The sequence below is a fragment of the Ranitomeya variabilis genome, chromosome 5, assembly GCF_051348905.1.
Source record: "Ranitomeya variabilis isolate aRanVar5 chromosome 5, aRanVar5.hap1, whole genome shotgun sequence".
Lineage (NCBI taxonomy): Eukaryota > Metazoa > Chordata > Amphibia > Anura > Dendrobatidae > Ranitomeya > Ranitomeya variabilis.
Window position 1 is genome coordinate 360,773,493 of NC_135236.1, and position 72,089 is coordinate 360,845,581.

The window sequence follows — 72,089 nt, forward strand, 5'->3', positions numbered from 1 at the left end:
TTACCCCTTGTCTCCACCCATACATTTGATTATATGGTGTTAGATGTTAATTTAACTTGCATATTCAGAAGAAAGCCACACATATGCACATCTGATGGACACTTACCAGTGTTTTCTACTTAATCAGTGGAACTTGACACTGGTGAGTCATTGTTATCTCCGGCATTAACGCCAATAAGGCTGTATGCCTCATATTAGTGGTCTTGTTGAGAAATGTTATATTCTGTCTTTATGCTAATGATTTCTTCCAGGCTCTGGGGCATGTGGTGCCTGGAAGAAATCCCTGCCTCCTGTTTTGATTATAATACTTCCCCTTCCATTGACGTGAGTTATGGCCCCAGAATCCTGCACCTGTGCCCTGATCCATAGCTCTTCTTCCCTTCTATGGGCACTGCATTCTGGGATCTTTTGTGCAGGCTCCTGCAACCTCTGTTCCAGTGACCTCTGGCATAGGTGCTTATAAGGTGCTCTTGCCACTTCCTCCCTGCATAGTCATCGCCATGTACACAAGGTTCCTAGCATGGACTATGCAGGGAGGAAGTGGGGAGTGCATTTTAGGCTGGTTTCAGACTTGTTCAATATTCTTTGTAACCAGAAAATCTACTGCCAAGCATTGGTTGGCAAATTATACTCTCTCAGTAGAGAAAATGGTTCAGTGATTGGACAATGCCATTTTAATGGAAAAAAAAGTCTTGAGCAAGAGGGGAGCAATTGCCAAGTTTGGAAAGCAATGGGGTGACTGGATTAGGAGCCAAGTTGAAGTTTTGGAGACACTGGCAAGTGATGTTGTCTTCAATCTGTTAGTAGTATGAGATGCTTCCAATTTATGTCATAGCTAGAAATATGTACAATAAATGAAGAGGTGTCCACATTCACCCATGCATTCAGATATTAGCCTTAGAGAGGTGTTCACACTGGTCAGGGACCCATCAGACTCTTGAGGCCACATTGACGTTGGTTGATGGGCAGACATTATTTGGCCAAATTTTGTGCAAAGCATCTTATGTTTTTTTCATGTATTTTTCCTAATATTCTAAAGCCATTTTTGCTATTCACATTACATATACTGTATTTCACATTGACATGCTTTAACACGATTGAGTGCAACCATCTTCGTATATTGCACATGCAAGTAGCTGTTTTTTGGTATGCACCTATTCAGTTTAGTTTTTGATGTGCTGGTCAGTTTTCTGTTATTTATAGCTAGAAATATGCAATACCTGCTATCTTATCCTTAGGTTTTAGCCTTTCTTAGTTTTGTTTGGTCAATTCTCACTGCACAGTGACATGACAAAGGGGAATTGGTAGAGGAGGAAAGGTTAAAGGGAGGGGGGAAAAGATTGGTCTGAAACATGTATGAATATTGGAACGTGCTCAGATAAGGTGTTATCGGACAATGCTGATGTGCTAACCAATTGTCTTCGGCGTGCTCGAAAAATATGTTCAAGTCTGTGGCTGTATGTATTGCAGCTGTTCGACAGCAGCAACACAGGCAGGTATTGCCTGTTTGTCAAGCAATGTCATAATGGCAGTGACAGATGTAGTTACCATGCTGCAGAATATTTAGTATTATTTTTCAGATTTAATTTCATAGTTTTTAAATTTGCTATCATTAAAAATATTTTAAGCCAGCCGTATACATATACATGAGAAACAAACTTTGAAACTACCTCATGAATATGGCCAATGGCTTTTATCTAATTGTTGACATCAGTGCATTTTTAGACTAGAATATAGGAAAAAATACAGCTCACTATCTCCTTGTATCTTGACCTCCTGTTTGCATACCGGCACCTTGTACGGACCAGGGCAATGCAACCACAACAAAGTCCAATATAAAACAGGTGTGTCCAGCGAATGATGAGGGTAAAAATTACTTTTAATAGGCACATATAAAAAATAATTCATAAATATGGTGTCCAGCACTATGTAGAGTTGTGGCCAAAAGTATTAATGAAGATAATAATACCAAAGAATTTGTGATTGCAATCATTTTCAGGAAGAAACTGAATATTATCTGACAGAATTGCAGGGGTGTCAATACTTTTGGCTACAACTGTACACACTGGCTCAGAGCCTAGAAACGATCAACGCTTTTCAACCTTAAGTCTTAGGCTGGCTTCACACTTCCATAGGGCAGAGCTGTGGAGGGTTTTGTGGTTCCTCCATGAAGCCCCGCCCATTGCAGCACCTCTTCCATTTAGCTCCACCTATGTCGGCATGCGTCATGCATACCTATCTTTAACATTGGGTAGGCAGGCCATGCGAATATATGCTGCTTCCTCCGCATGCGTCGTTTTTACTCTGGTCCAAACTGCACAGAAGGCAACATGTTGCATTTTGTTGAGGTCGGCGCAGCGCCAAAACGACGCATGCAGAGGCAAGCGCATACATTCGCATGGCCTGCGTACCCAATGTTAAGATAGGCACGCAGGACGCATGCCGACATAGGCGGAGCTAAATGGAAGAGGTGCGGTAGTGGGTGGGGCTTCATGAAGGAACTGCACAGCATTCCGCAGCTCTGCCCTACGCAAGTGTGAAACCAGCCTTTGTCATGATCATGACTACAAGAATGCTGCAGACTATCAGAAGCCACTGATGGACTGCAGTGTTCATACTTTCCAAAGACTAATCAGTTTCAGATGAGGGAAGTGTGACAGTTACGGTCCATTAGTAGTCGCTCACTGGCTGTAGTGCTTAGATGATATAATGTCAATCGAGCACTCACAGACACAGCTGACATCACTGGAGCAGCGCCAGTCTAGAAGGTGACTATATACTTTCGTTTTAATTCATAGAGGGATCTGTTAAATTTAAGAAGAGGCTTGTTAAGTTGCATACAGCCCCTTTAAAGAGAATCTGTAACCAGGTTTACTTTGCCCCAACTGAGAGCAGTAGAAAATAGTCAAATAAATCCTTTTTCTAATGCTAGGTCATTTAGTGGCTGCAGTTTTGGTAAAATGTTTTGCCTTCTAAAGCTTTGCTAGTCTCAATGATAATATCCTATTTTGAAGTCCTCAATATTCATGAATTCCAGCTATCTCTGCCTACCATCATTGATTGGCAACTTTCAGTCTATGCACAGTATAGGCAGAATGTTGTCAATCAGCAGAGCACTTCATTGGGAAGATTAGCTGAGCTGCAGCAGATAAAAGAAATGATTTTATCAAACCTACAATAAGAATACCATTAGGTGTCACACCAATAGTATCAGGTGGTCTTTGTTGCTAATTTATATTGCCCACAGATTAAATAGCAATTCCTTTTCACATCTTTCTCACTTCTGACTAGGTAACAATATTACCATGTGTGAAGACACCGGGTCAGTGGGTGCTTTTGTCGCTGGCCCTGCTTTTTTAGAAACACCACATAGTCCATGGCTCATACCACTGAATGCCCGCTCTCTATTCCCATAGGCAGAACACTACTCAGACCACACAGGATGAGGGTAATACAGTGTGGCAATAATTTATTGAACCACCAGCAAACAGCATATAGAACTGTCCCAGCAAATACTCAAGATGGTGCAAATTACAGTGTTTCAACCTTCTGCTGACTCACTGGGATTAGAGCTGCTTCCAAATTCGAATACCCCCACCAGTGGCATCCCGCTTTTGGAGGGTCCCCACAGAGAAAAGGTAACAACAAGCTTAGGAAGCTAACTGAGAGCAGTGAGGTACATGGCCAGATGACCTGATTGTCCCAACCTGGATTTTACAAGATGTCTCTGAGTGTTCAGTGATGGTCAGTGAAGCAGATCTGTGTTCTTTCAGCTGGGGCCGTGGCTCCCTAAGCTGAAATCCTGTAGACTCTCTTGGAACAGAGACAAATTCTCCTTATATAGTTCAGAACTTTCCTTCAAGCCAGCATCCAGAGATCAAGAGAAAGATGTGATGAGATTAACTCATATTGTTTGATTATGTATAGTTTATCCTTCAATGTTTGCAAGTCAACAAAGTGGCCCAGTACAATGTCTAATTAACGTACCAGCAATGATGATTGATGATGTAAGGCCATGTGCACACGTTCAGTATTTTTCGCATTTTTTTCGCGTTTTTTCGCTATAAAAATGTGATAAAACGTGAAAAAACGATAACATATGCCTCCTATTATTTACAGTGTATTCCGCATTTTTTGTGCAAATGTTGCATTTTTTTCGGCGAAAAAATCGCCTTGCGGAAAAAAAAGCAACATGTTCATTAAAAATGCGGAATTGCGGGGATTCCGCACACCTAGGAGTGCATTGATCTGCTTACTTCCCGCACGGGGCTGTGCACACCATGCGGGAAGTAAGCAGATTATATGCGGTTGGTACCCAGGGTGGACGAGAGGAGACTCTCCTCCACGGACTGGGCACCATATAATTGGTCAAAAAAAAAGAATTAAAATAAAAAATAGTAATATACTCACCTTTGATGGCCCCCGGAGTGTTCCCGCCTCTCACCGCTGCATGCTGCCGCTTCGGTTCCTATAGATGGTGTGGTTCAGGACCTGCGATGACGTCGCTGTCTTGTGATTGGTCGCGAGACCGGTCATGTGACCGCTCACGTGACCGCGAAGTCATCGAAGGTCCTGAACCACACCATCTAGGAACGGACGCCGCTGAGGATATCGGCTGTCTGCAGAGGGTGAGTATAACCATTTTTTTATTTTTTTTATTATTTTTAAACATTCTATATTTTACTATAGATGCTGCATAAGCAGCATCTATAGTAAAAAGTTGGTCACACTTGTCAAACACTATGTTTGACAAGTGTGAACAACCTGTCAGTCAGTTTTCCAAGCGATGCTACAGATCGCTTGGAAAACTTTAGCATTCTGCAAGCTAATTACGCTTGCAAAATGCTAAAAAAGACGCGAAAAAAATGGGAAAAAAACGCAAAAAAAAAAATATGCGGATTTCTTGCAGAAAATTTCCGGTTTTCTTCAGGAAATTTCTGCAAGAAATCCTGATGTGTGCACATACCCTAAGAGGTAAATAGCAACCATTCATCTATTTACAAATGTCAATTCGACCTACAAGAAAAGTCAATGCTTTAGACAACAGTTTCATTCGGAGCCTACTGAATTTACATTTGGCATAACTAAGAAGAAATGCTGTGTTGTCACACCATTCAAATCGTAGAATTTTAAAGTAAAGTTTTTCCATGTATAACATACAATTTTACCTATGGGTCAACAAATTAGTCAAGTAGAGAATGAGGAAAATCAGTATAGAAATCAATAAATGTAAATCCAAGAAAAGATGAAGTAAAAGTCAGGCATAAACTAGGAAAAAAATAAGAAACCAGGGTATTTAACAATATTTTGATGTGAAATAAGGTCAGTGACAGTTTAATAAAGGCTTTCAGTCTCATAATGCATGTTAATGTGAATTAGTTAAATAAACTTTGATCTAACAGAATATGAAGCATTTCTCTGTTAGCATTAAATTCCTTTGCATCTATTAATAACGAGGACAAATTGAAGTGCCTGCGAGTGTATTTTTACAGTTTCTCCTCCATGCTATGTTTAATTGTTATCAGAACACCGAGTCCTTAATAATCACATCTTCAGTACATTCTGTTACAGTGCAATTACACAGAACCAGTGTGAATAGCTTTGAATTCTTTATGAAGGTCATTTGAAGGACCCTATTTTATGGAGAAATACCTTTCATTGCTATTATACACCTACAGAGTTTGTAAGTAGCTACATGTATTGTACTTTAATTCTTATTATGTAAATAGCAGTTCTTCTAAAATACAATATTTCAGCTCTAGCACTAGAGACTTTATACACATAAATTCCTGCTGTAACTAAATTTAGCTTCTATTTATTTTTTAGTAACGAGAATAATGTATCTATCTTGTAAGGAATCCAGAGGAAATCCTCAGTGACGTTCTCCATCTGTGTGGGAAGCACCTGCTTACGTAAGTCAGTGCATACACCTACACATCAGGGCTTCCAGGGAAACCTGTTATCACAATCTAATCAGGCAGATAAACATACTCCTTAGCTATCAGGTTGTTGTAACATATTTGCTTTTGCATTTTTTACTGTTAGATTGTTAATAAATGTACAAAGGTGTGCAGTGATGACTCACACATGGATAGATAATTTTGTAGGTATGTTTCATAATATGCTAGAATATGATTATTATTATCATAGTGCCATTTATTCCATGGTGCTTTATATGTGAAAAGGGATATACATAAAAGAAACAAGTACAATAATCTTGAACAAAACGAGTCACCGACTGGTACAGAAGGAGAGAGGACCCTGCCCGTGAGGGCTCACAATCTACAACGGATGGGTGAGGATACAGTAGGTGAGGGTGGAGCTGGTCGTGCAGCGGTATGGTGGATAGGGGTTATGGTAGGTTGTATGCTTGTGATAAGAGGTTCCTTTACATGATAACATGATAATTAAAGAAGATGTATCACCTCCTATAAAACTTAGTCAAGTGAAAGAAGACTAAAACGTAAAACTTTTCTCAAATATTTTAAAGTAAAATATTTCCTCTCAACTTTGTTCATTAACCCCTTAAGCCCAGAGGGTGGTTTGCACGTTAATGACCGGACCAATTTTTACAATTCTGACCACTGTCCCTTTATGAAATTATAACTCTGGAACGCTTCAACGGATCTTGGCGATTCTGACATTGTTTTCTCGTGAGATATTGTACTTCATGTTAGTGGTAAAATTTATTCGATATACTGTAACTTGTGTTTATTTGTGAAAAAAATGGAAATTTGGCAAAAATTTTGAAAATTTCACAATTTTCCAACTTTGAATTTTTATGCCCTTAAATCACAGAGATACGTGATGCAAAATACTTAATAAGTAACATTTCCCACATGTCTACTTTACATCAGCACAATTTTGGAACCAATTTTTTTTTTTTGTTAGGGAGTTATAAGGGTTAAAACTTGACCAGCAATTTCTCATTTTTATAACACCATTTTTTTTTTAGGGACCACATCTCATTTGAAGTCATTTTGAGGGGTCTATATGATGGAAAATACCCAAGTGTGACACCATTCTAAAAACTGCACCCCTCAAGGTGCTCAAAACCACACTCAAGAAGTTTATTAACCCTTCAGGTGTTTCACAGGAATTTTTGGAATGTTTAAATAAAAATGAACATTTAACATTTTTCACACAAAATTTACTTCAGCTCCAATTTGTTTTATTTTACCAAGGGTAACAGGAGAAAATGGACCACAAAAGATGTTGTGCAATTTGTCCTGAGTACACCGATACCCCATATGTGGGAGTAAACCACTTTTTGGGCACATGACAGAGCTCGGAAGGGAAGGAGTGCCATTTGACTTTTCAATGCAAAATTGACTGGAATTGAGATGGGACGCCATGTTGCATTTTTGGAGAGCCCCTGATGTGCCTAAACATTGAAACCTCCCCACAAGTGACACCATTTTGGAAAGTAGACCCCTTAAGGAACTTATCTAGATGTGTGGTGAGCACTTTGACCCACCAAGTGCTTCACAGAAGTTTATAATGCAGAGCCGTAAAAATAAAAAATCATATTTTTTCATAAAAATGATCTTTTTGCCCCCAATTTTTTATTTTCCAAGGGTAAGAGAAGAAATTGGACCCCAAATGTTGTTGTGCAATTTGTCTTGAGTATGCTAATACCCCATATGTGGGTGTAAACCATTGTTTGGGTGCATGGCAGAGCTCTGAAGGGAAGGAGCGCCATTTGACTTTTCAATGCAAAATTTACTGGAATTGAGATGGGACGCCATGTTGCGTTTGGAGAGCCCCTGATGTGCCTAAAAATTGAAACCCCCCACAAGTGACACCATTTTGGAAAGTAGACCCCTAAGGAACTTATCTAGATGTGTGGTGAGCACTTTGACCCAACAAGTGCTTCACAGAAGTTTATAATGCAGAGCCGTAAAAATACAAAATCATATTTTTTCACAAAAATGAACTTTTCGCCCCCAATTTTTTATTTTCCTAAGGGTAAGAGAAGAAATTAGACCACAAAAGTGGTTGTTGTGCAATTTGTCCTGAGTACAACGGTACCCCATATGTGGGGGTAAACCACTGTTTGGGCTCATAGCAGAGCTCGGAAGGGAAGGAGCGCCATTTGACTTTTCAATGCAAATTGACTGGAATTGAGATGGGACGCCATGTTGCGTTTGGAGATCCCCTATTGTGCCTAAACATTGAAACCCCCCACAAGTGACACCATTTTGGAAATAGACCCCTTAAGGAACTTATCTAGATGTGTGGTGAGCACTTTTACCCAACAAGTGCTTCACAGAAGTTTATAATGCAGAGCCGTAAAAATACAAAATCATATTTTTTCACAAAAATGAACTTTTCGCCCCCAATTTTTATTTTCCCAAGGGTAAGAGAAGAAATTAGACCACAAAAATTGTTGTGCAATTTGTCCTGAGTACAACGATACCCCATATGTGGGGGTAAACCACTGTTTGGGCGCATAGCAGAGTTCGGAAGGGAAGGAGCGCCATTTGACTTTTCAATGCAAAATTGACTGGAATTGAGATGGGACACCATGTCGCGTTTGGAGAGCCCCTGATGTGCCTAAACATTAAAATCCCCCACAAGTGACACAATTTTGGAAAGTAGACCCCCTAAGGAACTTATCTTGATGTGTTTTGAGAGCTTTGAACCCCCAAGTGTTTCACTACAATTTATAACGCAGAGCTGTGAAAATAAAAATTCTTTTTTTTTTCAGAAAAATGATTTTTTAGCCCCCAGTTTTGTATTTTCACAAGGGTAACAGGATAAATTGGACTCCAAAAGTTGTTGTCCAATTTGTCCTGAGTATGCTGATACCCCATATGTTGGGGGGAACCACTGTTTGGGTGCATGGCAGAGCTCGGAAGGGAAGGAGCGCCATTTGGAATGCAGACTTAGATGGATTGGTCTGCAGGCATCACGTTGCATTTGCAGAGCCCCTGATGTACCCAAACAGTACAACCCCCCACTAGTGACCCCATATTGGAAACTAGACCTCCCAATGAACTTATCTAGATGTGTTGTGAGAACTTTGAACCCCCAAGTGTTTCACTACAGTTTACAACGCAGTGCCGTGAAAATAAAAAATCCTTTTTTTCCCACAAAAATGATTTTTAGCCCCCCAAATTTTTATTTTCCCAGAGAAGAGAACTTGGACCCCGAAAGTTGTTGTCCAATTTGTCCCGAGTATGCTGATGCCCCATATGTTGGGGTAAACCCCTGTTTGGGCGCACGGGAGAGCTCGGAAGGGAAGGAGCACTATTTTACTTTTTCAATGCAGAATTGTCTGGAATTGAGATCGGACGCCATGTCGCGTTTGGAGAGCCCCTGATGTGCCTAAACTGTGGAAACTCCCCAATTCTACCTGAAACTAATCCAAACACACCCCTAACCCTAATCCCAACTGTAACCCTAACCACACCCCTAACCCTGACACACCCCTAATTCTAATCCCAACCCTAATCCCAACCGTAAATGTAATCCAAACCCTAACCCTTAATTTAGCCCCAACCCTAACCCTAACTTTATCCCCAACCCTAACTTTAGCCCCAACCCTATCCCTAACTTTAGCCCCAACCCTAACTTTAGCTCCAACCCTAGCCCCAACCCTAACCCTAACCCTAGACCTAACCCTAGTCCTAACCCTAGCCCTAGCCCTAACCCTAGCCCTAACCCTAGCCCTAACCCTAACCCTAGCCCTAACCCTAGCCCTAACCCTAGTCCTAGCCCTAACCCTAGCCCTAACCCTAGCCCTAACCCTAACCCTAACCCTAGCCCTAACCCTAACCCTAACCCTAGCCCTAACCCTAGCCCTAATGGGAAAATGGAAATAAATACATTTTTTTAATTATTTTTCCTAACTAAGGGGGTGATGAAGGGGGGTTTGATTTACTTTTATAGCGTTTTTTATATCGGATTTTTATGATTGGCAGCTGTCACATACTAAAAGACGCTTTTTATAGCAAAAAAGTTTTTGCGTCTCCACATTTTGAGACCTATAATTTTTCCGTATTTTGGTCCACAGAGTCATGTGAGGTCTTGTTTTTTGCGGGACGAGTTGACGTTTTTATTGGTAACATTTTCGGACATGTGACAATTTTTGATCACTTTTTATTCCAATTTTTGTGAGGCAGAATGACCAAAAACCAGCTATTCATGAATTTCTTTTGGGGGAGGCGTTTATACCGTTCCACGTTTGGTCAAATTGATAAAGCAGTTTTATTCGTCGGGTCAGTACGATTACAGCGATTTCTCATTTATATCACTTTTTTATGTTTTGGCGCTTTTATACGATAAAAGCTATTTTATAGAAAAAATAATTATTTTGGCATCGCTTTATTCTGAGGACTATAACTTTTTTATTTTTTTGGTTATGATGCTATATCACAGCTCTTTTTTTGCGGGACAAGATGACGTTTTCAGTGGTACCATGGTTATTTATATCCGTCTTTTTGATCGCGTGTTATTTCACTTTTAGTTCGTCGGTATGATAATAAAGCGTTGTTTTTTGGCTCGTTTTTTTTTTTTCTTACGGTGTTCACTGAAGGGGTTAACTAGTGGGACAGTTTGATAGGCTGGGTTATTACGGACGCGGCAATACTAAATATGTGTACTTTTATTGTTGGTTTTTTTTTTTTTTAGATAAAGAAATGTATTTATGGGAATAATATTTTTTTTTTCTTTATTATTTAGGAATTTTTTTTTTTTTTTTTTTTTACCCACGTGGAAATTTTTTTTTAAACTTTTTTACTTTGTCCCAGGGGGGGACATCACAGATCGCCGATCTGATAATTTGCATAGCGCTCTATCAGATCAGCGATCTCACTCACATCGCTGCAGTCTTACCAGCGCCTGCACGGCACCTGGAAGTACTCCCTGCAGGACCCGGATGCAGCCCCGCGGCCATTTTGGATCCGGGGCCTGCAGGAAGGAGATGCTCGGTACAAGGTGAGTACATTCCCTTGTACCGATCGTCTCAGGGAAGCACACAGGGAGCCCCCTCCCTGCGCAATGCTTCCCTGTACCGCCGGTACACCGCGATCATGTTTGATCGTGGTGTGCCGGGGGTTAATGTGCCGGGGGCGGTCCGTGACTGCTCCTGGCACATAGTGCCGGATGTCAGCTGTGATAGGCAGCTGACACCTGGCCGCGCTCCCTCCGTGAGCGCGGCCGATCGCTATGACGTACTATCCCGTCACTGGGAATTAAGTCCCAGGTCACCTTGACGGGATAGTACGTCATATGGGATTAAGGGGTTAAAACTCTGACCTTTATGAGAATGATAGTGGAGTCAGCTGAAGTGGGCTCTCTACAGTCTCACTATAATTACATTTTTGTGAGACTTCCTGCATCTAAGATGGGAGATACCATGATGGGGTGCTAGGAGTGCTGCACAGGGGGAATCTCAATCCGTGTCTGCTGCGGTCTCCCATTCTCCATCGGCCGCAGTGGAGCCTGTTCAGCGGAGACGTCGGTCCCAGCATCTCACTGAGTCTGATTCAGTGCAAAGGGTTATTGCTGCCTCTCCAGGCTCTGCTATTGTACTCTGCACTGATCTATGGCGAACAGGCTTTTCTGGGACTAAGTCCTGCTTTGCACACACTGAGCATGCCCAGGGTAAGATCTCTCACTGGAGATCAAGGGTCACATGTTCAGGTACTTCAGCCAAGTCTATTGGTCTTTCTCGGAAGTTCCTGTAGGTACGCAGACTCAGTAGCAGTCTCTCATTGGTCCTCTTCTTTAAGGTCCTGTACGTGCTGCAGCTATTTAAGGCTCGCATGGCCGCACGGCCATGCGCTAGTATCTTCTAAAGTTACATGCTTTGCGCCACTGTGGTCATATGCGTGAATGTGTTCAGGGACCCGGCTGAAATAAGCTCCTAGAATGCTGGCACCTCCGGCGAGGAGATTGTGTATGAGAGTATTCAGGGACCCGGCTGAAATAAGCCCCTAGAATGCTGGCACCTCCGGCGAGGAGTGTTGTGTGCATGCATGACCACTGACTGCTCTCTTCTGGGTAGTTAGCCTGTGTCTCTGTGAGAGTTAACAGGGCTCAGAGCTTTGCTTTCTCGGCCGCTCTTTGAAGCTAACAGAGCTGGTTAATACCGCCATATAGTGCCGCCATTTACTTAGCGGCAGGATATTTCCTGCACGGTGGATCCCGGGTTGCGAACGCACCAATCACATCAATAAATATATTTGGTGCGTTCCGCAAACCCTAACAGTATACTAGCGCCAGGATCTGGCTAAGTAATGGCGGACAAACAGCGATTGCAGGGGTACATCCAGCTGCTGGAGGGCCGGTTGGCATCTCTCGAGCGTGCAACCTCGGCGGTGGATGTTACCACAATTGCTGTTCAGGCTGCTAGCGTGGCTGCAGCAGCTTTACCCACTGCCACCTCTGTTCCGACCTTATCCCACCTTCCATTGCCTGAAAAAGTCTCTGGGAACAGTAAGTCCTGTAGGGGATTCGTGAGCCAGTGCGGTATACATCTCGAGCTCCTGGCTGCACGTTTTCCCACAGAGCAGGCAAAGGTGGGATTTGTAATTTCTCTCCTGTCGGACAGAGCTTTGAAGTGGGCTACGCCGCTGTGGGAGCACAACGATCATGTGGTGCAGAGTGTTCCTCGGTTTCTGGGCACTCTGAAGCAGGTCTTCGTAGGACCTCAAGTCACCCATGATACGGCGCTCCAACTGCTGGCATTGACTCAGGGTTCGACCAAGGTCAGCCAATTTGCCATTCTCTTCCGGACTTTAGCGTCTGAGTTGGAGTGGTCAGATAAAACCCTCATCCCAGTATTTTGGAGGGGGCTGGCTGACCATGTGAAGGACGCTTTGGCCACTAGGGAGATTCCCGCTACACTGGAGGAGCTCATATCTATATCAACTCGCATAGACCTTCGTTTTCACGAGCGAGGGTTTGAGCGAGCCCAGTGTAAGCAGAGGTTTCAGCTGGCTCCCACCTTCGCCAGACCTTTGGAATCTCCGGTCCAGGCGCCCGAGTCACATGAGGCCATAGAGGGGTCGCGAGCGGGGTCTAAGTCCCAGGCCGCTCGTGCCCTTAAGGTCTGTCATGTTTGCCGGCAGTCCGGACATCTTGTCTCCAAATGTCCGCAGCAGTCGAGGAAACATCAGCGTCTAGTGGCAGTTGGAGGAGGTACATTAGACACGGCGACGTTTACCTCAAAATTGTCCTTCAAGGGGACAATTACCATAGGCCCATCCACTCTTATGGTAGAGCTTTGCGTGGACTCTGGGGCGGAGGGTAATTTTATGCCATCCGCTTTCGCTCAGCGACACGCAATACCCCTGGTGATGCTCGCCAAGCCAATAACCATTCGAGTGGTAAATGGGTCGACACTACCTTCACAGATTACACACCAAACCATCCCTTTCACTCTTTCTGTATCTCCATCACATCAGGAGATTATTTCTCTTTTGGTCCTTCCTGAGGGAGTTGATGAAGTCCTGTTGGGGATACCCTGGCTTTGTTTTCATTCTCCTCATATAGAGTGGTCCTCAGGGAAAATTTTGGGATGGAGTAAATCCCGTGAGGGTAGATGTCAGAGGGAGTGCGTTCAGGTTGCTATAACTGAGGTACCCACAGATCTTTCCTCTCTCCCCAAGCGCTATTGGCCTTATGCGGACATGTTCTCCAAAAGGGCTGCGGAGACCCTTCCGCCTCACCACCCCTATGACTGTCCTATCGATCTCTTGCCTGGTGCTGAGCCTCCCCGTGGTCGAGTCTATACATTATCTTCCCCGGAGACAGAGGCAATGTCTCAGTATATCCAAGAAAATCTGGCAAGGGGTTTTATTAGGAAGTCAGTGTCACCTGCAGGGGCTGGGTTCTTCTTCGTGCAGAAGAAGAGTGGAGAATTACGTCCATGCATTGACTACAGGGGTCTTAACGCTATCACCATTAAAAACAAGTACCCATTACCCCTGATATCTGAGCTCTTTGATAGGCTACGGGGAGCAAGGGTATTTACTAAATTAGATCTGCGGGGTGCTTATAACCTGATTCGCATCCGTGAGGGGGACGAGTGGAAGACGGCTTTTAACACCAGGGATGGGCACTATGAATATCTGATGATGCCCTTCGGGCTCTGTAATGCCCCAGCCATTTTCCAAGACTTTGTGAACGACATCTTCCGGGAGATGCTCACCACCTCGGTCGTAGTCTATCTGGATGATATTCTCATCTGACTCCCACCGGAGAGATGTTCGCAAAGTCTTTGACCTCTTATGGGCAAACTCCCTCTACGCCAAGTTGGAAAAGTGTGTGTTTGAGCAGGAGTCCTTGCCATTCCTTGGTTATATCATCTCTGCCAAGGGTTTGGCTATGGATCCTGCCAAACTACAGGCTGTGATGGACTGGCAGGAACCCCATTCTCTTAAAGCGGTGCAGCGCTTTATGGGGTTCATCAATTACTATCGCCAGTTCATTCCACACTTTTCAACTTTGGTAGCTCCCTTGGTTGCCCTCACCAAGAAGGGAGCAAATCCCAAGTTGTGGTCAGAGGATGTCTCCAAGGCATTCCTTTTGATTAAGTCACACTTCGCTAGCGCTCCTATTCTACATCGCCCCGATGTAGATAAGCCATTTATTATGGAGGTGGATGCCTCATCCATTGGTGCTGGAGCAGTCCTTTTCCAAAAGGATGCTTAAGGTTGGAAGCATCCTTGCTTCTTCTTCTCCAAGACCTTCACACCAGCGGAGAGGAATTATTCCATCGGGGACAGGGAGTTGCTAGCAATGAAGTTGGCTTTTTCTGAGTGGAGACACCTCTTGGAGGGAGCTCGCTTTCCCTTCCAAGTATTCACCGACCACAAAAACTTGGTGTACATACAGATGGCCCAGCGGCTGAATTCTCGCCAGGCCAGATGGTCCCTGTTCTTCTCCCGGTTCCATTTTACTCTCCATTTTCTCTCTGGGGAGAAGAACATTCGTGCCGACGCTCTCTCCCGCTCCGTAGTGTCATCTGAGGAGGAGGATGAGGAGCCTCGGCTTATTGTCCCCTCTGAGAGCCTGAGAACTGTGGCCCTGGTTTCGCTAGAGTCTGTGCCCCCGGGCAAGACTTTTGTACCAGCGAATTTGCGACCGGAGGTTCTCTCTTGGGCTCACTCGTCCAGAGTGGGTGGACATTTTGGAACCAAGAGGACATCTGAGCTTTTGGCGAGGACGTACTGGTGGCCGCATATGGCCCGTGACGTCGGGGACTATATTCGGGCGTGTGTCTCCTGCGCCCAGAATTGGTCTTCATGACAACAGCCTGCTGGGTTACTTTACCCCATGCCGGTGGCAGACAGGCCCTGGGAGATGGTCGGGATGGACTTTGTGGTGGGTTTGCCCAAGTCTCGCGGTTGTACCATCATTTGGGTCATCACCGATCATTTCTCGAAAATGGTACATTTGGTGCCGCTACCACGGTTACCTTCTGCACGGGCCTTGGCGGCGTTGTTCATTAAACATATCTTCCGCTTACATGGAATGCCTGATAAAGTTGTCAGCGACCGGGGTCCCCAGTTTGCGTCTCGGTTTTAGAGAGCTCTGCCGTTTACTCAGCATAGAGCTGAATCTCTCCTCTGCATATCATCCCAAGACGAATGGATTGGTAGAGAGAACCAATCAGACTCTGGTGACATACTTACATCATTTTGTCTCTGCTAGGCAGGATGACTGGGCATCTTTGCTACCGTGGGCGGAATTTGCCTTGAACAACGCCGTAGCCAATTCCACTGGTCAGACTCCTTTTCTCCTTAATTACGGCCAGCATCCACGTGTCCCTGTGCCCATGCCCGTGTCATCCACTGATTCTAGGGTGGCAGACTGGGCGGTGGAGGCACGTGACATCTGGGACCGCACACAGGATGCCATCCGGGCCTCCAAGGAGAGAATGAGGGTCTCGGCTGATACACACCGGCGCCCCGCTCTGACCTTTGCTCCTGGCGACTTAGTGTGGCTCTCCGCCCATAACATCAGGCTGCGAGTTGAGTCCAGTAAGTTTGCGCCTCGCTACATTGGCCCGTTCAAGGTTCTGGAACAGGTGAACCCTGTGGTCTACCGTTTGGCTATTCCTCCACGCCTTGGTATCACCAATACCTTTCACGTTTCCCTCTTAAAGCCCGTTCATTTGTCCCAGTTTTCTGAGTCATCTGCCGGGACATCGGGTTCATCCATGGATGAGTTTGAGGTGAATGCTATTGTGGGGTGCAAGGTGGTATGTGGCAAGAAATTTTATCTGGTGGATTGGAAGGGTCACGGTCCAGAGGATAGAACCTGGGAGCCTGTGGAGCACATTCGGGCTCCGCTGCTCATTGCAGCTTTTGAGCATAGCGAGGCTCAAGGAGGGGGGCCCTAGGAGGGGGGGTAATGTTAGGAGTCGAGTTTCCTCTGCTGCACAGGGGGAATCTTGATCCGTGTCTGCTGCGGTCTCCCATTCTCCATCGGCCGCAGTGGAGCCTGCTCAGCGGAGACGTCGGTCCCAGCGTCTCACTGAGTCTGATTCAGTGTAAAGGGTTATTGCTGCCTCTCCAGGCTCTGCTATTGTACCCTGCACTGATCTAGGGCGAACAGGCTTTCCTGGGACTAAGTCCTGCTTTGCACACACTGAGCATGCCCAGGGTAAGATCTCTCACTGGAGATCAAGGGTCACATGTTCAGGTACTGCAGCCAAGTATATTGGTCTTTCTAGGAAGGTCCTGTAGGTACGCAGACTCAGTAGCAGTCTCTCATTGGTCCTCTTCTTTAAGGTCCTGTATGTGCTGCAGCTATTTAAGGCTCACATGGCCGTACGGCCATGGACTAGTATCTTCTAAAGTTACATGCTTTGCGCCACTGTGGTCATATGCGTGAATGTGTTCAGGGACCCGGCTGAAATAAGCCCCTAGAATGCTGGCACCTCCGGCGAGGAGATTGGGTATGAGAGTATTCAGGGACCCGGCTGAAATAAGCCCCTAGAATGCTGGCACCTCCGGCGAGGAGTGTTGTGTGCATGCATGACCACTGACTGCTCTCTTCTGGGTAGTTAGCCTGTGTCTCTGTGAGAGTTAACAGGGCACAGAGCTTTGCTTTCTCGGCCGCTCTGTGAAGCTAACAGAGCTGGTTAATACCACCATATAGTGCCGCCATTTACTTAGCGGCAGGATATTTCCTGCACGGTGGATCCCGGGTTGCGAACACACCAATCACATCAATAAATATATTCGGTGCGGTCCTCAAACCCTAACATGGGGTGAGCCATGCAGCAGCATGTTAACACATGGAAGAGATCACTGCTGCTACACTATAATGGCCAGATGCTGTCACTGAATAAACAAGACCAGGATATTACCACTATACAATGACCTTATAGCATTAAGGCTGAGTCAAACATAACGATATCATTAACAGTATCGTTGCAACGTCACGCTTTTGGTGATGTAGCAACGATCCCGCTAACGATCTCGTTATGTGTGACAGCGACCAACGATCAGGCCCCTGCTGGGAGATCATTGGTCGATGGGAATGATCAGGACCTTTTTTTGGTCGCTGATCACCCGCTGTCATCGCTGGTTCGGCGTGTGTGACGCCAATCCAGTGATGTGTTCACTTGTAACCAGGGTAAATATCGGGTTACTAAGTGCAGGGCCGCGCTTAGTAACCCGATATTTACCCTGGTTACCATTGTAAAAGTAAAAAAAAAAAAACACTACATACTCACATTCTGATGTCTGTCACAGGGTTGACTGTCAGCGCCAGCCGTAAAGCAGAGCACAGCGGTGACGTCACCGCTGTGCTCTGCTTTACGGCTGGCGCTGACACATTCAGTGCAGGGAAGCTCTCGGCAGCAGCGCGTGCATTACCAGCGCTCCTGCCGAAAGCAGGTTTAACCCTGTGGACGCCGGGGGACGTGACAGACATCAGAATGTGAGTATGTACTGTTTTTTTTTTTACTTTTACAATGGTAACCAGGGTAAATATTGGGTTACTAAGCACGGCCCTGCACTTAGTAACCCGATGTTTACCCTGGTTACCCGGGTGCTGCAGGGGGACTTCGGCATCGTTGAAGACAGTTTCAACGATACCGAAGTCGTTCCCCTGATCGTTGGTCGCTGGAGAGAGCTGTCTGTGTGACAGCTCCCCAGCGACCACACAACGACTTGCCAACGATCACGGCCAGGTCGTATCGCTGGTCGTGATCGTTGGTAAGTCGTTTAGTGTAACGGTACCTTAAGATTTCAGTTCTGCTTATTGATATAACACCATGATGCCACAATTGTTCCTCTAATTAATAGTGCCCAAATGTTCCTCAAACGTAATAAAAGTTAAAGTGCCCTGAGTGCTCCTAAAAATTTATAGTTCCCCCAGTGGCTACTTAAAAGGATTAAATCCCATAGAAAAAAAACTTCTTACCTAACTCCACATCAGGAGATGTCACACAGTGTCCAAGGCACAGTGATATTGTGTGTGATGTATCACCTGGACGCTGATGTCCTGTGCATGCCCCATTATTCTGTAGGCTGCAGGTCTAAAACAACTTACAGTCTACCTTACAGAGAGTGATAGGGACAGGAGCCATTAGCATCTTGCTCCAATATAAGTATTAACAGTATTGATATTTTAATACATGGCTGATAAATAACACCATTCTGTATGTAAATATACAGTAAAGTGTAGGATCCTAGTGAAAGGTGAACACAGTTTTTGTCTGATTTGTGTTTCATTGATTCACTGTCCATTGGGATAAATTGATGAATTCACCATGATTTTTCTTCAGCTTTTGCACCTTTTGGGGAAAGATTGGCAAATTAATTCTTATATTATAATCTATGCACTAGTAATTCTACAGAATACTGAGGCAGGCAGATTGATAGGTCCACCATAAATCCTGCCCAACCTGGGTGGTCTTCGGTTGAAGTGTGGCGCACTCCCCGACATGTATTTCAGAGCTGGTCCTTCGTCAACACATACTGTGCACTATATGTCCTTTTGAGAGCCTCTATGTGGGAGAAACAGGACAGAAACTGAGAGCAAGGATGAGGTCCCATCGCCACACAATTACAGATAAAAAAAATATTTACCAATGGCCAAACAGTTCTGTGGTCCAGGACACAACATAAACAATATAAAAGGTTTCATATTAAAAGGCAATTTTAAATCACAAAAACATTGCAGGGTTTGGGAATACAAACTTACTAGAGTTTTGATTCCATCCACACAGGACTAATTCTGTCACGAGGATTTATGAATTACTACAGAATCTGAGGAATCTGCTGCAAAGAAGTTGAGGGCACCAGGCCTCTGATCTTACTTGGATATTGTGACCATAAAACGTTCACATCACTAATCCGTTCACATCACTAATATCATCCAATTAAGAATTCATTCTCTGAGCTCAGTTTGTATGTCCATTTATTATACTATGCCTTTTTTTTTTGGTTATTTATTTGTTTGTGCATATGTAAGCATGTTGGGGGATGCAGTGAGGGACAGGAGGCAAAGCAAGAGTTAACAAGTTTATTAACAGGGGAATACTCCACGCAGAGAGGTAAAGGGTTATATGGGGATAAAACAGTTCAATGGCAAAGGATATGGTGAGGTGAAGAAAAACAGTAATAGTAATGGCAGTTTTGATGAGAGTCAATGATTCCTAGGTCCATGAAATGGTTAGCACCAACAACATCTGGCACGGTATGTTCTCCCTGAAGGTCCTGTGGGCATCAATACCCCATTTTCTGGCAGCAGCAGTCCATCTCCTTACCTACCGTCCATATACTGATGTGGCAGGAAGAGCGTGTACTGTCTGAGCCCAACGTGGCCCCTGCATGACTCTCCCCAGTCTCTGTCAGTGGTGGCAGTGCTTGGGTGTGGGCCTACGCTGTACGGATGCTCTGGGACCAAAGCACTCACTGGTTCCTGCTGTAGATTCTGACAAGGGTACAGGCCACAGTCTTGTATGAGCCCAATGTGGCTTGGCGAATCCATAATGAGACCGTCAGGGTGCAAGGGTCTGTCCTGTCCCAGGTCACTCTTATAAGGCACGTGTGTTGCACTCATGGACATGATGCATTTGGTGCCATGCTTTCTGGTAGTCACCGGTACACTGCACCCCTCGGTGTAGTCGCCAGGCACAGACTGCACCTCACTCTCCCTCTCTAATCCCCGCTGCAGGCAGTGGGGGATGGAGGACGCTGGCTTGCATGATGCTGGTGCTCCCCGGATGGAGGACTCCTCTCTCTGGCTGCTGCTGCTAGACACACAGCTTCCCTCAGTGCAACAGTCCCTATCCTTCAGGTCTGCTCGGTGTGCACGGCTCTGCTCTATACTGCAGCAGTCCCTCTGTAGGTGATGGGGGCTCTATGTTACCTGTTGCAGCGCCGGTACTCTGTAGTGAGGGCAGGGGAGGCAGAGTGCGCTGCTCACTGTTCTGTGCGCTGCTCTGCATTCGCACCAAACTGACCTCCTGTGCGTGCTTTTCTCTTTCATCTCCCGCTGCTGAGCGCACTTTCTCCTCTTCTTTCTCCGCCCACCTGGAACAGCAGGAAGGTCCTCCCAGTAGCGCTTCCCCCAGGCAATAAGGGAAGGTCCGGCTCACTCAGGCTTCCCCTCAGGAACAGGGGACGCAACCTCTCTAGTTCCGGACCCGGTAACCGCAGTGCTGTCGACCCCCATACACATATATTTCTTCAGAAACCTTGTGAAACAGTGCCTGAGGAAGTCCCAAAACTTGCTTTGTAACATCATTTGTTTTATTTTCCTTAGCCATTAAAAGGTATCATAACACAACTACAAGTTTATCTTATTTTTGACACTGAGAGCATTATTTTTTCAACTGGCTAACCTGGTGCCAAACCTACTGTATTTTTTCCTTAAAATCTGATATGTGACCTTTTCATACATTATTATTTCAAACTGGTGAAACTTATATCATGGCAATAATATGAATGCAAAATCCAATGAATATTTTAAGATCACCCTGTATTACCCTCTTTCAGCACTTAGTTATAGAAAAAATAGTGCATGTGCACAAACTAGATACTGTATGTCACACAGGCGTTCCTCCTGTACAGTTTGTGAAAATATTTCAATATATAAAATATATGAAGTGCTATGTGATATCTGAAATAAATATTCCCAGATAATGCACCTACATGCACGTCCATGAATGTATGGTACAAATAAACATATTAATACAGTACAGTTAAGTTGTAAATTGCTGATGGTTTCTGATATCTCAGCCAGCAGGGTCTAATTCAACTTACACCTAGTAGGCACTGAGCCTAAGTGCCAAACGTCAGCTGAAGGCTATATTCCTTATCCTTATTTAATCTTGTACTTATTTGTGTGCTGGAATACAACATTCAATCACAATACCATACCCATTACAGCGGATCTTACAGACTGTTAATTGTGAATCACTATATGCATTTGGGTTGTTTCCATTAAAGGGTTATCTCATAAATTAGAAACGTGAATTTCTGAAGTTATGCCTACCATAATAGCCATGTCAAGGAAAAAAGACATCCTGCTTCAATATGATTTTCACACTTTTAGATTCTTAACTCGCGCCTCTGTAACTATGGTCTCTTCATTTTGTCTTGGAGAGTTCTGATCATCCCATGTGACCAGAAAGCAGGATATATTCTCCAAGGAATGCATTGCAATCAGGCTCTGCTAATTGATTATCTCCTTTCTCATCCTCTTGACCTGCATAGGAAATAGTTCCTCACACACAGCACAAGGGGTCCCAATAGTTAGTAACTTATATCTTGTCTATCTATCTAGCTATCTAGGATTGAGAAAGGTCTACACCTAGGACCGAAACTTCGCCACATGGGCCAATAGAGAGCACCTTACAACTACAATATGGAGTTCTGCTTCAACTTTTTTTGACTCTATCTATCTATCTATCTATCTATCTATCTATCTATCTATCTTCTATCTAACATTCACATTCCTACTTGTTATATCGGCTACTTTGTTATATTTTTATCCCAAGTTAAGTCAGTTAATGGTTATAGTGTGAATGTGCACCTACACTTGCACTTATACCAACAGGTTTGCTGGCCCATTTCATCCGTTCTGCGTCAGCTCCTTATACTTTGTACATACAAGAGCTCACCCATTTTTGGCCTGTGTGTCTTGTCCATATAGCTTTCCATGGACAGGTGTGAATCAGTTAGGTCTCGGTCCTGCTATGCACTCATCTATTTTGAGGCCTATTGGCACACAGCGAAGTGAAATACTAGAGTGAAGGACCATCTTGATTGGGTACACCTTGTCATCATAGGATGGTTTTTACACTTCTTTAATCAAAACAGTGTCAACCAAGTGACCTAATGTTAATTACATGTAGTAATATTACAGTATTTATTTATTTATTTACTTACTGCAGAGTATTTTCTAATTTTTTTTTTTATCCTAGGTTTAGTTTATTTATTGCCACAGCATGAATATGCACCTAGACATTGCACTTATAAAAACAGATGTGCAGGCCCATTTCTTCGGTTTTGTTATATCTGCTACCTATGCTGTATTTCCTCTCTCCATACCACAAATTATCTGTCGTGGGTTTACCACAACAGAGAGGAGCCAGAAGACCACAGCGTCTGATTCTCCTACTCCTGCACTGATTAGAAGCACTTCGCCTACTTATTAAATGGTGTAAATTTCTTTTAGCAGTGAAGCAGTTAATTGGTTCAGTTGAGAGATCTTGGAGTATTAAGGCCCTTAGCTGTGCACTGTTAGCCATTCCCATCTCCTATATAATCTGGGTCCTAGCTAGCACTCATTGTCAGAGCTAGCTTTTGCTGCATGGCTGGAGGTTGTTGTTGGTGGTTATAGGAAAAAGGAATATAGTGTATTTATCTGTGACTGTTGCTAGGTTTTGAGTGTGTGATAATTCCCTTTCTTCTCCTACTTTTGTTTAACCCCATCCCCCACTCCCTGATGCATTCCTCTGTAGGCTATGTGAGTATATTTGTATGTTTGGCATTTTTCATTACCCCTGTTCATATTACCTTGTCAGTCTGGTTGGTGTACTACACTACTATTCTCCTCTTCCCTGGGTGAGGGAAGGGTAGAGACTGAGGGCAGATTCAGAAGCTAAGGCAAGGTGGTGGCCCCGACATCTTCACTATCAGAAGTAGAGGAGCAGGGCGAGCTAAGTCGCCCCTAGCATTAGGGATAGGGTAGGAGCCCTTGACAGAGAAAGTATCATCCTTGTGAGTGTAACAAATAGACAGTGTCTGGATATGTGCACTAGATCGGAGGATTTACTTTAAACTGTGCTTTAGCCCTATTAGATCATAGAGGCAGAGGTGTTATCTCACCTCTTCTTGTCAAAGACAATTTTTTAAGCCTACATGTCTCCCCAGGATCAGTTTGGCTAAGACGAAGAGTTTAAATTTAGCACAATTTGTCCAAAATGAAAAATACAATTATCATAATTCTGAATTTATACAGCATCAATGTACAACATATAGCATACTACACAAAAAATGACAAACTGACAAACAATATATTACAAAATACATAATTAATTAAGAAAATGCAAACAGTTTAACCCCTTACTGACATTGGGCGTAATAGTGTGCCGATGTCGGACTCCCTCCCTTTGATGTGGGCTTGAGAGGTAAGCCCAAATCTTTCTGGGGACATGTCAGCTGTTTTGAACAGCTGACATGTGTCCGCAATAGCCGTGAATCGTTATCCACCCGCGGCCATTAACCAGTTAAATGCTGCTGTCAGCAGCATTTAAACTGCGCTTCCGGCCATCAGGCCGAAAATACACACACCGGTGACCCATGTCACGTGATCGCATATCACCGGTGGCATGACAACCTGAGGTCTCCTGTGAGCGCCACATCCAGTGGTCAGCGCTCATAGCAAGTCAGTAATTCTGCTATATAGAGGCGATCTGAACATCACCTCTATGTAGCAGAGCCGATCGGGCTATGGCAGCCTGTAGTATCCTATGGATATTATTGAAGTATGCCAAAAGTTAAAAAAAATGTTTTAAATATATAAAAAAATTAAAAAAAATAAAATGTCAAATCACCCCACTTTCTCCCCATTCAAAATAAAACATTAAAAATAAAATCAAACATGCAGATATTTGGTATCGCCAAATTCAGAATCACCCGATCAATCAATAAAAAAGGATTAACCTGATCGCTAAATAGCATAGCAAGAAAAAAAGTCAAAAAGCCAAAATTACGTTTTTTTTGGTCACCGCGACATTGCATTAAAATGCAAAAACGGGCGATCAAAAAATCGTATCTGCACAAAATTGGTATCATTAAAAACGTCATCTTGGCACACAAAAAATAAGCCCTCACCCAACCCAAGACCATGAAAAATGAAGACACTACTGGTATCGGAAAATGGCTTTTTTTTGTATCAAAGTTTGGAATATTTTTTCACCACTTAGATAAAAAGTACCTAGACATGTTTAGTGCCTATGAACTCATAATGACCTGGAGAATCATAATGGTAGGTCAGTTTTAGCATTTAGTGAACCTAGTAAAAAAGTCAAACAAAAAACAAGTGTGGGATTGCACTTTTTTTGCAATTTCACCGCACTTGGAATTTTTTTCCCCATTTTCTAGTACATGACATGGTGAAGCCAATGGTGTCGTTCAAAAGAATAACTCATCTCACAAAAAACAAGCCTTCACATGGCCATATTGACAGAAAAATAAAAAAGTTATGTCTCTGGAAAGAAGAGGAGTGAAAAATGAAAACGCAAACCGAAAAAAGGTCATAGGGTTAAGAGGTTAAAAATGCTAGCCCCTCAGTGAAAGAGGAGAGGCACATAACAGGGGAGAGACACAAAGAGTAGCAATGAAAAAATGTAGATATGTAGATGTAAGCAAAGCTACCCAGAACCTATTCACACCAAATGAATAAGCACTGCATATTAATGGCAAATACTAGGCCAGGATTAGAGATAGTGCAGAACATATACAGTCATGGCCTAAAGTGTTGGCCTTGAAATTGTTCTACAAAATGAAGTATTCCTGCCAGAACATTATTGCATTTCCTTGTCTTACTATACCCATGTTTATTTTTTATGTTTGTGCTTTGGAACAATACAAAAACAGACAAAAAGGCTTATTAGACATAGTTTCACACAAAACCTCCAAAATGGGATAGAAAAAATTGTAATTGTTTTAACCTTTCCAAAATTGTAGGTAAATAACTTTGCTTCAAGCATTTGGTGTTCATTCAAACTCACCTGAGGAAAGTAACAGGTGTGGGCAATATGGAAATCACACTTGAAACCAAATTAAAATGGGAAAAGTTGACTCAATAGTTACATTGTTTGTCTGTGTGCTACAATAAGCATGGAGAACAGAAAGAGGAGAAGAGAACTGCTTGAGGTCTTGTGAACGAAAATTATTGAAACATTTCAACCAGAGATTTTGATGTTCCTTGTTCCATGGTGCGAAACATAATCAAGAAGCTTACAAACCATGGCACTGTAGCTAATCTCTTTGGATATTGATGACAGAGACAAATTAAAGAAAGGTTGAAATGTGGGATATTCTGGATGGTGGATAAGCAGCCCCAATCAAGTACCAAACAAATTTAAGCTGTTCTGCAGGCTTAGAGTGCATCAGTGTCAGCGCAAACTATCCGTCGACATTTGAATGAAATTAAACGCCATTGCAGGAGACCCAGGAGGACCCCACTGCTGTCACAGAGAAATAAAAAAACTAGACTGCAGTTGTCAGCACATGAGTAAGCCAAAATCCTTCTGTGTGCCTTGACTATGCTAGGCATCATGAAATCTGAAGATTACGAAAGGATTTTTGGTCACAATGTAGTGCCTAGTGTCAGAAAACTGGGTTTGCATCCTAGGTCATGAGTCATCCAGCAGGACAATGAACCAAACATACATCAAGAAATGGATGGTAAGGAAGTGCTGGAGAGTTCTGAAGTGGACAGCAATGAGTCCAGATCTAAATCCCATTGAACACCTGTGGAGAGATCTTAAAATTACTGTTGGAAGAAAGCACCCTTCAAATATGAGAGACCTGGAGCAGTTTGCAAAAGAAAAGCAGTCCAAAATTCCAGTTGAGAGGTGTAAAAAGCTTGTTGATAATTGATAGTTATAGGAAGAGATTGATTGCAATTATTTATTCCAAAGGGTATGCAACCAAATCTTAAAATTAGAGTGCCAACAATTCTATCCCGTCAATTTTGGGAGTTTTGTGTGAAATTATGTCCAATATTTATTTATTTTTCTCTGTTTTTGTTGTTGTTCCAATACACAAAAAGGAAATAAACATGCTTATGATAAAACATGTGAAAATGCAATAATATTCTGGAAGAAAAACTTCATTTTTATGAACAATTTTAAGGGTACCAACACCTTAGGCCATAACTGTACAAAACTTAAATATACTTACACATAGTAGAAATGAATAGGCATGCAAGGCAGATTCATAAATTCTGAAAAATCCAGAAAAATTAAAGAGGTTCTGTCACTTGATTAAAAAAAATTAGGTACCTTGTGAAAATTTGAGGACTCCTGATTCTTTTGCTTTTTTCCCTTTTGCACTGATTCACTCCATTGCAGAGCTATTCACATTTATTTCTGCTAGAGCGCAATGTGTGAAATCTCTGCTTGCAGTGCAAATGGGAGTTTCTTCAGAGTCCTCTCTAAGGGTGGACGCTTTCACCCTCGCCTCGCAGATGCTGCCAATCACAACTCTGAAGTATTTGAGAATGATAGAATGCTAGATGAGCTGTTGGGCTGTTATTGGCAGCATCCAAGAGGGTGGGGAGAAAGCACAGGCTCCCAGAGAAGACTCTGAAGAAACACCCAGTTTGACTGCAAAACAGAGATTTCACTTAGTGCACTTCAGAAGAAATAAGTATGAATATCTCTGCAATGGAGCAATATACCACAAAATGGAAAGGAGCTGCAAAATCCAGGGAACCCTGGGATTATTAAAAGGCTTGCAACTCAATTTTTTTGAACAAGTAACAGGTCCTCTTTAAATGAAAGTCATGACCGTATGTCTTTATTGTAATCTCTTTCCGTTGGTGTGTCACTCTGTCATACATTTGTTATGGTTCTGCCACCCAGAACCTTCGTTGATCAGCTATTATGACCACTGGCAGTGGCTGAATGAAAACAGTTCACCCATGCCCCGTCACACTTTTTAGTGGCCTCTGCTGCTACTACATTCTGAGAATATGATTCCTTATTTGCTATTATATCGAATTAAATAACTGTAGCAACTAGGAAATTAGTGTAGTGTTATTCTGCATAACATATTTTAGTTCACATTAGATTGAACACAAAAAATATAGGTCTGTACAAATATTCAAAAATACAGTTGGGTCTAGAGAAATCAAGTTGTTTTCAGATCTATGTGTCACTTCCAACCCTAGTTTAATTCATAGGATAGCGCTGTTTATACAAATGCTGCCAAGCTCGAAGGAGATTTGTCACAGTGCCAGAGAACTTTACATAAAACCTTTCATTGCTGTAAATTGAGTAAGTGGTGAGCCAGAATTTATCACTGCCTCAGGTTTTCTGACATTTAGTTACTGTCTACAAGAAGTTATCAAGATGCATAGACAAAAAATTCTTTGCTTCCTAAAGAGCATGTTTTGTTTGCGAAATGCATCGCCCAGAGCAAAAGACTTACATGAGAAAGGTTTTGACTAGATATGCTGTGGGCAATGCATATTTTATATTTTAGCTATAATAGATGACATAATACTGCTGCTTTTACTATACTTCAAGAAGAGCATTGCAGATGGCTGTAATGATACAATCTGCTAATTTCTATACATGACTCATGCATCCTAGAAATGCAACAGCATTATTACTCATGATTCTTCATTGTCTGCGTGAGATACTTGGCACAGGACATAGTAATGGTCCAATCGAGTAGACAATTCTTTAAACTAGCCGCAACCAGCCTTATTATCTTCATCCCTATATATAGCCCCTATCTAAAACAGGCACTTCTATATAACAACAAAAATCTGTAAAGAGAAGAATTAAACGCCCAGTATAAAAGTGAAATCGTTATTAAATTAGGAAAAAGGAACAAAACAAATTAAAAAGAGAGTATGTGCAGAGTAACTATGTCACTCAGGGAGACCTATAATAATTAATAAACCAGATGTAAAAAATAAAATATCCATATAATGCCCAATTCTGATGCTTTATCAAAATAGACACAATAGATGGTCAGATGGACATACAATATGTCATACATAAATACCAATAAAAATAATGTCTGAAAGCTATATTCAGAATCTATTATTAAATACAATGAAAAAGTCTAGTGGCCAAGAATAGTAAATAGTACAAAAATAGCCATATTAAATGCCAGATTAAAACACATGAAAACATGAAAAAATAAGGAGAAAGAGGGGGGGCTGTATGGGACGCAGCTAAAAGGAAGCCCCCACATGACTGCGTTGCCATGGGGAGCATGGTAGTAATTTTTTGAAAGTAAAACTGGGAGGCTCAGGATTGGTAGGATAGGAGTTGGGGCGGGAAATTCTATGGGATTGGGAGGAGGGGACCTGGGAAAAGTGCGGGAAAGGGGTCAGTCAGTCAGAGACAGGCGAAGTGAGTGGACCAGCTGCCACAGCGTTACTTACCATGGCCACAGTGGACAGCTCAGCTTCGCAGGGAGGCAAGATCCAGGAGGGCCGGATGGCTTGAAGAGCAGCTCACTGGGCTTCTAGGAGGCAGCGGCAGCCAGGACAGCGGGAGCCGGGGCAGGAGTTCCAGGAGGTCGAGGCCGCCCGAGAGGCTGTCCCCGGATACCACACCGTGTGGCAGGCGCAGGCCGCGGAGCCCCTCTGGGGACCCTGCGGGGGCTGGGGGACGCGGCACAGCCACACCGCCCGCCCCCCCTCCGGCAGGAATCCACCCGGCGGCCCTGTCGGCGTGAGGCGACGAGGCGCTGAGGGAGCTGTGCAGGCGCGGCAGGACACCGGTGCTGCACCGGATGTTATGGCCGCACTTCCGGTTCGGCCGAGCAGGGGGCGTGGGAGCGCTGCAGCGCCGAGATTTTCTCCTCAGACCCGCCGGGGAGCCGCTCCAGCGATGGTGACACCAGGGACGGAGCGCGGGAGGTGCGCAGCAGTGGCGGCATCTGCCAGGAGCTGGGAGCCGGGAAGTATTGCGGCGGGTGCACCAGGACCTCTGCCGATCGGTGCACCTGGCTCTGGGATAGGACGGCGCAGCAGGATGGTGGCCAGGCCATTGGCATCATCGCGGCAGGGAGCAAGTCGCGGACGCGCCGCAGGAGCGGCGCACAGAGCGGATGGTTCGGCTGCGGCACCCAGGGGATTTATACAAGCTGCCAGATCCAGGTCCAGCAGGAGGTCGAGGGAACAGTCGCCTTCGCCAGTCTCGGTCCCCCCTGGTGACGTGGAGGCCAGGGGCGCGGGCCTGGGGCACACGAGTGGCAGTGACAACTCCGGGAACGAACATCAGGCTGACGGGGACCGGCAGGATTCAGGAAGCACGGCTGGTGGGGACACAGCACCTGCGCAGCCCCGTGAGTATACGTCCAGTCTTTTTCCGGTGCCGGGGGTTTCGGGGTTAGCTGAGCGGGGTGGTGGTGAAGCTCCGGGTGTTAGAGAGCTTTTAGCGGGAATGTCGCAGATTTTGAGTAGATTGGATGGCGGTGTTGCGGATAGGGTAGGAGCGTCGCCCGCTCGGGCTTGGGTGTCGGGGGCTGGTCATGGAGTGGGGGGTTTGAGCGAGTTTGCGAGTTCTGGTAGTGGTCTGACGTCTTCAGCGGCTGGGGTGTCGGTGTCGGTGCAAACAAAACCGGAAAAGGGGGATACCGTTAAGCTAGACGATAGGGCAAAAGGCGAGGTTTACGTGTGTTTTGAGGGCCCGCTGGGGGCCCATTTGAAGAAGGAGGTGAAGGACAAGATTTGGAAAGATGAATACGTGGAGATTTTCTCTCTCCTTCCTTTAGAAAAATTTAATTTGGATAAAGGAAAGAAAGACAATAGTAAAAAGGAGGAGGAAGAAAAGAGGCGTTGGCGCCTTATTCCTCAGACATTTGTTAACTGGCAGCAGGCATTTGCCATTCTGGCGAATGTTATAGGGGAGAAATTCCCAGAGAATTGCTCAGGGCTGTTTTGTAATTTTGACACCATTGGGGAAGCACATCGTACCTACGGGGGCCAGGCTTGGCTGAGATACGATGAACAGTTCAGGCAGCGCAAAGCGGTGAGGCCCGAGATAAGATGGGAGCAAAAGAACATCGGTTTGTGGTTGAAGGTAATGGCCCCGGTGCGATATGGACAGTCCTTTCAAGGGGGTGGGGGGGTAGCAGTCAACAGTCAGGGTAAGGTGGAGCAGGACAGGGGTCAGAGGGGGCAAAAGAAAGAACGGGGACATGCTGGCAGTTTAACGATGGCCAGTGTAAGTATGGCGCCACCTGCAAGTTTAAACACGTTTGCTCCCATTGCAACGGGGCCTCACATGGGGCTGCTAAGTGTTTCAAGAAATCGCGTGGTAAGCCATCCGTGGGTGGCGGTCAAGGGGGAGACTCCGGTGAGGCTTCAAAAGATGGCCCCCTATCTAAATAGATACCCGGATTATCAAAAGGCGGAAGTTATTAGGGATGGTTTTCTTGAGGGGTTTAAGATCCCTCACCTGACGCATGTTGTCCCATTTTCTACAAAGAATTTGAGATCGGCTAGTTTGCATTCGGAGGTTGTTTCGGTTAAATTGGCGAAGGAGGTCGAATTGGGAAGAATGGCCGGGCCGTTTAGTTCGCTCCCTATGGCTGACGTAATTGTTTCCCCGCTTGGGGTGGTGCCCAAGAAGGAGCTGAATAAGTTTCGGCTGATTCAGCACCTGTCTTATCCCAAGGGATCCTCGGTGAATGATGGGATTGCGGAAGAGTTGTGCTCCATTGTTTATACCTCTTTCGATGCCGCTGTCCAGTGGGTGCGCAGGTACGGGCCTGGGGCCTTGTTGGCAAAAACAGACATCGAATCGGCTTTTCGGCTTTTGCCTGTGCACCCACAGAGCATTCCTTTGTTAGGTTGTTGGTGGGAGGGGGGTTTTTACTTGGATAGGTGTTTGCCTATGGGATGTTCGATTTCCTGTGCATTGTTTGAGACTTTCAGTACCTTTTTGGAATGGGTAGTGAGAGACGTTTCGGCCGTTCCTTCGGTCATTCACTATTTGGATGACTTTTTGTTTGTTGGTCCACCGGATTCTGCGGTGTGTGGTCATCTACTTGCTACCATGGAATGGGTGGCCGGACAGTTTGGTGTTCCTTTGGCGCAGGATACAACGGAGGGCCCCTGTAAGGTCTTGAGTTTTCTAGGGATTCTCATTGATTCGGAAAAGATGGAATGTCGGTTGCCGGACAATAAGTTGCTGTTGCTTAGGCAGGAGGTGGGCAGGATTGGAAAATTGCGGAAGGTAACCTTGAAGGAGTTGCAGTCGTTGCTGGGACGCCTGAATTTTGCTTGCCGTATCATGCCAATGGGCAGGATTTTTTGCCGCAGGTTGTCCAGTGCGACGGCGGGAGTCCGGTCAGCCCATCATTTTATCCATTTGGGTAGGGAGCATAAGGACAACCTTCTTGTTTGGCAACGTTTTTTGGACAGCTATAACGGCAGGTCCCTGATTCAGCAGGAGGATCTCAATGCTTTTGACTGCGAGATGTACACGGATGCAGCGGGCGGAGTTGGCTATGGGGCCTATTGCGGAGGAAAATGGAGTGTGGAGGTTTTGCCTGAAGATTGGCAAAAGAAGGGGCTTACCAAGAATTTGACATTGTTGGAGCTGTTCCCAATTGTGGTGTCGGCGTTTATTTGGGGCGACAATTTCCGGGACCGGTGGGTGCGTTTTCATTGCGACAACTCGAGCGTGGTGTCTGTGATTAACAGCTTATCTTCTTCTTCTCCCCCGGTAATCAGGCTGGTTAGGGCATTGGTGTTGAGATGCCTTGAGTTGAATGCATGGATTTCGGCGGTGCACGTGCCAGGCGTTCAAAACAATATAGCTGACGCTTTGTCTCGTTTGCAGTGGGACCGTTTCCGGGAATTCGCTCCAGATTCAGAGGTGACAGGAGCAGCATGTCCTTTGCATCTGTGGCAGATGGTTATGGAAGGGGAGGCCGACTGATTCAAGCTTTGGTGTCTAACAGGACTTGGTTAGATTATACAGCGTCGTGGGCCATGTGGGAAGGTTGGTTAGATCAATGTGGCCCGGCGGAGTCAGATGGTGATAGGACTATGGCGTTATTGGCCCTGATTTGTAAGGTGGTGGAATGGGGTTGGTCTGTGTCTAGGTTAAATAAGTTTATAGCCGGTTTGGTTTTTGGTTTCCGGTTGCAAGGGGCCAGGGACGTTACAAAGGATTTTGTAATACGGCAGGCGTTAAAAGGTTTTCGCAAAGGTAACGTAACTTTTGATAAGCGTAGGCCCATTTCTTTTGAGTTGTTGCAGCGGTTAGGTGAGGCCTTAGTTTTTGTTTGTTCTTCGCAGTTCGAAGTGGTACTGTTTCGGTTGGCTTTTTCTTTAGCATTTTTTGGTGCTTTGCGTTTGGGAGAATTGGTTTCCCCGAGCAGGGGCAAGTCGTGTGGTCTTTTAGCGGAAGATGTGGTTTGTTGGGATGGGGGTATCGCTTTTTGGATTAGGCGGTCGAAGACGGACCAGCTGGGCAGGGGAATGAAAGTAGTGTTAGGAAGGGTGGATGGTAGCAGGATGTGCCCGCAGCAGTGTTTGGCAGCATATTGGGGTTTGTGTCTGGTCAGGTCAGGCCCTTTGTTGCAGCATCAAGACGGGGATTTTCTGTCCCGCTTCCAGTTTGTGGCTCTTTTGAAGAAGGGCTTGGAATATCTGGGTGTTAAGCCGGATAATTTCGGGTCGCACTCTTTTCGGATTGGGGCCGCGTCCGAGGCTGATGGTTTGGGCCTGGGGCCGGAGGTGATTAAGAAAATAGGCAGATGGAGTTCTAATCGTTACCTGTCTTATGTGCGTCATTGAATCGGCGACGCTGGGGGTGTGTTTTGGTTTTGTGTTAATTGTGGTTATGTTTTCCAGGTCAGCCCCCCTCCTTGGCTTGGATTGTTGGACACTCTTTCATCTACTGGGGTGCCCTCCGGGCTGATGCTAGGTCAAATGGTAGGCAACTGGGTTTTGGTCGGGAGGCAGTTGTCATTCATTGGATGGGTCGCCGTGGTATGTTGTGGCGTAGCCTGTTGTCGGAATTCTCCCGCGCCGCTCGGTTGGATCGCCCCCCGGACATCTTGGTGGTTCACCTGGGAGGTAACGACTTGGGGGCAAAACCAGTGAGAGAACTGATTCGGGACATCCGTTTCGATTTGTTGAGACTGTGGGTTTCTTTTCCTGATTTACTGACGGTGTGGTCGGACATTGTGCCACGCTGGAAGTGGAGGGAGGCCCGTTCCCATAAAGGGATTAACAGGGCCAGGGTGAAATTGAATAGGTCGGTGGTAAGTTTTGTGTCGCGGAACGGGGGTATTGCCGTTAGACACTTTGAGCTGGAGGCCGGGGTCGGGAATTTCTGGCGGGATGATGGAGTGCATCTCAACGAGATAGGTATGGATTTATGGGCGCTCGGTCTACAGGAAGGTGTAGAAAGAGCTTTGGCGGTGGTGGGGCACTCACGAGCCTGAGGTGGTCAGGGCTGTTCGTGTGTGGCGGGGGGTGGGGTTCTTGGAGTTGGTGATGATGCTTATAGGGTTGATCTGGCTTTTGTTACAGGCTCTGGACGGGGTGTTTACCTCGGGAGCTCTGTGGTTGGTTTGCCCGAAACGGGTTACATGGTGCCCTCGAGCTGGTGGTTACGGCTGAGGGTAAATACGGGTTTTGGTTAAATTTTGTGGTAGGCTTTCGGCCTATTATGAGCCAGATTTTTGCTCCAAGAACCCTCCCCTCGAGGTTTTTATATTTACAATGTCTACATGTTGTTATTAATGTATTTGTTTGTTAATAAAATGGCCGCTGTGACCAAATTATCCAAAAGAAATTTATGTCTTTGTGTCAATTCATTGGGTAGTTAAAGGGTATGGTTTAAAAGGGAACAAGGTAGTGGGGTTTGAGGATTCATGACGGAAAGGATCCTGCATTGGCGATACGCGGTCATGATAAAATAGGGTTAACAGGCACAGATACAAGAAAAAAAATAAGTGAATTAGACTTCAAAGACAATAGTGAGAAACCCCAAAGCGCGTTTCGCATTCAGCTTTTTACTGGGGGAGTTAAAAATAAAGTGGAAGCCTTTCCCTTATATAATGAGAATCACCAATAGACATTGCGGCAGTTCAAAAGAGGCACTCATGTCAGCTGGTGGCTGGATGTGCAGAGTTCAGAGTCTCATGACACCAGTCCACAACCCTATCCGATGAGTCAAGATGGAGGCGCGTAGGGACTAGAAACATGAAAGGACGCTTCACAATGGAAACCCAGCGCTTGGCGGCAAGAATGAACGCACACCACAAGATACACAGATACTAACTGGGAACCAAAGGACAGCCACAATGTCTGAGTAACACATCTGTAGATAAACATTTGGATAATTATGAAGGCATTTAGAGGAATGTATAGATGGTAGTCCCTATTTTAAAGAATTAGAGAAACAGCATAATGGGAGACAGGTGTAGATAGTCCAAAGGTATTAAGAGAAAGGTGTAGATGATATATTGTAGTAGGGTAATGATCCTAATACAGAGTATAAAGTGCAAGTGCATAGAAGTGAACATGTACATGTTTGAGTAGATGTACAAGAATAAAACAAAGTTAAAAAAAGAAAAGAAATAAAAAATAATAAAAAAAATTCCAGCCACAGAAACACTTACAGAAGCACTATCATGAATATTTTTTTCCATTAAAATATTTGTATATGTGTATGGTGTATAGAATCATAGGATCATAGAATCATAGAATGTTAGAGTTGGAAGAGACCTCAAGGGTCATCGTTAGTGATGAGCGAACGTGTTCACTCGAACCTGGTGTTCGATCGGACATTAGGGCGTTCGAAGGTGTTCGGTATTCGGCCGAACATCTCGCGGTACTCGAGTGAAATCTCGTTTTTGTTTTTCTCATTTTTGGCGGTTTTTCAAGGAGCCAATCATGTTAGGTGAGCCTTCTAAGCTACTAGCATGACGTAGGGACATGTACAAGACGAGAGCAGTGAGTGGCTGGCCAGATCAGGTGACCTGACCAGCCAATAGACTGCTTTCATTATGTTCGGCGCTTTCAGCCATTTGCAGTGTGAAAGAGCATAGGGACAGACGTGCTGGGGGGACTGGGAATTGATAGGGACTAGAGCAGGGACAAAGACCAGAATTAATCAGGCAGGCAGGGTGCAGAAATCAACAGCCCTTGTCAGGGCTAATCTACGTTTACTACTACTAGTCCTCTCTTGTATTTGCTGGCTAGCTGTGTGGCAGCTGGGACCAGGAGTGCAGCGGCCGCCATCTTAGCTGCGCACTCACTGTCTCAGTGCCAAGTCTCAATCTCAGTCTCCAAGTCAATCTTTATAGGCATTAGGCATTAGGCAGGGATCGTGTGTGCATTAGGCTGGGCTTTATAGTGCGGCGTCCGCCATTTTGGGCGAACGCCGCACTATTAGAATATCGGCTGCTGGATGTTCCTCAGACTCCATTTAGCCTCCAGCACACGCTGTCTGTAACCTCATTTGTGCTGCTGTCTGGGACTTGTAGTGCCTCAGACTCCTGCACACGCTGTAACCTCATTTGTGCTGCTGTCTGGGACTTGTAGTGCCTCAGACTCCAGCACACGCTGTAACCTCATTTGTGCTGCTGTCTGGGACTTGTAGTGCCTCAGACTCCGTAGAGTGGTACAGCACACGCTGTCACCTCATTTAATAATAATAATATTAATTATTAACAATAATTAATAAATTAAAAAAGGAAATATTTGCGGCCTAAAAATAAAACCGCATAAGATATAAAAATGCATTTTTGAGTGATACAGATATACCACACCTGGCCCAAAAATATTTGTTTAGCGTACACATAAGCGCAGTGTACAGAATACGCAATTCTGCCACATATATAGTATATATATATAGTATAGAATACCCTACATTCTAATCCAAGGTTTTGTGTGTCCAAAAAACCGCATTAGATAAAAATTGCATTTTTATAGCACGCCATATCTAATAGTTAAAGAAATAAAGGGTATTTGATGTGAAGAAATACCACAAATATAAACACAGTTTTATATCTGTTACTGGTACCCAAGTTTTGTGGTTCAAAAATACGCTCTGTATTTAGTGACTAGGCCTGTTGCCAGATTTGTGCACGCCATATCTAATAGTTAAAGAAATAATGGGTATTTGATGTGAAGAAATACCACAAATATAAACACAGTTTTATATCTGTTACTGGTACCCAAGTTTTGTGGTTCAAAAATACGCTCTGTATTTAGTGACTAGGCCTGTTGCCAGATTTGTGCACGCCATATCTAATAGTTAAAGAAATAAAGGGTATTTGATGTGAAGAAATACCACAAATATAAACACAGTTTTATATCTGTTACTGGTACCCAAGTTTTGTGGTTCAAAAATACGCTCTGTATTTAGTGACTAGGCCTGTTGCCAGATTTGTGCACGCCATATCTAATAGTTAAAGAAATAAAGGGTATTTGATGTGAAGAAATACCACAAATATAAACACAGTTTTATATCTGTTACTGGTACCCAAGTTTTGTGGTCCAAAAATAAGCTCTGTATTTAGTGACTAGGCCTGTGGCCAGTTTTGTGCACGCCATATCTAATAGTTACATAAAGAAGGGGTATTTGATCTGAAGAAATACCACAAATATAAAACACAGTTTTATATCTGTTACTGATACACATCAGTTTGCTGTAAACCAAGGTTTGGTTGCATAAAATACGCTCTTTACCGAATAGTCCTTTTTGCAACACGCAATATATCCTCTGTTTGGACAAATAGAGTGTATTTCACCTTCATAACCAGCTTTTCTTGCATAACCTTTACAATGGTGAACCCCAGGGGTAAGGGACGAGGACGAGGACGTGGTCGTGGGCGTCAAAGTGAGGTTGCAGGCAGAGGCCGTAGTCCTGGGCAGGGTGACACAGTACCTGCTTCTGATGGAGCACTGGAACGCCGCAGAGTACCCTTTACTAGCTTCCTGTCCCAATTTACAGTGTCACGTGGCACACCCCTATTGGATCCCCAGCAGTGCGAACAGGTGATCAACTGGATAGCGGATAATGCATCCAGTAGTTTATCCACCGCCCAGTCTTCCACGCAGTCCACCAACGCTAGCCAAGGGAGTGGACCTCAGGATCTTTCAGCTCAACCTCCTCCCGCCCAGCCTGGCCCCTCCTTGGAAATTAGTGATTCAAATCCTGCATACTCCCAGGAACTGTTTTCCCAACCCTTCCTAGATTCACAAAGCACTGCTGAGCAGCAACCTGACCAGTGGGTCTGTCCCGATGCCCAAAATAGAGAGCTTTCCCAGTCTGTGGGTGATGAAAGTGGGGATTTACAAATAGTCTGTGGAGAGGTGTCTGAGGATGAGACACGGGTGTCAGACAGTGAGGTGCTTGTCAGTGCAGTAATTCCCAGGGGGGAGCAGGCTGATGAATGGGAGGAGGAGGAGCCGGTGGATGATGTGGTGACTGACCCCAGCTGGGTTGTTAGGCCTAGTCAAGAGAGTGCTTCGGAGGGGGAGGCAAGTGTAACATCAGAAAACGTTGCAAGAGGTAGACGTGCGACCAGAGGGAGAGGCAGGGCCAGAGTAATTTCATCAGACAGAGGTTCAACAAGTGAACCAGTTTGGTCGAGGCCTCGGTGTTCTAAAGTCTGGAGCTTCTTTAAAGAAAGTGAGGAGGACCGACGGACTGTGTTGTGCAACCTGTGCCACACCAAGCTCAGTAGGGGAGCCACCACTAGCAACCTAAGCACTACCAGCATGCGCAGGCATATGAGTGCTAAACACCCAACTCATTGGAATCAAGGCCGTTCACCTCCTTCTGGTCGCACCACTGCTCCTTCCCCTGTGTCACATGCTGGCTCTGCCAGTAACTCCCCAGCCCAGGAGCCCGGCACCAGCGACTCCCGCCATGCAACCACCCCTGCACCTTCACCATCCCCCCCACAATCCACCAATGTGTCCCAGCGCAGTGTTCAGCTGTCTTTGCATGAAACATTTGAGCGCAAGCGCAAATATGCCTCCACCCACCCACATGCACAGGCCTTAAATGTCCACGTCTCCAAACTCCTGAGTTTGGAGATGCTGCCCTACAGGCTGGTGGAGACGGAGGCATTCCGCAACCTGATGGCGGTGGCTGCCCCTCGCTACTCCGTCCCAAGCCGCCACTATTTTTTTCGATGTGCCGTCCCAGCACTACACCAGCACGTGTCTCAGAACATCAACCGTGCCCTGACCAACGCGGTTACAGAAAAGGTCCACTTAACCACGGACACGTGGACCAGTGCTGGGGGGCAGGGACACTATATCTCCCTGACGGCACATTGGATTAATTTGGTTGAGGCTGGGACAGAGTCTGAACCGGGGTCAGCTCATGTGTTGCCCACACCCAGGATTGCGGGGCCTACCTCGGTGACTGTTTCCCAGGATTACTATACTTCTCCCCCCTCCTCCTCCTCCTCCTCCTCCACAAACACCACTTGTAAATTTCCATCCGTGGACACGCCACCTTCAGTCGGCAGCTGCAGTCGCAGCAGGACCGCAGTGGGCAAGCGCCAGCAGGCGGTGCTAAAACTGCTGAGCTTAGGTGACAAGAGGCACACTGCCCAGGAGCTGTTACAGGGCATGACGGCTCAGACGGATCTTTGGCTGGCGCCGCTGAACCTGAAAGCAGGCATGGTCGTGTGTGACAACGGGCGTAATCTGGTGGCGGCTCTGCAACTGGGCAGACTCACACACGTTCCATGCCTTGCCCACGTGTTCAATCTGGTGGTTCAGCGGTTCCTCAAGACCTACCCCAATCTGTCAGATTTGCTCACCAAGGTGAGACGCATCTGTGCCCATTTCCGCAAATCCACCACTGATGCTGCCACCCTGAGGGCAGTGCAACGGCGCTTACAACTGCCAGCTCACCGACTGTTGTGCAACGTGCCAACGAGATGGAATTCCACCCTACACATGTTAAACAGGGTTTACCAGCAGCGCAGAGCCATTGTAGACTGTCAGATGACCACTTCCACCAGAACCGGTAGTCAAGTTAGTCAGCTTCCTCAAATCTACAATGAGGAGTGGACGTGGATGTCTGATATATGTAAGGTGTTAAGCCACTTTGACGAGTCAACACTGATGGTCAGCGGGGATGACGCCATAATCAGCGTCACCATCCCGCTGCTTTGTCTGCTGAAAAAATCATTGCTCAGCATGAAGTCTGAGGCGCATCGATTGTCACAGGAGATGGGGGAAGAAGAGTTGACTGAGAGCCAGAACACCAGCCAGTCTGTTTCTCAGAGTGTAACTGAGGAGGGGGAGGAGGAAGATGAGGATGAAGAGGAGGAGACTGTGGGCGAGACTGAAGACGGTACCCATTCCCTCTTCTCAGTTCAGCGTGTTTGGGCTGAGGAGGAGGAGTTGGAGGAGGAGGAGGAAATGGAGAGTCGGCCTGTTGCGGAGGGGGAATTCTTACGTGTTGGGACTCTGGCGCACATGGCTGACTTCATGTTAGGCTGCCTTTCCCGTGACCCTCGCGTGAGAAAAATATTTTCCACCAGCGATTACTGGGTGTTCACCCTCTTGGACCCCCGGTACAAGCACAACTTTTCCACTCTAATTCCTATAGAGGAAAGGAGTATGAGACTGCATCAATACCAACTGGCCCTGGTGCACAAGCTGAAAATAGCCTTCCCATCTGACACCGCTAGCGGCAGAGGACGTGGTTCTGAGGGCCAACAAGCGAGGGAGAGGAGGGGAGCAGGCAGCTTGTCAAGCGCTGGCAGAGGATCAATCTCCAAGGCCTTTGCCAGTTTTATGTCACCCATGCAAGAGTATGCCACTAATCCACAGTCTAGACAGAGTAGAGGCGAGATTTACAGAAAGATGGTGAAGGACTACCTAGGTGACCATACCAACGTCCTGCATGATCACTCTGCTCCATACAACTACTGGGTTTCAAAGCTGGACACGTGGCCAGAACTGGCACTATACGCCTTGGAGGTGCTGGCTTGCCCTGCCGCTAGCGTGTTGTCAGAGCGGGTCTTCAGTGCAGCTGGTGGCATCATCACCGATAAGCGTACACGCCTGTCAACTGACAGCGCTGACAGGCTGACGCTTATCAAGATGAATAAAGCATGGATTTCTACAGATTTCCACTCGCCACCGTGTTAAAGCAGCTCAAACTGAAGTCTGTCATGTCACCGTGCCACTCTCCGTGCTGACGCTGCTGACGCCTCCACATGCTGGGTCTTTGCTACCTCCAAACTATGTAATTGTGCCACTCTGTGGCCTCAATGTGTAAGGAATGATGCTGCTGCCGCCTCCTCAAGGGTCCGTCACCGTGCCACTCTCCGTGCTGATGCCTCCACATGCTGGGTCTTCGCTACCTCCAAACTATGTAAATGTGCCACTCTGTGGCCTCAATGTGAAAGGAATGATGCTGCTGCCGCCTCCTCAAGGGTCCGTCACCGTGCCACTCTCCGTGCTGACGCCTCCACATGCTGGGTCTTCGCTACCTCCAAACTATGTAATTGTGCCACTCTGTGGCCTCAATGTGTAAGGATTAAGGAATGATGCTGCTGCCGCCTCCTCAAGGGTCCGTCACCGTGCCACTCTCCGTGCTGACGCCTCCACATGCTGGGTCTTCGCTACCTCCAAACTATGTAATTGTGCCACTCTGTGGCCTCAATGTGTAAGGAATGATGCTGCTGCCGCCTCCTCAAGGGTCCGTCACTGTGCCGCTCTCCGGCCTGATGCTGCCTCCGCATGCCGTGCCCATAGCTGCCATGCTGTGTCAGGCTCAATTTCGGTGTGTTTCACCTGCTACCTCATCAAAGTGGGTCACTCTGTCACCACAAAGCTGTTGGCCATAATTTGGCGTAATGGTGCATTTGGGCAGCCTCAGAGGCAACTATGCATGCTGCCCCTGCTGTTTCCTGTCCATTCCAGTGTTGTTTCCATCATTTTCTGAGCTTCCCAGGTTTTTAGGCGACCTTCCCTGTGCAGAGCTTTGGTCCCGCTGAAAAATGTTCGAGTCTCCCATTGACTACAATGGGGTTCGTTATTCGAAACGAACACTCGAACATCGGGAGATGTTCGACTCGAACAACGAGCACCCGAACATTTTAGTGTTCGCTCATCACTAGTCATCGTGTCTAACCCCCTGCTCAATGCAGGATGCATTAAACCATCTCAGACAGATGTCTCTGTTTGAAGACTTCCATTGAAGGAGAACTCACAATCTCTCATGACAGCGTGTTCCACTCATTGATCAACCTCAATGTCAAAAAGATTTTTCTAATGTCTAATCTGTATCTTCTCCCTTTCAGTTTCATTCCATTGCTTCTTGTGTTTCCATTTGCAAATGAGAATAAGGGTGATCCCTCTACACTGTGACATCCTTTCAGATTTTTGAAAGCTATTAATTCTCCTCTTAGCCTTCTTTTTTTGCAAGCTAAACATTCCCAAATCCTTTAATCGTTCCTTGCAGTACCTGCTTTGCAGTCCATTCTGGTAGCTCTTCTAAGAATATGCTCCAGTTTTTCAATGTCTTTTTTTAAAATGTGGTATCCCAAACTGAACACAGTATTCCAGATGCGCCCTGACCAAGGAGGAGTAAAGGGGATAATTATTTTACGTGATCTAGACTCTAGAAAGAATCCAGATTAGTCTGGCATGACTTGTTCGCTACAAACCCATGCTGGCTCTGGTTACTTACTGTATTCTTATCCAAGTACTTACATACATGCTGTTTAATAAGTTTTTCAAATATCTTTGCTGGTATAGAGGTAAGGCTCACTGGCCTGTAGTTTCCTGGCTCCATATTTTTTTCCTTTTTTGAAGATAGGGACAACATTTAACATTTGCCCTTCTACAATCTTCTGGGACTTCTGTTCCCCAGGATTTTTCAAAGATTCTGGCTATTGGTTCTGCAATTTCAGTACCCTAGGATGTAATTCATCTGGACCAGGAGATTTAAATTTATTTAAATTAGCTAAATGTCCCCTTACCATCTCTCTATTTATGGATATGGTGGATTCTTTTATTCCTTTGATTGCACCGTGAAGATCAGTTGATATTACAATTGCTGTCTTAGTGAACACAGATGCAAAATAGGAATTTTAAAGTTTGGCCTTCTCAGCATCATTTTTGACCACTTCACCCTTTTCATCCTGTAAAAATCCTATAGCATCTTTGACTTTTCTTTTGCTCTTGACATAAATCAACAGTTAGATTGCATACAAATAGAGGAAATTGTAGTCAATTTTTACCGTTCGCAAGAGTGGTCAATCAAAAAAGATCACTATTTTTTTAAAAAAGGCATATAATAGTCATAAAGGAACCCAACATGTTGTCTGTCCTAATTTTACTAAAGACAACCTGGACAAACCAGAAGAGACAGAAGAAACCAGAAGAAACATTAGAGAGGGAGGGAGGAAACATCCTGAATCATCTGGAGACTCCAAAACACAGAAGTCACATTGTATTGTGGACAGAAGAGACCAAAATGGAGCTTTTCTAAATGACAAGCATTCTGTTTGGACAAAAAAATTAACAATGCACAACACTTCATACCATCTCTGAAACAAGGTGGCAAAAGTATAATGGCTTGGCCTGTTTTTATGCATCTGGGCTTGGATAGCTATCCATCTTTGCTGAAACTATACATTCTGAATTTTATCACCAAGTTCTAAAGCAAAGTATCAGGATTCAGGGCATCTCAATCTCATCAAATGTGCTTCATGCAGTAAGACAACAATGAAAAGCACAAAATTCGTTCTACAGAAGAATGGATAAAGGTAACCCGTCTGGAGGTTTTTGCTATGTAATCTGAGGACAGCATGAGGTAAGGGTTAAAACACTGATTAGCAGGCTGTACAGTTCTAGCTCCAGGTTTTCGTGGACCCCAGCGGAAAAAGTCTCAGTGGGCCCCTTTAACACATACCACGCTTCATGATACACAGATACAGCAGAGAAATATAGGTATAGTACTATGCCAAATATTTAACTTACTTCTTACATTACATAAGTGATATCAATAGCTCAGAGACCGGTGAATCCTCACAGCGCACAGTGCATGCACTGGGGGGGTTAAAAAGTCTGTAGTCACACAAAGTGACTGCAAACTTTTCATTTTAGACCTGAAAATATAGTCCTCCATACAGTATTATCGGCACCACATAGTCCTCCATAAAGTACTATGGGAACCACATTGTTAGGGCTGGCGGAAAACTGAGTAAATATTGAGATAATATAGGTGCATTTGCAGCCCGGCGTTCCACAGTGCAGGAGTGGAACCTGCTGCTAGTTAATGGTGGCACTATATGGCGGTACACCACCTGAATAGACACGGGTTACGTCACTCGGTCTGTATAGGAGCGAACTCTGTTGCTTCACAGAGTTGCCGGGATTAGGATAACGCTGTGCCCTGTTAACCTCACATAGGATCACAGCTCACTAACAGAGCAGGTAGCATACAGTGGTCATTCAGTCAGCATCAGCACACAAACAACTCCTCTCCGGAGGTGCCGGAAGTCTAGTGGCTATACGCCAGCCCTAAATTCACACAAACTCCTCTCCGGAGGTGCCGGAAATCTAGTGGCTATACAGCCGACCCTGAGCACATGCAGACACAGACCACAAGGTAGCTAAGCTCTTAAACATAAGTTGATACTAGTGCATGGCCGTGCGGCCATGCAAACCTTTTATAGAGAAAGCTCTCCGGGACCTTCCTAGTGGTCCAATGGGAACTGCTTCAGGACCTGAGCATGTGACCCCCGACCTCCAATGAGAGGTCGTCCATTGGGAATGCTCTGTAGCGGAAAAGCAGGACAGTCCCAGGAGCATCTGCTCGCCACAGAACAGTGCTGGTTACAATGGCTGAGCGTGGAAGATCAGCAGTAACCAAGTGCACAGTATCTGCCTGAGCCAGACACTGGGACCGACGTCTACGCTGAGCAGGCTCCACTGCGGCTGAAGAAGAATTGGAGACCGCAGTGGAGGTGGTTCGAGATTCCCCCTGTGCAGTGGTGGGAACTCGACACCTAACGAACAAAGTCCTTCATACAGTATTATGGGCACCACATAGTTCTTCATGCAGTTTTATGAACACCACATAGACCTCGATTCAGTATAATGGGCACCACATAGTCCTCAATAGAGTATTACTGGCCCACATAGTGTTCCATACATTATAATGGGACCCACATAGTCCTCAATAGAGTATTACTGGCCCACATAGTGTTCCATACAGTATAATGGGACCCACATAGTGCTCCATATAGAAAAATGGGTCCCATATATTACTCCATACAGTATAGCAGGCCCCACATATTACTCCATACAGTATAATGGTACCACATAGTGCTACATACAGTATAATGTGCCCTATGTATTACTTCATACAGTTTAGTGGGCCACTCATATTACTCTATACAGTATAATGGCTCCAGATAGTGTTCCATACAGTATAATAGGCCCCATATGTTGCCACATATAGTATAATGGGCCCCATAAATTGCTCCATACAATATAATGAGTCCATATATTGCTACATACAGCATAATGGGCCCCATATATAGGTCCATTCAGTATAATAAGCCCCATATATTGCTCCATACAGTATAATGGCCACATATTTTGCTCCATTCAGTATAATGGGCCCAATATATTGCTACGTACAGTATAATTGGCCTCATATATTGCTACATACAGTATAACGGCTCCATATATTGCTCCATACAGTAAAATGTGCCCCATTTGTTGTTCTATTTAGTATAATGGGCCCCATATATTATTCTATGCAGTATAATGGACCCCATATATGCTCCATTTAGTATAATGGGCCCCATAAATTGTTCCATACACTATAATGGCCCCATATGTTGCTACATGCAGTAATTTGGCCCCATATATTGTTCCATTAAGTATAATGAGCCCCATATATTGCTACATGTAGTATACTGGCCCCATATATTGCTCCATTCAGTTTAATGGGCCCCATATAATGCGCTATACTGTATAATAGGCCCCATATAATGCTTCATTCATTAAAAAATGAATAATCAAATAGTCACCTCCTCCCTTTTAAGTTAGAAAAAAATAGTCACCAATCGTTTTCATAGTCTCCATAATAAGATCTTGAAATTAGACTTCTTTCTTCTAAAGAGGAATATTTCACCAGTTTTAGCATGTTACATACCCACATCATGGAGAAATGGCTGCAGAGCTGAAGAAAATATCTTTTTTACTTTGGAATTTTCTTTTCTTCATTTCTAAGATATTTACATACAATTTATAATAAGTCAAATGGGACATTACCAGAGATTTTTCTCAGGGGCATGTAATTTTTCTTCTATATGACATTGACCAATAATAAGCAGGAGGAATCAGGCAGAAGGAAAAATGACACACCACCAGAAGCTCAGAAAAACATGCTTTCTCCTGTGAGATATAATGATGGACATCTCTCTTCTCAGCCCTGATCTATGCAGCAACTGTACAGTTTAGAGTAGAGCTGAGTGATTACAAAAACCTCTTGTAGCTTTCATCTCACAGTAGTCAATGTTGGAGGATGATGAATACAGCAGAGCTGAGTGTGATTGCAAACACTTCTACAGCTGCAACTCTCCTCTAACAATGCTGTCATTATCATCATTATTCTCCTGCCTGCACACTGACTGCCATGAGATGAAAACTGAAGGGACAGTCACACTCAGCTCAGCTATACTTTATACATTAGTGGTAGAGATCAGGACTGACAGCATGGCTGTCTATAATTACAGGCATCACTGGAAAAAGCATGTTCTTCTGACCTTCCGGTGAAGGGGGGTGTGTGCGTTTTTTTATCACCTGCATAACACCTTCTGCTTATGATTGGTCAAGGTCATGCAGAGGACAAAGTACACCACCAGAGACGAATCTCTAGTAGTGCCCAGGTGGATTTATTATAAATAATTACCTAATCTGTACAAGCTAATATCTCAACCATGGTGAGGAGAAATAAAAAAAAAGATAAAATCTACATTTTACTCAGCTCTGCAGTCTCTACTCCATGATGTGGCCAGTATAACATCCTAAAGCTGATGAAAGGTCATCATTAAACTTTAATTTAGGCTTGCTTTAATTACTTCTTGTATGAATTTTCAATATGTCCCCGTGTGTGTAAACATTTTCACCAATGGAATTTGGAAATAAAGACATAATCAGAATCAAATACAATGAAAGATAAGACTTGTGAAGCCATCATCATGAATAATATTCCACAGTGATAGGAGATAAGCAAAATGAAAATCAGATTGATTGGGTAATGAGATGCACAATACAAACTAATACGGATCACAAATTGTTTGCGAGTGAACATCAGAATCAATGAAAGTTGGCATTTGGACAAGTGACCCCAAACTGCAAAGAAAAATGTGCCGTCGACAGTGTATGAAATGAATCTTTTAATGGTTTCTAAGGAAACTAAATTGAGCTGCAGTCACATGGGCCAGCTGCGCTTGCTTGTGCTGTAGGGAGGACTACTGTATGTTGTCACATGGAATTGTGTTTCCAAGCCCTGTGTCTGTCACAAGGATTATTTATACATGAATAACTCATCCCGCCATCCTGTGATGTGCTCTCAATTCAGTCACTGGATGAGAGACATGATTGACAGAAATCATTATGTAAGTGCTATGTGTTTGTATCAAGCTTCTCTCAAATGTACAAATTCCTTTTGAGTGCAGTATACAATTTTAAGACATTTACATATACATTATGCATTATTTTTTATTTTGCCAACCTTCTGCAGGACAAGTTTCATTTGAAGCAAAAAATAATAATAAATGATTATACACCTTAAAGAGGGACTTATACAATGGATATGGGTAATGCCCATAAAGTGAGGCCAGACATAGCTTTTAAAAATTATTCCAAAAGATCTAATTAAGAAAAAAAATAACAAAAGAAAAAGCAGACCATTGTGTCAGGTATGTGTACAATAGAATATTTGATTCCTACCAGTAGTCCTTTTGACAGTTATAAATTCAATGCCCCAATAAAATGAATTATTTAGTTTTTTGATAGATTCTACAGTATGGCACAAAGATGAAATAAAGATCTTCTATGGACAGTATATTTTGCACAGCAGCTGCTCTACTGTCAATACGAGAACTTGTAGATTAAACCAGTAAAGCTTAACGTTCAAGGGAATCATATTTTCTAGCCTAATAATCTGCTTCTTCAGCTAAAACCAATCGACACTTTACAGTAAGTTTGGGACTGTCAAGCACTGTGCTACATGCAATGATTTTAATAGCAATAGCCCTGGAAACCATTGAATGGCTATTTTCATTAGTGAGAATGGGCTTGTCATTATATACATAAAGTATTCCTAATTACCGCCTCAGGATGCTAGCAATTTATACTGTCAGTGCTTCTTCATGGTCTGTCAGTCAATTACAAGAAGTAGCTTAAAGGAACAAATGTGACATCAGAAAATGACCCATTGTATAAATCAGATTTTTTTTTTAAAGAAATGTAATTTTTTTTATTTACTGCAACAGTCAGGTGATAAGAACAAAGTGTCATCATTATAGAAATGCCTAATGAGCAATATTATGATAGTATGACAACTCAGTCAGGAAAATAGATAACATACTAAAACTGCTATCACCCTGCCGGTTCCTGTACAGACTAGAGATCCTGACCCTTCAGTCCCTATTGGTTCCTGCGTGAGCTGAGATAGCCCTAACCACAGACTAGACAATGCCAACTCGGACCTCTGCTGCCAGAAAGGCCATTGAGTGCTTCATGTTCCTTCTAAAGAACCCCTCCTTATTTGCAGAGTGCAAATTACCTACAGAATGGAAAGTGTGCTGAAATAAAAGAGATCCCAGAGTGAGAAAACAATCCATGAAATATAAAATAAAGGATTAAGAAGATATTATGCCACCTGCTTCCTAAAAAGAAACAGAGGATAAGTGTGGGGTAAAGGACATAAACAGCAGAGAGATAAACCCGAGCTCATCTTTCACTGACTGACTTAAACTACAGCAGTAGGGCTGGACATCTAAATGAGACTATCACCAGCAGGAAATATGAGCAGTGGGAAAATATATTAAGCTGTACCCGAAAGGTGATAAGGCAGGCAAATGAGTAAATTAAAACACCTGTTACTCTAAAAAGACTGAAGCAATAATAACATAAACTAAATACCTGGAGAAAAGGTGTATCTGCAGTGGCGTGGTGGACAGAGAAATTGACCAAAAAGCACAGGCTCAAAGGTTTGAACCCAGAACCATGACAAGCAAATCACAGCCTGCAGCAGTCCTGTGAGAAAATAACATTGAAATCATAGTGACAGACTGATACAGAGGGGCGAGGACCCTGCCCTGGCGGGCTTACATTCTACAGGATTATGGGGAAGGAGACAGTAGTTTAGTTTCCAGTGACATCTCAAAGCATCCAGAGCTAGTAGTGACAGCAGGTGAGTATACATCATTTAATAATATTCACCACACCCATGATACCTGTACAGTTTTAGTGAGGCCCAACAATGCTAGACTTAAATTTTCTGCTGGCAGATAGACTTATAAATTGCCTTTGACTCATAGATGTCTACGGGAGAACTTAATAGGTTCTCTGATCTTGGCCAGGGTCATTGTGAAGTAAGAGGGATGAGGAGAGCAGTGACCATAATCTATTATGAATGCTGAATCCTGTAATCTTGTCATGGTATTCCAGATTGTAATAATAATGACTGCTGAGAAAATCATCTGAACAGAACAGGAAATAAAGGTGTATTTTTACTGCATGAATATCATGAACTTGTACTTCTAAGAACACTCATGCAGTCTAAACAGGCTGACAATCACATGATGAACAAGCAAACACACGGTCGTCAGGTGAAATGATCTTTTCATTTACCCAAAAGATCATCGTCCTATGTAGACAGGATCTGTTCTGCAAGTAAAAATGACAGCCTATGCGAACGGAATGACCTGTTACAGATCATTTAATGTGCATCTAAGACACAGTCTGCCTGTTTAAACAAGCTTTTAAATGACTGCCTGCCTGTTATTTATTGCCCCAAACTCAGGTAATCTAAATACATTTTAAGAGTCTGGTATTAGACCTAGTGGATATTGTGAAAATTTCAAGATTTCTGATATTTTTTCAACAGAACAGGAAACAGAACATAAACATGAGATTTGAACAACTTATCTTTGGTGACCTATGCTCTACTATGAGTGGCTGCTGCTCTGGTAAAATCAGTATGTCCACGCATTGCCCACTGAATTGAATGTCCAGTAATGTAATGCCACAATTCTTCCAATAATTTCAGCTAGTCATCAAGGTTAGAGAAATTGCCTCTTTGAAAAATGGTCATATTTATGAGACAACCCCTTCAAGCCGGTCACAATTGTTAAGTTTTTGTTGATGGATCCAACTGATTTCAAAAGAAACAAATAATTATTTGATGTCAATCGAGCAACCCAACAGCAGGCTTCAAGAAGTGGAGTTTCAATACTCAACACAGCCTTTATAAGTGTGCCTAATCAATAACTAATTGACAGTTCACCACCAACAACAAATACAACATACTTCCTTTTGTTATTTTTTCATAAATTGTTGCCTTAACAAAAAAGACAATGTGTGAAACATGATGAGCAAATTTTGACTTTAACACTTTTTTTTTATTTTTCTTTACACACATGCTTTGAAGTGAAATGTTGATTTTGGATGACATTTTCTTTGCAGCAACAATAAGTAAATAATTACGAATTAATCGGCATTTATCTCTTCATATAAATGATGGTTGTCAACAGATTACTATTGTGAATTTAACTGACAAAACTGTTCAGTAGTTCCAGAGAAATCTGCTGGGTAGTAAGCACTTCTCTAGAATAGTAACTTCTCCTTTCCTCAGAAACCAAGTACAAACATACCTTTGTTCTCCACGTATGCCACATCGTTTTTTACCCTATAGTTGTTATACTTTAGCACAGAAACTAATTCAGCATCATACAAGAGTAATCAAAGGATACTGGACACAATGCTCTCCTTATGTGAAAATTGTAGTCATTTAAGAAAAATAAATGGAAATCACATGTCTACCGTGGAACACAAGATGCTTAAAGCAATATGTCCACTGAACCATCATAGTGTATTCCTCACCATAATCAAAATAATTCACAATGTATTAATCTGTCTTATTGCTGTTTTCTCAGAAGGTTTGGAAAGGTGAACTAATGTGCTCAGTGTTCTCTGCACAGATATATCCAGGGTAAAGCAAGTCTCCAAACACAACGCATTTCACAGAAACCTTTATCAAGTGACAGATGGATATAGCAGAAGTCAGGGATTTCATTAATTCAGGGCCCAGTTCAAAATAGAAATTATGTGTACTCACCTCCTGCATTGGCGATCTACCAGGATTGTTAGCACTGCTGTTTCCAGTGGGGAACATTGTTGTATAACGTGACTGCTACAACAAATTAGCGTCCAGCATCAGGAAAAATGTACTCTTATATCACGGATCTAACAGACTGGCAACCCAGTAATCAGCATTTTTTCTTATCCTAACAATACGGCCAGAAATCATGTTGCAGATAGTGCTCCAAGAAGGCTCTCATTTGTCTGCCACTTCCATGAGATCCAAGTATATGGTGTTGGTGTTGGGGAAAGACTTAAGTTTGCTTCCTCTGTCCTCTCCCGCCAACCACAGACAACAGAGAGGGCATCATTATCCTCTTCATCTCCTGACTGTTGCGTGCCCATCACCTCTTCCTCCTCATCCTCTTCCATTTGTTCCTCAGCACCTTTACTAACAGTTTGTCCGGTACCTTAAGCCCCCCTCAATCACTATAATCCATCTTCCCATGGCATCTGCCTGTGCGAGGACACTCCAAAATTTAGAGATATTTTCAGGGGTGAACCTAGCCTTTCTACTGCCTGAGGCGAACTGCAAAACGGCGTAGTAAAATCAGTACAAATAAAATCTGGTTTACTCTTTACTCGCCTAACCTGACGCACATGTAAAATATATTACTATTTAAAAGTGTATGTATTTGAAACATCAATCTTTACACTTGTCACATTTCTGTTTATGTAGTAGAAAATAAAGGATTTTAAGAATACTATTCACTGTATGGTTTCAGCTTCGGAAATCAGCTGGGCCTTAACAATGAAAATAGTTCAACAATCCCTCTTGCCAGGTAGAACTTCAAGGTCTTGGACAATAGAAAAACTATACAGAAGACACAAATGATTACACCAATAAAAACCAGTGCTGCGCACATTATAAGTGCATACTGTACATCATCCCAAGTCTTAGAGACTCTAACGTCCACTGTTAAACTGCCTCCCCATTTTAGACAATCCATACTTGTGTTAGAAGGGTCCATTGACACTCAGTAAAATAAAGTGTCCACCTTTCTTAATGTTGCATGTCGCATGTTGTTGCATGTCACATGTTGCATGTCGCATGTTGTTGCATATCGTTGCATGTTGCATGTTGCTGCATGTCGTTGCATGCTGTCACATGTTGCATGTCACATGTAGTAGCATGTTGTTGCATGTCGCATGTTGTCGCAGCTTGTCGCATGTTGCATGTTGTTGCATGGTGTATGGTGTATGTGCACACAGTGTAGATAGACGAGTCCGGCTCTGCTACATCTTGATGCCTGACATGACATCTAGATGTAGCAGAGCCGGTAGATGATCGCCGGAGATGAAGCAGAGCCGGTAGATGATCGCCGAAGATACCTCTCCAGCGATCACCGACACTACAGCGTTCCCACAATCAGCTGATCAGCTGTTTGTGAGAACCAGACTAGTGACCGGAGATAAGTCCCGGTCACGTGCACGGCAGTTCTCACAATAAGTTATCGCGAGAACTGCAGTGGACGAGGGACTTCCGGCGGTGGGACAGGTGAGCCGGCAGACATGCGTAGTAAGCTGCATTTACGCAGTTTCTACGCATGTGACTAATCATTAGATGCGATTTTATCACATCTAATGATAGTCTATGGTACATTTACGGCGCGGAAACGGAGCGTCGCCGCATTGTAAAAGGACATGTTGTGGTCTGAAAAGACGCGCCGCATGTCCGTTTCCACGGGTCTGCCGCCTGCGTGTTCTACCGCATAGTGGAGATGGGATTTCATGAAATCCCCTCCACTATGCTGTAGCATGTGGACATTGCGTGTTTTACTCTGCGGCTCTACGCAGCGTCAAACACGCAGATTTCCTGAACGTGGAAACATACCCCCTAATGCTTGCAGTCTGGGGGCACTTAAGGGTTAACAATAGGAAGCCCTTTACTTTCTTTTCCCATCCACCCTGTCCTGAGCTTGTCTGCACCATTTCTCCAGTGCCCACAAACAGTCCACAGCTACTTCTCTCCTCCCACATGAGTCATAGTCTGACAAGCTGCAGGCACCAGAAAGGAAAAAAAAAACTCGGCTCACTCATGCTGCAGAGCCGACTCCTTTGATTCATAGGAGGGAGCCAGCTCTTTGTATCGGCTCCTTCAGGAAAGACACTCACTAGCATGTGGGGGGAGGGGGTGGCGAATTATGTTTTTTATAGTTACTTGCTAGCCTGCTGGTTACTGCTACAAGTCGGCCAGCAATGTGTGTGTCCGACTCCGAGTCCCAGCACAGCAGCCAGCAGGTCAGGAGACAGGGCACCGCCTCTGCACGTCAGCCCGCCGGGTGGTAACAGTGAGTCACCTCACCTGCCACTGGGCACGCCGCACATTACCTTGTTGTTTGTGACACTGCACTGTCAGCAACAGCAAGTGTCAGAGCAGGGATTGCAGGGAGAGTCGGCACCACGTGTTCTAACTTCCGACTGCCGCTCTGCCGCCCCCTGTCTTTAAGAATACTCTGCCGCTTGAGGCAAAGTATTCAACTCGCCTCATGATAGCAGCATCAGTGGATATTGTTATCACTTCCCTGCTCCCTCCTCTTCCTCTGCCAGCACCAACTCCTCTTGCAGACTATTCAAAGTATGCTCCAGCATGTAGATGACTGGAATAGTGATTCTGATGATGGCATTATCAGCACTAACCATGTTAGTAGCCATTTATTTTGAAACTGCAAAGTGGTGCAGAGGTCCTTCATCTGCGCCTAATGTGCAAGCGTGATTTGTTGCATGTTCGTCCTGTGTTGGGCCAGACTATTCAAAATGTCATACGTTACGAGGGGTCATTGCTGCTGCCGCAGTTGCTGCAACATGTGCAGATTGTAATTCCACAGTGTCAGCACAGTGCATATCAACCGGTTAACCAGTAGCCCGAAAGACCTCTGTAGCAATGTAAGTCGATGATCACGTGTGGTGTAGACTCCAGAAATGAGCACACAGCGGCTGTGTTTTCTGCAGCAGTGCATTCAGGCTGGGATTGTGCCATAGAAATTGCTGTACCACCAGGTTGAGGACGTGAGCCATGCAAGGCACATGTGTGAGGTTGCCCAGCATAGGTCCAACTTCAGGTTTGCACTGTTATCGCACACAGCCTTCACTGACTCCAGGTTAATTGGAGACAGCCATTGCTCAAACTCAGTCTGGATAGCTGTCCACAATGCTTGAGCTGTTTGACTGTGTTCTCCAAGGCATATTAATTTAAACATTGCCTGATTGTGATTTTTCATGGCTGTGTAGTACAAGGGAGGGGGGATATTCTCTGCACTGTTGGAAAGTGTGTCTCATTAAAGGAGAGGTTGAGGGCACAGGTGGAAGCCCTACAGGAGGTAGAGGAGGTAGAAGCAGTGAAGGAAGGGTTACATACAGAGGTTTGTCCCACAAGCCTTGGGGATTCCAAGATTTTCTGTAAATTGACTTCTTGGTTTCTAGTGTTTTAGTTCACCATCCTTCGGTGTGTAGTGGTATAGGTCTCCAAAAGTAGGTGTTGTCTAGTAGTTTAGTTCTCTATCTTCTGGTAAGTAGTGGTTTAGTTATCCAACGATAGATGTTTAGTAGTTTATTTCTCCAAACCCTGTTGTCTAATAGTTTAGTTCTCCTATTTATGATGAGTAGTGGTTTAGTTCTCCATTCCCAAGAGCTCTGCAAACCTTGGGGATTCCAAGACTTGTGAAGCAGCCAGTGCCCAGTCAGCGAGATCTAACGTCCCTGTCCATGCTTGCTTATCCAGGTGTCAGTGTTGAAATGCACTCTGTCAGACATAAATTTTTTCAAGGAATGGGTGATGATGTCTGTGACTTGCTGGTGTTTCATCTTTTTTGTGACTAGGCAACTGGTACTGGGGAACTGTGACGGCCATCTGCTTCCAGACTGTTTGTATCAATAAGACAGGAACGACTGTATTGCCATCGCCAACAAATTGGATTGGCCATCCAATTATCATAGAGATCACAGGCTGGGAGTACGCCCTACCCCCTATGACCGAAGAGCTTTCAGCTGGTTCCTATTGTCCAGACAATTACACGAGTGGACAACGATCAGCCGAGGAGGCTGCAGGCTGCTCCCAATAATCAGTTATCAGAAAACTAACCGTGAGCATACGGCATATACACCTCTGGATTACAACACATGGAATATGTATATATACCACTGTATGATCACTGCTAACTCCACGATAACCCCACACTATTCACTGCCACCACCAATCCTGTTTCATAAAACAGACGCCATTCTTTTTTTGAGGCTCACATCATCAGGGTCCTACATCACCTCTCCCTAAGAGTAATGGTCATATACTGTCCCCCAGGCTCACCCACCCACTTCCTTGAACACTTTTCTGCCTTGCTTGCCACACTTCATGTCCTCATAATTGCTAACTTTACCCTGGGAAACTCCAACAACATCACCTCCACAACTGCATCCCAGCTTCTATCTCTACCCACTCTCACAACTTTCAACCTCTGCGACACACAAAAATGGTAACAACCTTGATCTGGTCTTTGTCTGCCTCTGATCAATCTGCTACCTAGAAAACTCACCTCTTGCCCTTTCAGACCCATGAAATTAGGACTAACCACAACTTACACATTTTTAGGTGCTCCGCAAAAACACATCTGTTTAGGGCAGCCTTTTACGTTCCCTACTCAAAGTCCTTTTTATATATATATATATAGGCTACTAGATGGTGGCCCGATTCTAACGCATCGGGTATTCTAGAATATCTATGTAGTTTATTTATAAAGTTTTCAGAATAATGCAATTTATACACAGGATTCAGACGGCCGGCTGCGACCAATTAGCGAAGAATGGTTCAAATTCTGCGCCAATTCGCGAGCGGACTGCGCCTGTCGCTGCTTGTTCGTGGCTGGGCGTGACCAATCAGTGTAGCCAGGGCTGGCTCCAGGTTTTTGAGGGCCCCGGGCCAAAGAGTCTCGGTGGGCCCTCCTCTTTAACACATACCATGATTCATGATGCACAGATACAGCAGAGAAATATAGCACAGCCAAGTAGCGTATAACACAGCCCACGTAGTATATAACATAGCCCACGTAGTATATAGCACAGCCACGTAGCATATAGCACAGCCATGTAGTATATAACACAGCCACATAGTATATGGCCCAGCCATGTAGTATATAGCACAGACCAGGTTTTTGAGGGCCCCGGGCGAAAGAGTCTCAGTGGGCCCTCTTATTTAACACATACCACGATTCATGATGCACAGATACAGCAGAGAAATATAGCACAGCCAAGTAGCATATAACACAGCCATTGTAGTATATAACACAGCCCACATAGTATATAGCACAGCCACGTAGTATATAACACAGCCCATGTAGTATATAGCACAGCCACGCAGTATATAGCACAGCCACATAGTATATAGCACAGTCCACATAGTAAATAGCACAGACACGTAGTATATAGCACACCCCACATAGTATATAACACAGCCCACATAGTATATAGCCCAGCCATGTAGTATATAGCACAGCCACGTAGTATATACTACAGTCACGTAGTATATAACACAGCCATGTAGTATATTGCCCAGCCACGTAGTATATAGCACAGCCCATGTAGTAAATAGCACAGACACGTAGTATATTTCCCAGCCACATAGTATATTGCCCAGCCACGTAGTATATTGCTTAGCTACGTAGTATATTGCCCAGCCACGTAGTATATTGCCCAGCCACGTAGTATATAGCACAGACACGTAGTATATTTCCCAGCCACACAGTATATTGCCCAGCCGCGTAGTATATTGCTCAGCCACGTAGTATATTGCCCAGCCACGTAGTATATAGCACAGACACGTAGTATATTGCCCAGCCACGTAATATATTGCACAGCCACATTGTATATTGCCCAGCCACGTAGTATATAGCACAGACACATAGTATATTGCCCAGCCACGTAGTATATAGCACAGACACGTAGTATATTGCACAGCCACGTAGTATATTGCACAGCCACATAATATATTGCACAGCCACGTTGTATATAGCACAGCCACATAGTATATAGCACAGCCACGTAGTATATAACACTGCCCATGCAGTATATAACACAGGCCACATAGTATAGAGCACAGCAATGTAGTATATTGCCCTGCCATGTAATATATACCACAGCCACATAGTATATAGCCCAGCCCACATAGTATAAAGCACAGAGATGCAGTATATAACACAGCCCACGCAGTATCTAACACAGCCCACGTAGTATATAGCAATGTAGGCACCATATCCCTGTTAAAAAATAATTAAAATAAAAAATAGTTATATACTCACCCTCTGTCGGCCCCCCGGATCCAGCCCAGGCGTTTACCGATGCTCCTCGTGATGCTCCGGTCCCAAGAGTGCATTGCGGTCTCACAAGATGATGACGTAATGGTCACGTGAAACCAGCGGCAGCGGTAGCGGTCTCACAAGACCATTACGTCATCATCTCGAGAGACCGCAATGCATGGACTGGTCACCGGAGTGTCACGAGGAGCGGGAAAGGCCTGGGCTGTATCCGGGGGGCCGACAGAGGGTGAGTATATAATGATTTTTTAATTTTTTTTATTACTTTTAACATTAGATCTTTTTACTATTGATGCTGCATCACCCCCATCTACCCCCATTTCCTCAAGATGGCTGGACCATCACTGTAAATAAGCACCTGTACTTTGTGTCACCCCCATCTCATTGTAGACTGTAAGCTCTGAAGAGCAGGATCATCATTATTTTTGCTTTAATTGTTGATTATCATCAACTTTGCAACTTATGACTGTTTTATGCAAACTGCTTACTTGTAAAGCTTTGCAAAATAGGTTTGCACTACATGAATAAAGGTTATTATTAGAAGATGGTGAAATTCAAGCTCTTTGCTTTGCCATATGTAGGAGGAAACAATCTTTTATGTGACCACAACTGCACAAATGAGGACTGGCTGTTGTTCTGACAGAGGGTAGAGTAGGGTGAACACAAAAAACTGCTGGAATGTGAGTGAGGTGCAGGCTCAAAAGTTATGGTGGGTTGAGAAAGATGTGATGTGCTCGGTGTCTGAGATCAGTCAAAAACAGAGGTATGTCCACTTCAGCTGATGGGCTCTCACTCACTATGACTGTGGCAGATAAACAATTGGAGGTTCTGCGGACGGGCAACTGTGCGAGAACACTTGCCACATTGACAGAGGAGAAATACAGTTGTGCTCAAAAGTTTACATATCCCAGCAGAATTTTTGCTTTCTTGGCCTTTTTTCTGAGAATATGAATGATAACACCAAAAATTGTTATCCACTCATGGTTAGTGGTTGGGTGAAGCCACTTATTGTGAAACTACTGTGTTTTCTCTTTTTACACAAAAATGCTTGGGTGCCCATTGCTCGGGTCAAGCAAATTGGAATGCTCGGGTGCTCGACCCGAGCAACAAGCCCAATGTAAGTCTATGGGAAACTCAAGCATTTTTGCCATGACCCCCCCAGAGGTCTTTTGAGGGTCTAAAAACTGCAGAAATCAATGGGAATTTTGCTCAAATGACATGGAAACATAATGGGGAAGACCCCTGGAAGCATTTCTGACTCCCAGGTCACTGCTGTGATCAATGTTGCATTTTTAAATTTAGTGGAGAATATGTGTGTCTGTTTGCAGCTGTCCGCATGTGTATGCAGCTGTCTGCTTGAGTGTGCTAGTGTCTGCGGGTGTGTGCGGGTGTCTGTGTGTGTCTGTGCGGTTGTCTGCGGGTGTGTGCATGTGTCTGTGTGTGCGGTAACGCTACTGATGGTACTGTCGGTCACAGTGCTGTGGGATCATACTGGCAGATGTCAGCGTGATTCTGCAGCTGACTGTGACCCGCAGCGGTGAAGCAGGTTTTTTCCCCTATGAGACTACTGCTGCCATCCGGCAAAGTCTGGTGTTACTGATTACAGTGACAGCAGGTGCCGCTGATGGGAGAGTAGTATCTGCCGACACCTGGGCCAATGAGAATACTGCTCCCATCGAGCTATCTCTGGCATCACTGATAACAGTGCAACAGGTGCCACTGATGGGAGAGTAGCATCATCTGCCGAAACCTATGCTCACTGTTAAAAAAATAAATAAATAAAATTGCATACATATTCATTATTCACATATTACATACATATTTACATAGAAAGAAAAACACATTCTCACCGCACAATCCCCGACGCCCTCGTCTCCTAGAAATAACATCAAATAATAAACCAAAATATAATCCCTGACCACCGTAGTCCAAGGTAATCCAGATTGTCCAGGGAGATGTGACCACTCTACCCAATCAGCGATACACTGACAGGAGCTAATCACAACCTCGATTTATCAGCTGATTGGCTCCAGAGCTGTCAATTATGGCACCGCTGCGTGGGAAAGTTCTCACACAGCGGTACTGCCATAAAGTTAGCTCACCGGAGTGATGAACTCTGTTGAACTCTCACTGCAGCTCCATGATACTCTGCAGGAGATATTTCCTCCTGTCAGGGTATCACCGGAGGCCAGATAGAGCTGTCACATCTCCCGATGTGACTGTTCTACACATGAGATCACATTGGGACATTCGGGAAAAGGACTACAGCGGACAGGGAGTATTATATGTTGGTTTATTATTTTATTTTTGTTGCAGGAGATCAAGGGAGTCGGGGATTAGACGATGCAGTAAGTATGGTTAATTAAGATTAATAAAGGACTTTTTATGGCTGTGTCTTTATTGACCATATAACTATATGATTAGTAATGGATAGGTGCCTTATACACTGTGTTCCAAATTATTATGCAAATAATATTTCCTCATATTTTCTCTAAATTCCCTATCTGAATTGCAGTCATTGTTATTTTCCAGTCATCTACTATTCCAGTATAATTGCAATATTTTGGAACAAACTGCCTATGAAAACAGTATCTTTTTAAAAAAAAATAAACGATCAAAATGCATGTTCCAAATTATTATGCACAGCAGAGTTTTCAACCTTTTTTTTTTATTTTGAACAAAAAATGGTCAATTGTGAAGTTATAAGCATTATCAGCTTATTACAAAATGAAATCAAACCGTTTTCAAGTGAAAACTTTATTCTAGGTGATGTTACATTTGCACATAGGACCCCTTGTTCGAAAGAAGCTTCTAAACTCTCTCGTCCATTGAATTTGTCAGTTTTTGGATGGTTTCTGCTTCAATTGTTTTGCAAGTGGACAGAATACCCTCCCAGAGCTGTTGCTTAGATGTGAACAGCCTCCCGCCATCATAGACACTCCTTTTGATGATGCTCCAGAGGTTCTCAATGGGGTTGAGGTCAGGGGAAGATGGTGGCCACACCATAAGTTTGTCCTCTTTTATGCCCATAGCAGCCAGAAATGCAGATGTGTTTTTTGCAGCATGAGACTGTGCATTAGCATGCATGAAAATGATCTTGCTGCGGAAAGCACAGTTCTTCCTCTTGAACCATGGCAGGAAGTGTTGTTTTAGAAACTCCACATAGATTATGGAGTTCATCTTTACCCCTTCAGGGATCATAAAGGGGCCGACAATCTCTCTCCCCATGATTCCAGCCCAAAACATTACTCCGCCTCCTCCTTGTTGGCGCCTTAGCCGTGTTTTCATGGGGTGTCCATCAACCAGCCATTCTCCACTCCATCCGTCTGGATCATAGAGCGTTGCACGGCACTCATCGGTGAACAAAACAGTTTGGAAGTCAGTCTTCATGTATCATTTGGCCCACTGGAGCCGTTTCTGCTTTTTTTTGTGATGTGGATAGAGGTGGTCGACAGGATGGCTTACGCACAGCTGCAAACCTCTGAAGGACCCTGCATCTTGTTGTTCTGGGGACGTTGGAGGCACCAGCAGCTTCAAAAAGTTGTCTGCTGCTGTGACAAGGCATTTTTGCAGCTGCTCTTTTAACCTTACGCAATTGCCTGTTGGAAAGAGTCCTCAATTTTTCCTTATCAGCACCCTCACGTGTGTGCTGGGAATCAGCTACATACTTCTTGATTGTGCAATGATCACAATGAAGTGTCTTGGCAATGTTGATTGTAGTCATGCCTTGACCTAAATACTCCACAATTTGTTGCTTCTCAGAAGCCGACACATCCTTTTTCTTTCCCATTTTGGCAAAAAATGTAAGCTGCTTAATAACGTGGAAAAGCCTTCTTAAGTAGTCTTGCCTTTATTTGGACACACCTGCCAAACAAATTTGCACAGGTATCTGCAATTGCTTTCAGTGATATAAAGAGCCCTGACACACATCACCATCAATGAGTTTAAATGACAAACAAAAAAATTCTAACCTTATCACTCCTAAACTCTTTGTGCATAATGATTTGGAACACAGTGTAGATGCTTCTCCATTACTAAGCCGTGGGCTTGATGTCACCAGACAATACAAGGGTGACATCAATCCCGCAAATATTACTCCACTTGCCACCACTACAGGGCAAGTGGGAAGTACAAGGCTAAGTGCTATAATTGGTGCATCTACTGTATAAGATGCGCCATTTCTGGGGCAGCTGAGAGCTGATGTTTTTAGCCTAGGAAAAACATTGACATGGGGTCCACCTATAAAAGCAAACCAGCAAAAGTTAGGCAGACAGCTGCAAGCTGATATTAATAGCCTGGGAAGGGGTCATGGGTATTGGCCCCCGGGCTAAAAACATCAGCTCTCTGCCGCCCCAGAAATAGCGCATCTTATAGATGCGCCAATTCTGGCACTCAGCCTTGCTTTTCCCACTTGCCCTGCATCGGTGGCAAGTGAGATAATATTTGTGGGGTTGATGTCACCTTTGTATTGTCCGGTGACATCAAGCCCATGGTTTAGTAATGGAGTAGCATCTATAAGATGCCTATCCTTTACTAATCCTATAGTTATATGGTCAATAAAGACACAGCCAGAATAAAATCATTTATTAATCTTAATTAACCATACTTAATGCATCACCTAATCCCCGACTCCCTCGATCTCCTGCAGCAAAAGTAAAATAGTAAAACCAACATATAATACTTCCTGTCTGCTGTAGTGCATTTGCCGACTGTCCCATGACAATCTCAAGTGTAGAACAGTCACATCGGGAGATGTGACTGCTCTACCTGACTCCCAATGATACACTGGCAGGAGCTAATATCCCCCGCAGTGTATCACGGAGCTGCAGTGAGAGTTCACAGGAGTTCATCACTCCGATGCTCTCACTTTACGTCAGTACAACTGTGTGAGAACTTTCCCATGCAGCAGTGCTGTAAGTGACAGCACCAAAGCTGATCAGCTGAAACACCGCAGGGGCAATTAGCTCCTTTCAGTATATCACAGTCGGGTAGAGGGTCACATCTCCCGATGTGACTGTTCTACATGTGAAATCGCCATGGGGCAATCTGGATTACCTTGGACTATGGTGGACAGGGAGTATATGTTGGTTTAATATTTTACATTATTTCTAGGAGATGAGGGCATCGGGGATCTGGTATGCGGCGAGTATAATGTGTTTTTATTTCTATGTGAATATGTATGTATTATGTGAATAATGAATATGTATGTAATTTTACTTTTTTAACAGTGAGCACAGGTGACGACAGATGATACTACTCTCCCATCAGCGGCAGTGATATCAGTGACACCAAACATAGCCAGATGGGAGCAGTAGTCTCATCAGGTCAAGCCTGTTTCACCGTTTTAGGTCACAGTCAGACATCTGCCAGCATGATCCTGCAGCACTGTGATCGACAGCATTACCGCACACACAGCCACCCGCACACACATGTAGATACCTACACACACACAGACACACACACCCACCCACACACACAGACAGAGAGCTGCACACACACATAGACACCCACACACAGCCACACACATGCATACACCTGCACACAGCTACACACACAGACCCAGCATGTGACGAGTATGGTGGCACCAGGTCTGAAATAGACCGGATAATGCTGTGCTTCCAACCAATCACTGTAATGCCACAACCAACATGGCTGCAGCATTACAGTGTGTGGCAGACAATCCCTGCATGTTCTTTGTCTCTCTAAAGAGTGCCAAACATGCAGGGTGGGGACCCAAGCTTCAACCGAGCAACTCCTTTATTACTCAGCAAGCTCCGAGCATTGCATGCACTGTGATGCTCGGGCGAGCATGTTCACTCATCACTAATAATAGCAACCAAAAACATCCAAATGACCCTGATCAAAAGTTCACATGCCCTGGTGATTTAGGCCAGATAACATGCACAGATGTTGACACAAATGAGTTTGAATGGCTAGACACAAATGAGTTTGAATGGCTACTAAAGATAACATCCTCATCTGTGACATGTTTGCTTGCAATCAATGTGTGTGCATAAAAGCTGAGTGAGTTTTTGGGATCCAGACAGACTCTTGCATCTTTCATCCAGCCACTGACATTTATGGATTATGGGTCAGGGGGAAGCAAAAGAATTGTCAATGGATCTACGGGAAAAGGTAGTTGAACTACAGGGCGAGCCATATATGGGGATAAACCTTGGTGGGCCATGTATGTGGATACACCTAAATAAAATGGAATGGTTGGTGAAATCAACGCCCTGTTTGTGGCACATTAGTATATGGGAGGGAGAAAACTTTTCAAGATGTGTGGTGACCATGGTGGCCATTTTGTAGTTGGCTATTTTGGATGTAACTTTATAAATGGCCCACCCAGGTGTAGCCATACAAATGGCCCACCCTGTATATAAAACAGGAAGGGGATACAAAAAGATATCCAAGGATTTGATAATGCCATTCATCAGCTTTCAAACTGTGTTTAACAAATGGAAAATCAAGGGCTCTGTAAAAGAAAAAACACAGTCAGGTAGACCACAACTGCCAGGAAAATTGTTTGGGATGCAAAGAAAAACCCACAAATAACATCAGCTGAAATACAGGATACTCTTAAAACTAGCGGTGTGGCTGTTTTAAGATTTCACAACAAGACGCACTTGAAGAAAAATGGGCTGCATGGTCGAGTGTCTGGATTCTGCTCAGACCCTACTTTGTCCAACCCTGGATCCAATTGCAAAAAGTTTTGCCCATCAATGCAGATGCTTTCCTCCTCTTGAGTCTCTGAATCTTTGGAGCAGAACTGTGATGCCCCTGGAATAGAATGCACATACAGCTCTGAAGACTCACCCATCTGTGCTTGCTATCATTCAGTTGGGCGGTTGGAGGGTTGTGACATGGGGAAACAAGAGTAATTGTGGTGCCACTTATGAGGACTGCATTGTGTGTGATGTTAAGGTGGTGGAAGAGTAGCATAGGTCACTTTATGCCAAGCTTGCCATCCACTAGAGCACATTTTTTTCCTTCATTTACAAGGCATACCACTGTGCGGATATCATAGAAAGGGAGTCGAGTAGCCAGTCCAGCGTCAAAATGCTGCACAATTTCTCAGTGCAGCAAAACAAACCTTCTTCTCATCTCTCATATCATCCTTGTCTCACAACACTAAACAGCTTTTCAGTACTTTCAATTCTATCCTAGTCCACCATCTCCCCCTCCCTATTCACTCAACTCAGCTGAAGACTTTGCCTCATTCTTTAAGCACATGATTGACAACATAAAGCAAAGATTTTGCCTAAAGTCCTCACAGCCCCTCCTCATAAATACTTAACTCTCCTCTTCCGAAACTAACTCCACCCTCATGGAAGTTCAACTTTTCTCTTAATTCTCCAAATAACATCTCACCACCTGTGCACTTGACCCAATCTGGTCCCACCTCATTCCTAACCTTACAACAGTCTTCATCCCCAAACTAACCTACCATTTCAACATGTCAGTAACAACTGTTGTCTTCACCTCATCATTCAGACATACCTCGATCACACCCATTCTCAAAAGGTCCTCCCTTGACCCATCCTTTGTGTATAGCTATCAACCCATATCACTTATCCCCTATGCCTCAAAAGTAGTATAGCAACCATTTTGAACTATCAAGTCTATCCTCCTGCTCCTTCTTTGACCGCTTACAATCTGGCTTCCGACTGCACTATTCCACTGAAACTGCCCTGACTAAAGTCAAGAATGACCTATGTACTAATAACCAACTTCAAGTGACACTACTTTGTCCTCCTTCTCCTGGACCTGTCATCTGCCTTCAACACTGGGGACCATTTTCTCAAGCTAGATTCTCTCATCTCTTGGCATCACAGACTTGGCCCTATCTTGGATTTACTCATACCAAACTGTTGTGATTCGGCTCGTGGGCTCCCCCGGTGGTCTCTTGTGGTACTGGTGTCCTGCAAGCTTTGCCTTCTCAGTTCACCTGTTCCTATCAGGATGTGGGAGTATCCTATTTAACCTTGCTCCTCAGTCATTCTAATGCTGGCCATCAATGTATCCAGAGTGATTCTGTTGCATGTTCCTGCTCCCAGTTTTCTGCTCAAGCTAAGTTGGACACTTTAGTCCTTAAGTCTATGTTTGTATGTTTTGTCCAGTTTGCACTTATGTGAATCTCTGCAGCTGGAAGCTCTTGTTGGGCTGAAATTACCACTCCAGTGGCATGAGTTGTCACATGAGTTAAGGTAATTTCAGGATGGTGTTTTGAAGGGTGTTGCAGCTGACCGCGAAGTCCTCTGTTGTATCTTTCTGCTATTTAGTTAGCGGGCCTCTCTGTGCTAAATCTGCTTTCATACTACGTGTGTCTTTTCGTCTGCTCTCACCGTTATTATATGTGGGGGGCTGCTATCTCCTGTGGGGACATTCTCTGGAGGCAAGCCAGGACTGTGTTTTCTTCTACCAGGGGTAGTTAGTTCTCCGGCTGGCGCGCGGCATCTAGAGACAACGCAGGAATGCCCCCTGGCTACTTCTAGTGTGGTGTGTAGGTTTAGCATCGCGGTCAGCTCTAGTTTCCATCACCCGAGAGCTTGTCCGTTTTTTCTATGCTTCTGATGTTTCCTTGCCATTGGAAACCATAACAGTATGGCCAGCCAAAAGTTTAATCTATAGGCTGAAGCAGGAGAGAAAAGGAACTGTGTGAAACCTTTTTTTTTTTTTTTTTTTTTTCCCTTCCTCTGAAGTTGCACTCCAGCTCTAATTGCAGTCTCCTGTTTTCCTCTCCTCTTAACCCCTGAATGGCTCAGACTTTATCTGTTGAAATATGGATCCCCAGAGTCTGGCTACCAATTTGAATAATCTTGCCTCTAAAGTTCAGAATATACAAGATTTTTTGTTACATGCTCCTCGGTCTGAACCTAAAATTCCTATACCGGAGTTTTTTTCTGGAGATCGATCTTGTTTTCTAAATTTTAAATACAATTGTAAATTGTTTCTTTCGCTGAGATCTCATTCTGCTGGAGATCCTGCCCAGCAAGTTAAGATTGTTATTTCTTTACTGCGGGGTGACCCCCAAAATTGGGCATTTTCATTGGCACCAGGGGATCCTGCGTTGCTCAATGTGGATGCGTTTTTTCTGGCTTTGGGGTTGCTTTATGAGGAACCAAATTTGGAGATTCAGGCTGAGAAAGCCCTAATAGCCCTCTCTCAGGGGCAAGATGAAGCCGAAATATATTGCCAAAAATTTTGAAAATGGTCTGTGCTTACTCAGTGGAATGAGTGCGCTCTGGCGGCAATTTTCAGAGAAGGTCTCTCTGATGCTGTAAAAGACGTCATGGTGGGGTTTCCTGCACCTACTGGTCTGAATGAGTCCATGACAATGGCAATTCAGATTGATCGGCGTTTACGGGAACGCAAACCTGTGCACCAGTTGGCGGTGTCTTCTGAAGAGGCACCACAGAGTATGCAATGTGATAGCTTTCTGTCCAGAAGCGAACGACAGATTTATAGGCGCAAAAATCATTTGTGCTTCTATTGTGGAAATTCTACTCATGTTATATCAGCATGCTCTAAACGAACAAAGAAAGTTGATAAATCCTCTGCTATTGGCACTTTGCAGTCCAAGTTTATTTTGTCTGTAACTCTAATTTGTTCGTTATCTTCTATTGTTGCGGATGCGTATGTGGATTCTGGCGCCGCTTTGAGTCTTATGGATTGGTCCTTTGCCAGGCGCTGTGGGTTTGATCTAGAGCCTCTGGAAGTTCCTATACCTTTAAAGGGTATTGATTCTACACCATTGGCTAGTAATAAACCACAATACTGGACACAAGTGACTATGCGTATGACTCCAGACCATCAAGAGGTGATTCGCTTCCTTGTACTGTATAATCTACATGATGTGTTGGTGCTGGGATTGCCATGGTTGCAAACTCATAACCCAGTCCTTGACTGGAAAACAATGTCTGTACTAAGCTGGGGATGTCAGGGAAATCATGGGGACACATCTTTGGTCTCCATTGCTTCATCTATTCCCTCTGAAATTCCTGAGTTTTTGTCTGATTATCGTGAGGTTTTTGAGGAATCTACTCTTAATTCTCTTCCTCCTCACAGAGATTGTGATTGCGCCATAGATTTGATCCCTGGCAGTAAATTTCCTAAGGGTCGTCTATTCAATCTGTCTGTACCTGAACATGCTGCCATGCGAGAGTATATTAGGGAGTCCTTGGAAAAGGGACATATTCGTCCTTCTTCGTCTCCTCTTGGAGCGGGGTTCTTTTTCGTAGCTAAAAGCGATGGTTCTTTGAGACCTTGTATTGATTATAGACTCTTGAATAAGATCACAGTCAAGTATCAGTATCCTTTGCCATTGCTGACAGATTTATTTGCTCGCATTGAGGGGGCGAAGTGGTTCTCTAAGATTGATCTTCGCGGTGCGTATAATTTGGTGCGAATTAAGCAGGGGGATGAGTGGAAAACCGCATTTAATACGCCCGAGGGCCATTTTGAGTATTTGGTGATGCCTTTTGGTCTGTCAAATGCCCCTTCGGTCTTTCAGTCTTTTATGCACAATATTTTCCGTGAATATCTGGATAAATTTATGATTGTGTATTTGGACGATATCTTGATTTTTTCGGATGACTGGGAATCTCATGTTCAACAAGTTAGGAGGGTTTTTCAGGTTTTGCGGACCAATTCTCTGTTTGTTAAAGGTTCAAAGTGTGTTTTTGGGGTTCAGAAGATTTCTTTTTTGGGGTACATTTTTTTCCCCTCTTCTATTGAGATGGATCCTGTGAAGGTTCGGGCTATTTGTGACTGGACGCAACCGACTTCTCTTAAGGGCCTTCAGAAATTTTTGGGCTTTGCTAATTTTTTGTCGATTCATAACTGGTTTTTCTAGCGTTGTCAGGCCTTTGACTGATTTGACTAAAAAGGGTGCTGATGTTGCAGATTGGTCTCCTGCTGCTGTGGAGGCCTTTCGGGAGCTTAAGCGACGTTTTTCTTCTGCTCCGGTGTTGTGCCAGCCTGATGTTTCTCTTCCTTTTCAGGTGGAAGTTGATGCTTCCGAGATCGGAGCGGGGGCGGTTTTGTCGCAGAAAAGTTCAGATTGTTCAGTGATGAGACCTTGTGCGTTCTTTTCTCGAAAATTTTCGCCCGCCGAGCGAAATTATGACGTCGGTAATCGGGAGCTTTTGGCGATGAAGTGGGCATTCGAGGAGTGGCGTCATTGGCTTGAGGGTGCTAAACATCAGGTGGTGGTCTTGACTGATCACAAAAATTTGATTTATCTTGAGTCGGCCAGACGTCTGAATCCTAGACAGGCGCGCTGGTCATTGTTTTTCTCCCGGTTTAATTTTGTGGTTTCGTATCTGCCAGGTACTAAGAATGTGAAGGCGGATGCCCTTTCTAGGAGTTTTGAACCTGATTCCCCTGGTGATTCTAAACCTACGGGTATACTTAAGGATGGGGTGATATTGTCTGCTGTCTTCCCAGACCTGCGACGTGCTTTACAAGAGTTTCAGGCGGATCGACCTGATCGTTGTCCGCCTGGTAGATTGTTTGTGCCGGATGAGTGGACCAATAGAGTCATCTCGGAGGTTCATTCTTCTGCGTTGGCAGGTCATCCGGGAATTTTTGGTACCAGAGATTTGGTGGCTAGGTCCTTCTGGTGGCCTTCCCTGTCTCGGGACGTGCGTACTTTTGTGCAGTCTTGCGATGTTTGTGCTCGGGCCAAGCCTTGTTGTTCTCGGGCTAGTGGGTTGTTGTTGCCCTTGCCTGTTCCTAAGAGGCCTTGGACACACATCTCTATGGATTTTATTTCTGATCTCCCTGTTTCTCAGAAGATGTCCGTTATTTGGGTGGTGTGTGACCGCTTTTCTAAGATGGTTCATTTGGTGCCCTTGCCCAAGCTGCCTTCCTCATCTGAGTTGGTGCCCCTGTTTTTTCAGAATGTGGTTCGGCTGCATGGTATTCCGGAGAATATCGTTTCCGACAGGGGATCCCAGTTTGTGTCCAGATTTTGGCGGGCGTTTTGTGCCAGGATGGGCATTGATTTGTCTTTTTCATCTGCATTTCATCCCCAGACAAATGGCCAGACGGAACGTACTAATCAGACCTTGGAGACTTATTTGAGGTGTTTCGTGTCTGCTGATCAGGATGACTGGGTCTCCTTTTTGCCGTTGGCTGAGTTTGCCCTTAATAATCGGGCCAGTTCTGCCACTTTGGTTTCCCCTTTCTTTTGCAATTCAGGGTTCCATCCTCGTTTTTCATCTGGTCAGGTGGAGTCTTCGGATTGTCCTGGAGTGGATACCATGGTGGATAGGTTGCATCGTATTTGGGGGCAGGTGGTGGACAATTTGGAGTTGTCCCAGGAGAAGACTCAACGTTTTGCTAATCGCCATCGTCGTGTTGGTCCTCGTCTTCGTGTTGGGGACTTGGTGTGGTTGTCCTCCCGTTTTGTCCCTATGAGGGTCTCTTCTCCTAAGTTTAAGCCTCGGTTCATCGGTCCTTATAAGATTTTGGAAATTCTTAACCCTGTGTCTTTTCGTTTGGACCTCCCAGCATCCTTTGCTATCCATAATGTCTTCCATCGGTCATTATTGCGGAGGTATGAGGTACCACTTGTGCCTTCTGTTGAGCCTCCTGCTCCTGTGCTGGTTGAGGGTGAATTGGAGTACGTGATGGAGAAAATCTTGGACTCCCGTGTTTCCAGACGGAGACTTCAATATCTGGTGAAATGGAAGGGCTACGGTCAAGAGGATAATTCTTGGGTTACAGCTTCTGATGTTCATGCTTCTGATTTGGTCCGTGCCTTTCATAGGGCTCATCCAGATTGCCCTGGTGGTTCTTGTGAGGGTTCGGTGCCCCCTCCTTAAGGGGGGGGTACTGTTGTGATTCGGTTCGTGGGCTCCCCCGGTGGTCTCTTGTGGTACTGGTGTCCTGCAAGCTTTGCCTTCTCAGTTCACCTGTTCCTATCAGGATGTGGGAGTATCCTATTTAACCTTGCTCCTCAGTCATTCTAATGCTGGCCATCAATGTATCCAGAGTGATTCTGTTGCATGTTCCTGCTCCCAGTTTTCTGCTCAAGCTAAGTTGGACACTTTAGTCCTTAAGTCTATGTTTGTATGTTTTGTCCAGTTTGCACTTATGTGAATCTCTGCAGCTGGAAGCTCTTGTTGGGCTGAAATTACCACTCCAGTGGCATGAGTTGTCACATGAGTTAAGGTAATTTCAGGATGGTGTTTTGAAGGGTTTTGCAGCTGACCGCGAAGTCCTCTGTTGTATCTTTCTGCTATTTAGTTAGCGGGCCTCTCTGTGCTAAATCTGCTTTCATACTACGTGTGTCTTTTCGTCTGCTCTCACCGTTATTATATGTGGGGGGCTGCTATCTCCTGTGGGGACATTCTCTGGAGGCAAGCCAGGACTGTGTTTTCTTCTACCAGGGGTAGTTAGTTCTCCGGCTGGCGCGCGGCATCTAGAGACAATGCAGGAATGCCCCCTGGCTACTTCTAGTGTGGTGTGTAGGTTTAGCATCGCGGTCAGCTCTAGTTTCCATCACCCGAGAGCTTGTCCGTTTTTTCTATGCTTCTGATGTTTCCTTGCCATTGGAAACCATAACACCAAACAAACAGAACATTCAGTGTCTCCCACTCACACACCACATCCTCATCTCACCCCCCATCTGTCAGTGTCCCCCAAGGTTTAGTTTTATGACCCCTGCTTTACTCCATCTACACCTTCAGACTGGGACAGCACAAGGAGTTTCAGGCTTTCAGTATTACCTCTATGCTGATGACTCACAGATCTACCTCTCCGGACCTGATATCACCTCCTTACTTACCAGAATCCCACAATGTCAGTCCTCTATTTATTCTTTCTTTTCCACTAGATTTCTAAAACTTAACATGGATAAAACCGAATTCATCATCTTTCCACCATTTCATTCAACCCCCCCAACTGACCTATGCATCAAAATCAATTACTGTATATACTCCAGTATAAGCCGACCCGAGTATAAGCCGACCCCCCTAATTTTGCCACAAAAAACTGGGAAAACTTAATGACTCGAGTATAAGCCTTCGGTGGAAATGCAGCAGCTACCGGTAAATGTCAAAAGTAAAAATAGATACAAATAAAAGTAAAATTAATTGAGACAACAGTAGGTTAAGTGTTTTTAAATATCCATATTGAATCAGGAGCCCCATATAATGCTCCATAAAGTTTATGATGGCCCCATAAGATGCTCCATATTAAAATGTGCCCCATATAATCCTGCATAAAGGTTAATAATGGCACCATAAGATGCTCCATAGACACATTTGCCCAATATAATTCTGCACAAATATTGATTATGGCCCCATAAGATGCTCCATAAAGATATTTGCCCAATATAGTGCTGCACAAACCTTGATTATGGCCCCATAAGATGCACCACAAAGATATTTGCCTCATATAGTGCTGCACAAACGTTGATTATGGCCCCATACAGACACTTGCCCCATATAGTGCTGCACAAACGTTATGGCCCCATAAGATGCCCCATACAGACACTTGCCCCATTTGCTGTTGCTGCAATTAAAAAAAATTACATACTCACCTCTCCGTTGCTCAGGCCCCCGGCACTTTCAATATTCACCTGCTCCTCGTTCCGGCGCCGCTTCATCTTCAGCCTCTTCTGCACTGACATTCTGGCAGAGGGCACGCACTAATCACGTCACCGCGCCCTCTGACCTGAGCGTCACTGCAGAAGATGCTGAAGACCGAGCGGTACCAGAACGAGGAGCAGGTGAATATCACGCAGCGTTGCACTCCCCTCCCTGTTATACTCACCTGCTCCTGGCACGGTGCAGTCCCTGCTTCCCCGGCGCTGCTGCTTCTTCCTGTACTGAGCGTTCACTATTACCAGTCATTACAGTAATGAATATGCGGCTCCACCTCACTACTGTAATGAGCGGTACCATGTGACCGCTCAGTACAGGAAGAAGCTGGGGCACCAGGGAGCCAGGGACCAGCAGGGACCCCGCCAGGAGTAGGTGAATATAATTAGACAGCACCCGCTCCCCCTCCCCTGCCAACCCCTGGGTATGACTAAAGTATAAGCCGAGAGGGGGACTTTCAGCCCAAAGAAATGGGCTGAAAATCTCAGCTTATACTCGAGTATATACGGTACTTGAATCTGATCTCTCCTTCAAATCTGAGATCCAAGCCCTTTCCCCTTCCTGCCAACTTCACCTCAAAAATATCTCCTGA